Source organism: Chionomys nivalis, chromosome 8, assembly GCF_950005125.1.
Source record: "Chionomys nivalis chromosome 8, mChiNiv1.1, whole genome shotgun sequence".
NCBI classification, from domain to species: Eukaryota; Metazoa; Chordata; class Mammalia; order Rodentia; family Cricetidae; genus Chionomys; species Chionomys nivalis.
In genome coordinates, this window is record NC_080093.1 from 82745342 (window position 1) to 82817430 (window position 72089).

Sequence of the window (72089 nt, forward strand, 5' to 3'; positions counted from 1 at the left end):
GGAGACCCTGTCTTGGAAGCATAAATCAGGATGATAGACCAGCGTGCTTATGGTCCTCTGGCCTTCCACTCGGATGCGTGTGCCTCACACAAAAGTTTTTCCACTCTAAGGACCTTACAGAGTTTGTTGTGATGTCCTTGTCTGTTTAGTCTGTTGAGCTCAGTTACTCAGTTTAGTCTGCTGAATAACTGAATAGGACAATCCCTAGTGTCATGCAAGTCTTCCCACGGACACAGATGATGTCATCTGGAATCTGAGCATCTTCACATGCAGTTCTGAAGAACTGGCACAGTCAGAAATAAAAAGCTGAAAAATGGCTCTTACTGTTGACCGTTAAGCAGTTTGGAGCAAATCTCTAGTCCTTTCTGCCCTCGACTTGTGTTCTTATGTAATTTTGACATACAAAGTTTTTGCACTGAAATAATTTGTGATTTGGAGAGTATTCAAAATGATAAATTATATGTTAGGGGTAAAAGTTCCCAAAATAATTTATATAAGAATTAGTGAAGCTATATAAGGTCTTGCTAAATCTCAAGAAACTCCAAGTTTTAAAAAGCAAAACCACACACATTACCAGTGGGAAGTTCAGGTGCACACCTAAAATGCTATCTTGTCATTCTTTAAGTTCCCTTAGTGAATCAGTCATGAAGAGTCCTAAAGTTTAACATAATGGATATGGTTAGGGCCGGGCGGTGGTGGCGCACGCCTTTAATCCCAGCACTCAGGAGGCAGAGGCAGGCAGATCTCTGTGAGTTCGAGACCAGCCTGGTCTACAAGAGCTAGTTCCAGGACAGGCTCCAAAACCACAGAGAAACCCTGTCTCGAAAAACCAAAAAAAAAAAAAAAAAAAAAAATGGATATGGTTAGTCTACACCTCCTAAACTGTTGAGCCTTCTCATTGCTAAACCTGATCTCTGCTTGTGTGATGTAATTTCAAGTGAGTCTGGAAAACCAATGACTGCATTCCATGTGAAAAAAAAATGAGTGCACAGAGCCCAGCAGTGGTAGCACAGGCCTTTAATCCCAGCACTCAGGAGGCAGAGGCAGGCGGATCTCTGTGAGTTCAAGGCCTTCCTGGTCTACAAGATCTAGTTCCAGGACAGGCTCCAAAGCTATAGAGAAACCCTGTCTCGAAACAACTGGGAAAAAAAAGTGCACAAAAGGACCATTCTTGACTGCATCTCATTCTCTGAATAATGCCGAGTAGAAGAAGGCTGATCTTAAAGATTCCATTGGATGATTCTATTGATCCACTGGAATGGAAAGATAGTTCCAGGTAAAGGGGGCACATGGCTGTGATAGTAGATGGACCACAGGAGGGATCGCTGGTAGAACTGATCTCTATCTTGACTGTTGGAGATCACACAAAACTGAATTTGTTGTCTAGAAGCAAGTACATAAATGAGAATATATAAACTGGTGGACTCTCAATAAGGAGACAGGTCAGTTTCCTGCAAGAAGACTTCATGATACAGAGGGACTGGGGGACGACCAGAAGGCTTGTCGGAATAATTATATCCCACAATTACCTAGGTTAAAAACATGTTTTAAGCTAGGCAGTGATGGCACACACATTTAATCTCAGCATTTGGGAGGCAGAGGTAGGTGGAGCTCTGTGAGTTCGAGGCCAGCCTGGTCTACATATAGATCGATTTCCAGGACAGGCTCCAAATCTACACAGAGAAACCCTGTCTTAAAAAATGGGGGGGGGGGGAGAATTTTTTTTTTTTTTAATGCACAGGCCAGGTGTGATTCCATGTGCCTGTAATCCCAGGCAAGAGACAGTAGATAGCAATGACGGCCAGTTTGGGCGTACAAAGTGAGACCATCTTAAATAAAAAATGCCACCAGAGAGGTCACTCTTCCAGTGCTGTAGACATACAGTCTCTCTAGGATATTTCGAGTGCTGAGGGATTTTTTTTTTAATTTAATTTAATGGTTCCAGAAAAGAGAAATGTCAGAATTGCTGTATTCCGTGTAGGTGATGCTGTTTGTAGTCTGTGTCCCCAAATGAGGTGAACAGGTCAATAGAACAGGTCCTATCAGACCTGTATACACGGGATGTATCCATGTCACACACGCCTGTAGTTAGAACTGCCTAGAAACGGAAAGCCACCTTCTGAAGACCATTCTGGTAATTTGGGTAGACCCTGTGGTGCTTTTCCAATATCTTGTTATTAATGATGACTAGGACATTGGCATGGGATATGAGACCACAAATGAAATAGATCTATACATTTAATTGTGGCTGTAACAATTCACTCTTTGGAGACAAAGGAAAATCCTTTGAGGCTAGCTCCCTTGATGCATAAAACCTTATAAACTATTGGGAGCTCTGAGAAGATCGAAAGAGGTCGTTCCTGAATAAAGAGTAGATAGTAATAGTTGCCAGGCAATTTTTGATATCCATATAACTCCAGGTCAACTGAATAAAGTCAGATTCAGATCACCAGAAGTGTTAGCCCTCAAGTATATCTTCATATTGTAACCTAGTTGCTTTATTAAGTTTAATATCTAAAATCATCTGCCAAATAATCAGTTAATTTCCCAGTTTATTATAAGTGAGAGCAAAAAGAGAGTCCGCTGGACTTCTGTTTCTCTTTTGTACAAGTTTTAGTTTCTGGGAACTGTTAAGTGACCACAGGGGACTCAAGGGAAAAAAACTAAAATATTTGCTCTCTCTGAGACACAAACGGCTCCCGAGAAAGGAAGAGGATAGCACGCCCTTCCAGCGCGCAGCCTCAGAACGGAGAAGGCTTGGCCTCTCTGGGCCGCCGTACAGGATCTGTGGCTGCATCCTTCCTCGTCTCCCCGCCTCCTTCCACGTCAGCCAAGGACTTGGTGGAGCCGTCCCGGCAGCCGCTGGCTGGAGCCGTAGTCGACGGTCCAGCGGTTCCTTCCCGGCCGTCGCCCTTCGGAGCGAGGTAGCGGCCTGAGCCCCGAGCCGTGGTTTTGCGTGGGTCACGCGGTGTCGGCGAGCCACCGGCCGGGGAGACGCCGGGAGCTTGACTAGGCCGCGGCGACAGGCGGTGGGGGCGGGGAGCTGAGCCGCGGCCCCGGGACTGTGGGACCGGGGTCTGAGCAGCCCGAGGCCTGGCCGTGCGTGGACGGAGGCTGGGGAGGGGCTGCTGGGGCGCACCCACCGGGGACCCGCCACGGCGGAGGCGCCTAAGCTTCTGCAGCGTCTTTGCTCGCGGGCTGCCCTCCTGGGCTGTGATCGGGCTGTGTTGTGTTGGAAATCACTGCCCTGTGACGTGGTGCTCCGGGTTGTCACTGTTGTGTGGACCTCGACTCCACTGCTTTCCACACCCTGGGCCGGGGAGCAGATCAGGACGGTGTGGTTCTCACTAGAGTTCGTGGAAGAGGGCGAGCACTGTAGATTGACATCCCCAGAAGCCATACGGAAAGAACTTTCAGGCAGTATAAAGATCGGGACTGATTTGCGAAATTTGCCTTGTTTTGTTTTCCTAATTGACACCTGTGTTCATTTTTGTAGATTTTCCTGGCACCTTTCGTCCTTTTTGTCTTGTATCGGGTTGATTAAAACCAGAAACCATGACGGCAGCTGAGAACGTGTGCTATACGTTAATCAACGTGCCCATGGATTCAGAACCCCCTTCTGAAATCAGCTTAAAAAATGATCTGGGTAAATAGCTTCTCGATTCTATCGGAAGTTGTTTTAATCGATAGATTAAGAACATTAAGGACTGGACAAATTAGTGTTTTTATACATGTCTATATAATATTCAAATTATGTCAAATATAATTGTCTCCTTATCATTCATCATTTCTTTATGCTGAAAACATTTCAAACTTTCATCGAGATTTTAAAAAATACATAGTACATAGTTGTTAACTATTTAGCAGTCTTCCTGGTGTCATATCAGAACTTCTGTTACTCATCCGTTGATCAGCCTTACCCATCCTTCCTTCTTACTCTCCCCAGCCTCAGTTAACCACCATCCCCCATCCCTATATTTTTTTTCCTTTTTCTTTCTTGAATTAAGGTCATACTCTTTTTCCCAGGCTGGCCAAGAACTCAATAATAGACCAGGGTGGCCTCAAACTATGTAATTTCATTTCTCTTACCTCAGCCTCCCAAGACTGGCCATTAATCAGCTTTTACTTTCAGCTTCTGTGATAATGTAGATTGGTACGTCTTAAAACTTTCTACTCTCAACCCCTTTTTCACTTGAGGAAGTATTTTCTTTATTATGTGTCCTTGTATACAGATATATGCATGTTCTGTGTAATTATATGGCAATTCAGAGGTAAACCTTAGGTCCCACCTACATTTCACGTTCCCCTATAGTTAGAGGTGTTTGATTTTTCTAGAGTTTTGTTAGAAGTTTCTTTCAGTAAGTTATGTGTGCTTGTATGTGCCTATGTGCACATTAGTCCAGGTCCCCTCAGGTAAGAGGGTGTATCTAATGCCTTGGAGCTGGAGTTATGGGTGCTTGTGAGCTGTCTGATGTGGGTGTTAAGAACTGAATTTGATTTAATTGCACATACTGCCCTTAACTACTAAGCCATCTCTCCAGCCTCCCATTTAGAATTTTTGAGAATGTCTTAGGAAAAAGGATTTTTTAACCTTTAAGCTTGCAGTATTGGCATACAGAAATAGAATGATATCCCAGTCTAATGTAGTAAAGCTAAGAAAATAAAATCATTTAATTACCTGTCCCTTAAAATACAATTTCTTAGGGGCTGTAAAGATGGCTCAGAGGTTAAAAGCACTGACTGCTCTCCAGAGGTCCTGAGTTCAGTTCCCAGCAACCACATGTGGCTCACAACCATCTATAATGAGATCTAGTGTCTCCTCTTCTGTCATGCAGGCACAACACTGTATACATAATAAATAAAACCTTTTGGTTTTTTGTTTTGTTTTTTAGAGACAGGATTTCTCAATGAATAAAATCTTGTTTTTGTCTGTTTGGTTGGTTTTCGAGACAAGGATTCTCAGTAGTTAGTGGAGCCTGTCCTGGAACTCATTCTGTAGACCCGGCTGGCCTCGAACTCAGAAAGATCCGCCTGCTTCTGCCTCCCGAGTGCTAGGATTAAAAGCATGCGCCACCTCCACCACCCGGCATAAAATCTTTTTTAAAAAGAAAAAAATATAATTTCTCACGTAGTAGATAAGTTGGTATAAACAAATAAATGAAGTCATTACTGAACTAAACGTGAATATTTCTTACAACTTTATAGTTTCATTTTGAAAATATTTTTTGTAAAAAGAAGCATGTTTTGAGTTTTGAAAGCCTTTGCTCTGCTCTTTTTAAAGTATATGCTGGCCATTCCCAGTGATGTGTACTTGTAGTTCCAACTGCTCAGAAGCCTGAAACAGAAGGCCACCTGGTAAAGTGACAGCACTGTGGATGTTGTTAGGTATAGCACTTACTTACCGAGCACTCGGGAGGCCCTGAAATCAGTACCCAGTACTAAGAAGGGAAAAAATATGTGCTGTGTAATTTTAGAGTGTGGGGTTGAGGACAAGGTCCTACTCTATAGCCTGCCTAGAGCTGGCTAACCTAAGATCCTCCTGCTCCAGCTTTCATGTGTGTGCTCTCATACTCAGTGTGCAGAGCGGGTCTGTCAAAGAAGGGCTTTTGTTTGCTTGGTTTATTTATTATTTTATTGAGACAGGGTTTCTCTGTGTAACAGCCCTAGCTGTCCTGGAACTAGCTCTTGTAGACCAGGCTGGCCTTGAACTCACAGAGATCCCCCTGCCTCTGCCTCCTAAGTGCCGGGATTAAAGGTGTGCACCACCACCACACAGCACTAAAGAAAAGATTTTTATATACTTAATTCTTAGTTGAATTATTAGCAAATATAATCGAACTGATAACACTGGTTTTTTTTTTTTGTTTTTTTTTTTTTTTATTTGGTTTTTGTATTTTGAGACAGGGTGTCACTATTTGCTCTGGCTGCCCTGGAACTCAACTGAGATCGACCTGCTTCTGCCTCTCAAGTACAGGGATTAAAGGTGTGTGCTATCACACCTGGCCCAACATTGTTTTAAATATAATGAAAATTATATTTAAAATATTGGAAATTACCTTTTAGGAGGTACTTTGGAGTTTTTAAAGAATCTTAATATTTTACTTGCCCATGGTGGCACATACCTGTAATCCCAGCACTAAGAAGGCAGAGGTGGGAGAAAAAGGAACAACAAGTAAATTTCTCAGTTTAAGTTGTTAGAATAAAAGGAAATTGAAGTTGGGGCGTTTAAAATACAGATGACATAAGTTTTTTGTTTGGTGTTAAACTTGCTTTTGAAAGTATAGTTATAAATTGAGATCTAGCTGGGCGGTGGTGGTGTTTGTCTTTAATCCCAGCACTCGGGAGGCAGAGACAAGTGGATCTCTTTTAGTTTGAGGTCAGCCTGGTCTACAGAGCAAGTTCTAAGACAGACTCCAAAAGCTACAAAGAAACCCTGTCTCGAAAATCAAACAAACATAATAAATAAATAGAGACCTAGTCTGCTGAACTTTTGGAAATGTAATAATTTATAAACAGAATAAGCCATCAAGGTTATAATAACCTAATTTTATGACTTTTAGACTTTGTGTCTTTTATATTATCAAATAGAATAGGGAACAAAACACCTCAAACACCCTAAAGGTGCCCAGTGGTCGCACACTCATGAACAAGGTTCTAGATTCAATCCCGGAACCAAAACAAAAACTAAAGAGGGAGGGAGCTTAAATTAAAGAAACAAAAGATCTTTTAGGATTTGAGTACCACTTAAAACATTGTTTGAATTACTCAAACATGAGGATTTTCTCTATTCTGCAACATAGGAAGATACAGCTATGGGGTAGTAATATATAGCCTTTAGGATGATATTTTGGGTTTTTTTGTTTGTTTTTGAGACTGGCCTTCTATGCAGTATGTAGAGGAGATTGGCTTTGGTCTCTTGATTATCCTGCCTCATGCTAGGTTGCTGGATTACAGAAAAGTGCCATCGGAATTGGTGACAAGCAACTGATTTATTTAGTATTTCTCTGAAGCTTGAGCTCTGCTTGTAACCCTAACAAGTAGTCGTGTACAGTCTGTCTCTTTGACAGAAAGAACTGCCTTTAAAAGTATTTTTAAAGATTCATTTATTTACATGTATGAAAGTTTTGCCAGCATTTATATATAAGCACCGTATGTATGCCCAGTGCCCAGATTGGTCAGAAAAAGGTGTAGGTCCTCGGAACTGGAGTTAGAGATGCTTGTGAGCCATGAGGAGGGAGGCTGCTAGGAACCCCTCAAGCACAGGTCCTCTGCAAGAGCGACAAGCGCTCTAAGCTATCCAGCATCTCTCCAGTCCCGATAACTCTGCCAATAGCCATTCTTATTATTGATTAAGCCTTCTCTCTCTTTGTCCTCTCTTTTTTTCAAATATTTGATTCATTTATGTTATGGGTATTATTAATGTTTTGTCTTCAGAGGTCAGAACAGGGTGTTAGTCTTAAACCCAGTTCCTCTGTGCCAGTGCCCCTAACTGGTAAGACATCTGTCCAGCTCTTATTTTATGATAGACACAATTATGGACAATTATGGTAGCAATGTACTTATTCTGTACTTCTGTCTGCCTTTGAATTTTGCCTTTTTTTTTTTTTTTTTTTTTTTTTGGTTTTTCGAGACAGGGTTTCTCTGTGGTTTTGGAGCCCGTCCTGGAACTAGCTCTTGTAGACCAGGCTGGTCTCGAACTCACAGAGATCCGCCTGCCTCTGCCTCCCGAGTGCTGGGATTAAAGGCGTGCGCCACCACCGCCCAGCTCTGCTTTTGAATTTTGGACCCAGAAGGTTTTTTTTTTTGTTGTTTTTAGATTTATTATTATGTATACAGTGTTCTGTATGCATGTATGCCTGCAGGCCAGAAGAGGGCACCAGATCTCATTGTAGATGGTTGTGAGTCATCACATGGTCTCTGGGAATTGAACTCAGGACATTTAAAGAGCAGCCAGTGTTCTTAGCCTCTGAGCCATCTCTTCAGCTCCAGAAGACTTTTAATACCATTAATTTTTCAATGTTCTTAGTAATTGAAATTATAGATAATTTTTTTCATGAAATCTTAAAAAAAATTTTTTTGGTTTTCTTAAAACAGGGTTTCTCTGTGTGGTCCTGACTGTCTTGAAACTCTCTGTAGACCAGGCTGTCCTCAAACTTAGAGATTTACCTGCTCTGCCTCTCAAGTGCTGGGATTAAAGCCTCCATAAAATACTTTATATTGAGTAGTTTTTACTTTTACTAACATTAAACTTAAAAGTAACATATCCTTTTTTTTCCCCCTTGGTTTTTCGAGACAGGGTTTCTCTGTAGCTTTAGAGCCTGTCCTGGAACTCACTCTTGTAGACCAGGCTGGCCTCAAACTCACAGAGATCTGCCTGCCTCTGCCTCCCGAGTGTTGGGATTAAAGGCATGCGTCATCACCATCTGGCTTTTTTGTTTTTGTTTTTTTTTTTTTTTTGCTATATCCTTAATTCTAATCAGTGGCTACTGGCTCAGTGTTTTAATTTTTTCCAGTTGTTCAGATGGACAAGAAAAGAAAGTCTTTAATGTTATATGAGTATTGAGGACCATTTTCTAAATTATTACAATATCTAAAATATTTAAAGTCACTCTGTTCATGCTATCTTTTTAAAAAAAATTGCTGTAACTGAGAAAATGCACATAAAATTAAGTTACTTTGGGTTTAGAAGTACTTAACAGGATTTGCTTGGGTTGTTTTTGGTATTGGGGGAATGACGCTGCCACATCTGTTTGAAAAGCAAAGACATGTGGTGTAGCTATAGGCCAGAAACTACATTAACTAAATTGGTTAGGGACCAGAATTCGAATCCAGTACCTCAGATCATGTGTAAGGAATCTGAGATTCAGAGGCAAAATAGAGTCACAAGCACGTCATTTGGATTTGTAACCTTACTACCACAACTGATAGTAAGTTTTCATAGCTTTTTGAACTGTGTGAGGAACTTTGATTTGAAGTAATTGTGCTTTTTTGGTTTATGTTTTTTAAATTATGGAATCAGAGAAAGGTGATGTGAAGTCCAAGACTGAAGCTTTGAAGAAAGTAATCATCATGATTCTGAATGGTGAGAAGCTCCCTGGACTCCTGATGACTATCATCCGTTTTGTGCTGCCTCTTCAGGACCACACCATCAAAAAGCTGCTTCTCGTGTTCTGGGAGATTGTTCCTAAAACAACTCCAGATGGGAGACTTTTACATGAAATGATTCTTGTGTGTGACGCATATAGAAAGGTAAGCCAAACCATAACTGTTTGCTTTGTTCTTTTGTAATTATAAAATTGCTCTAATAGATACTTTTTTAGTTTTCAAATTAAATCTTTGATGAGATGAAAATTGTAAATATTTGTTACGGTAGTTGTAAGCTCAAACATGTGTTCAACTTATGGCTATATATAGGCTTAGGGTGCACTGCTACACTATTAATAAAACCCAGAGACAGATACTGGGGTTCAGCCTGAAGACCAGACTCCACACATCTACCTAGTTTCCATCTCTTCCCTTTCTATTCTTCTTTCTGCCCAGCCATATCGCTCCTGTCTCCACCTGCCTAGTGCTGGGATTAAAGTCATGTGATCCCAAGTGCTGACATCACCTCTCTGAGTGCTCTGTTTCTCCTTTAGACAGATTCAATCCGTGTAGCCCAGGGTGGCCTTGAATTCACAGAGATCCACCTGATTCTGTCTCCTCGAGTCCTGGGATTAAAGATGTATGCCACTACTCTCTTGCCTGTGTGGCTGGCTGGTATGGCTGTTTTTCTGTCTGATCTTCAGGCAACCTTTATTTATTAACACACAAATAATATACTATTATGGTGCATGACACTGGGGATATCTGTGAATGCTGCCCGACATAAAAACCTAACATTATCTGATACTTTTTGATAGATTTTGGACTGGGGAATTTTATTTTCCATGGTAAGTATTCTGTGAGTCTCAGTATGAACTTTGTAGATGACAATGTCTTATTGTAATGTTTTACCTGTAAAAATTACTGTTAAAAATTTATATTGTTGGCTTTTCCTATATTTCCTATGTTTTTTTGTGTTACTAAGAAAACTGGTGAAATGCATGGAAATTGCTTTGTTCTAGAGGAATGAGAAGGAAATTGATCTAGATCTTTTTAAGATTAACTTTAATTTTTTCAAATTATAAAGTTTTACATTGAAAACTTGATTTTTATAAACGGCCAAAACTTAGGCCTATGAGATGGCTCAGCAGGTAAAGTGCTCCTGCCAAGCCTGATACCCGAATTTCATCCCTAGGACCCACATGGTGAAAGGAGAGAATCGATTCCTCCAAGTTGTCCTCTGACCGCACACACTCACACACACACAAGTAATTAAACGTAAGGTTTTTAAAGTTGAAACTCAGTGTTTCCTACTGCAATTTTTCTATCAGGATCTTCAGCATCCTAATGAGTTTATCCGCGGATCTACTCTTCGTTTCCTTTGCAAATTGAAGGAAGCAGAGTTGCTTGAACCTTTAATGCCCGCTATCCGTGCTTGTTTGGAACATCGTCACAGTTATGTTAGGAGAAACGCTGTTTTGGCCATCTATACCATCTACAGGTAAGGAAAAATACACCTTTATTTCTGTTTTAAATGTTTTAGACTAAAGGTTCTAGCGTGGTTGGTTGCAGAATGTATGTACTTGTAAATATGTTTTGCTAATCAACATAGTATTTTTTCCCCTTACTATCATTAAATTGTTAATATGGAGAAATCAAAAACGTTGGCAGTAATGGACACTAGATCCTGTCTGACAACAATCAGATGAAATTGTGCCATTTAACAGCATTGTATGATTTCTAGTTTAAGGCCATGGCCATCAGCCGGGCCCAGCCGGGCGGTGGTGACGCACGCTTTTAATCCCAGCACTGGGGAGGCAGAGGCAGCTGGATCTCTGTAGTTCAAGGCCAGCCTGGTCTACAAGAACTAGTTTCAGGACAGGCTCCAAATAGCTACAGAGGAACCCTGTCTCAAAAAGCAAAACAAACAAAAAAATAGGCGATGGCCATCATTGTATTGTTGCAGTTAGTTCACTTAGTTCATTTATTTACTTGCTAAAGGCATTGCATCTTAACCTTGTTTTAAAATTCTCATTTTGAACAGTATGGTTTTTGTACTAGAGGCTTTGAGGAAGGAATTCTTTTAGTGAAAAGGGCTGCGATTCTTGTTATTAGAACAGCAGAAAATTTGCCCTGGACGAGTGGTGCATCCTCTTAAGTCTAGCTTCTAGGGGGCCTGAGTCAGGAGGATGACAGGCTTGAGGCCAGTCTAGGCAATTTAATAATCTCTGAAAATAGAAAAAGAAAAAGGTTGGGGACATTCCTCAGTGGGTGAATGTTTATTTAGCAGGAACAAGGCCTTGGGCAATCATTAGAGTGAAATAATAAAGGTGAAGGTTTTGAACTTTAAAACAGAGATTATAAGATTCAGAGGAGGCTAGAGTGCTAAATTGTTATAGTCATGGTTGTCAGTGCAGTTAGATTGTGGGACTGGGGGGATAGAGCGCAGAAACAGCCCTTGCCTAGAATGTGAGGGTGGTCCTGAGTGGGATTCCTAGCACTGCAGTTTAACAGAAAATATATATATATATATAGTGTCTTTGCATGTTTGTGTATGTGCGTGTTTGTATAAGCATATGTGTATACTCAGGCTAGAGAACCACATTAGGTATTGTGTATCAGGTATTAGGTATCAGGCACCATCAACCTTTCACTTTGACATGAGGTCTCTCATTGGCCAAGAACTCACCAAGTAGTCTATGCTGGCGGTCCCCAGGTATCTTCTTGTCAGTCACCTTTACAGCGCTGGGATTTCAAGTACACAGCATCAAGCCTAGTTTTTGTTTTTTGTTTTCTTTTCTTTTTGGTTTTTTGAGACAGGATTTCTCTGTTTAAGAGCTTTGGTGATCCTAGAACTCCCTTTGTAGACCTGGCTGGCCTCAAACTCACAGAGCTCTGCCTTCCTTTGCCTCATAGAGTACTGGGATTAAAGGCATGTACCATCATGCCCAGCTTGGGTTTTTTTTTTTCTTTGTTTGTTTGTAAACATAGGCTCTAGGGATGGAATTTAGGTCTGTAAGGACTTTACCATCTAAGCTATCTCTAAAACCCATGGAGTATTTTTATAAGTGTCTTTGTACTTTAGTATATTACTTGGCTGAAACACAATTACATATTATCTTAATGTTATGATCTCTGTTGACAAAGTGATATTTTGTTGATAATATAACTGAATTCTTAAATGTTACCAGAGGCACTATGTATATTTTAGAAATCTACAGGGCTCATAAAAATGGAAACAGATGACAATTGAAAATTTGATCAGCAACCCGGCTATATGATGCAGTTAGGAATTTTTGGAACTATGATAACAGATTCCGTTATGATATATACTTTATTACATATTCCTTTTTAAAATGATTACTGTTTTGTTTAATGTATATAGGTGTTTTGCCTGGATTTATGTATGTGCACCACTTATGTACCTAGTGCTCAAGAATGGCAAAAGAGGGCTTGAAATATTATGAAAATGGAGTTATAGACACTTGTGAGTTATTGTGTAGGTGCTGGGAATAGGATCTATGTCTTCTGGGAGAGCAGCCACACTGACCTGTCTCTCCTGCTCCTAAATAGTATTCTTTTATGCTAATATTTATCATTCTGCATACTACAAATGCTTTTATGTTTCTAAAGAAGTGTGAGTAAATACAATTTGCACAGATAATGAAACTGATTTGTTGTGTTGATTTTTGTTTTTGTTTTTGTTTTGTTTGTTTTTTTTTTTCGAGACAGGGTTTCATTGTAGTTTTAGAACCTGTCCTGGAACTAGCTCTTGTAGACCAGGCTGGCCTCGAACTCACAGAGATCCACCTACCTCTGCCTCCTGAGTGCTGGGATTAAAGGTGTGCAGGACTACCGCCCAGCTAAAAACAGACTGTTTTATTCACTATATATTTCTTTTTTTTGTTTTGTTTTGTTTTGGTTTGGTTTTGGTTTTGGTTTTTCAAGACAGGGTTTCTCTGTGGCTTTGGAGCCTGTCCTGGAACTAGCTCTTGTAGACCAGGCTGGTCTCGAACTGCCAGAGATCCACCTGCCTCTGCCTCCCGAGTGCTGGGTTTAAAGGCGTGCGCCACCACTGCCTGGCCACTATATATTTCTTTTTTTTTTTTTTTTTTTTTTTTTAAATATTTATTTATTTATTATGTATACAATATTCTTTCTGCGTGTATGCCTGAAGTCCAGAAGAGGGCACCAGACCTCATTACAGATGGTTGTGAGCCACCATGTGGTTGCTGGGAATTGAACTCAGGACCTTTGGAAGAGCAGGCAATGCTCTTAACCGCTGAGCAATCTCTCCAGCCCCCACTATATATTTCTTAAGAAAAGTTGCAGTGCTTTGAAGACTGATACTATAGTCCTAAAGACAGTCATTTGACATCAGTTAATAGAATATGTATTAATTAAATCAGATTTTATCTGATTAAACTAGAAAATAATTTGTTAATTCAATAGATAAAGTTTTAGTCTATGATTTTTTCTCCCACTTCTAGTTGATGTACAGTTCTAAAGCAAAAGAATTGTGTTATGGAGTTAAGTTTTAATGTTGGTAATGTCTGGAAAGTAACTAAAATAGGAAGTGGGTTTTCATTTACTCTGGATGTTACCTGTTTTGTTTAAAGAAATTTTGAACATCTTATACCTGATGCTCCTGAGCTGATCCATGATTTTCTGGTAAATGAGAAGGATGCAAGCTGCAAAAGAAATGCATTTATGATGCTAATTCATGCAGATCAGGTAAAGTGCCTAAAATACTTTCTTTCTATAGTAAAATGAAAATTGAAAATGCTGCAAGGTCCTTGGCATGTTTTCTTTTCTTTATTGGTGTTTTGAAGCAGGGTCTTGCTATGTAGCTCTGGCTGTCCTAGAACCAGGCTAGCCTTGAACTCACAGAAATCTATCTACTTCTGCCTCCCAGGTACTAGGATAAAAGGCATGTGCCGCTATGCTTAGCCTCAGCATGTAGCATGTTTTTAATTTGTAGGTTGGTTTGGAGTACTGTGGTTTGAGGTCTACAGAGCAAATTCCAAGTTAGCCAGGGCTACACAGAGAAACCCTATCTCTTAAAAAAAAGTATTAATATTTTTACTGAAGAGATTTTAAGGTCATAGTTTTGTGTGTACGTTGTCCGGTCATGAGGCTGCTTGGGAGATTTTTCTTTTGGATCTCAGTAATAGGAATATAGCTATCTATGCTCTTTATTCATTTTGAGGTTTTGTGACAGAATTTCCCTACGTAGCACTTGCTATGTAGATCAGGCTGGCCCCAAATTTGCAGCAATTCTTCTGCCTTCTGCCTCTGCCTCAGGTGCTGGGATTACAGGCATGTGCCACCACACCTGATTTAGAAATAGCTACACACTTAAATGGCTAATTTACTTGAATTATGTGAGTATCCTGACATGTAGGACTAGTACTTTCCCCCTAGACTTACCTGTTAAAGAAATTCAGATAGTATAGGAGCTGGAGAAATGACTCAGTGGTTAAGAGCACTAACTGCTTGCCTAGAGGTTCTGGGTTCAATTCCCAGCACCCATATGGCTGCTCACAACCACCTATGACTGTAGTCCCATAGGATCCAATGCCCTCTACTGGTGTGCAGACAAAACATCCATACATATAAATACATACTTAAATTTAAAAAAAAATTCAGGTAATACATATGTGGCCTATTCCAGAATTTTTTTTTTGCTTTTTGTTTGTTTGTTTTTCATGACAGGGTTTCTCTGTATAGCCCTGGCTGTCCTGGAACTTTGTAGACCAAGCTGGCCTCGAATTCACTGAGATCCGCCTGCCTCTGCCTCCCAAGTGCTAGGATTAAAGGCACATGCCACCACTATCTAACAAATTTTTTAATTTCCTGATGTACATTTGTGTCAGGTTTTTTTTGTTTTTTTTACTTCCCCTCCCCCCAAATAATTCCTTTTTGCCCAGTTTCTTCATTAGTTTTATATTTGGGGTAATATTTCTAAAGTTGTATTCATTACGCTAAATGAAGATTATGATAAATGTATTCTTATTTTTTAGGATCGAGCTTTGGATTATTTAAGTACATGTATTGATCAAGTTCAGACATTTGGAGACATTCTACAGTTGGTTATTGTTGAACTAATATATAAGGTAAGAATGATAATTTATGATGTGTAAATAAATTTAACAGCTTAAGACAAAAGTAAATAGTCTTATTCTGGAATATTCTTCAATTGCTATCATAATTTTTGTTTGATATTGTATATATGTATTTATTGTGATTGGTGGCGTGCCTTGGGATAACTTCTGAGAATCAGTTTTCTCTTTCCACTGTGTGGGTCCCAGGGATAGGACTCAGATCATCAGACTTCATGGCATGTGTCTTGACCCACATAGCCATCTCCCTGTCCCCAATAGTGATATTTTAATAATAGAAATATTATTAAGTATCTTAATTTATGCCTTTTTTTTTTGGTTTTTCGAGACAGGGTTTCTCTGTAGCTTTGGTGCCTGTTCTGGAACTAGCTCTTGTAGACCAGGCTGGTCTCGAACTCACAGAGATCCGCCTGCCTCTGCCTCCCGAGTGCTGGGATTAAAGGCGTGCGCCACCACTGCCTGACAAATTGTGCCTTTGTTATCTCTTTTCTTTTTTCTTTTTTTGGTTTTTCGAGACAGGGTCTCTCTGTAGCTTTGGTGCCTGTCCCGGAACTAGCTCTTGTAGACCAGGCTGGCCTCGAACTCACAGAGATCCGCCTGCCTCTGCCTCCCTTCTTAAAGCATTTTTTTAATTAACTTTATTATGTTTCCCAAGTGCTTGCTTCTATTTTTAAACCTCTACAAGAAATTAGTCTGTATAGCTCAAAAAATACATTGTATACTGCCCAGCCATTGAGTGGATTATGAATTAAGCTTTAGAATAAAATGCAAAGTTTTTCTTTATTATATATCAAACTGCTTTGAAAAAGTAAAAATTAATAAACTCTAAACACGCCTTATTTTTAAGAGTGATTAGACAGGGACAGTGAAGTGGCTCAGCTGGCAAAGGTACTTGAGGCACAAGCCTGGTGTCCTCAGTTTCATCCCCAGAACCCTCATAAAGGTGGAAGGAGAGAACTAGATACTATGCACACATGCATCTACAACTTCTTGTTCCCCACATCATGGACACAGATACACAATCTTTTTTTTTGAAAAAATATTTTTAATTTAAAATGAAGAGAAACTGAAAATAATCTCCTTACCATGCTTCAGAAACATTTGAGAGTGTTGAAGTTTTAAGGTTTGTGGCAATCCTGTGGTGAGCAAATCTCTCAGCATTATTTTTCCAATAATATTGTCAATATTTTATAATATTACTAGCTAATAACCCCAAAGTGGCTCTGGGTTAAGTAGAATGTAAAGGACGTACCTCTCTCAATATGAATCAAGTACAAGATATAATTAAACTTGGTGCTGTGGTTTGGATATGGTTTGAGTGTGTCCCCAAAAGTCTTGGGTCTCTGTGTCAGTATAAAAGTGTTGGAACATAGGAGGCGAAACTTAGTGAAATTTTTTGGGGGACTATTGCCCTTAAAAGACAAAAGTGGGGGTTAGGGAGATGGCTCAGAGGTTAAGAACACTGGTTGCTCTTCCAGAGGTCCTGAGTTCAATTCCCAGCAGCCACATGGTGGCTCACAACCATCTATAATGAGCCCTGGTGCCCTCTTCTGGCATGCAGGCATACATGCTGGCAGGACACTGTGTTCATAATAAATAATTTAAATAAATAAAAAGGTAAGCTCCAGGACAGGCTCCAAAAAGCTTCAGAGAAACCCTGTCTTGGAAAAAAAGCGGGGGCGTGGGGATTCTCATGAAACCCTGAGGTAGTTCTCAGAGGACACTGTAGGAAGCCCTGAGGCTTAAACCAAAGAACTTGTAGAACACTGCCTGGCCCACACACTCCCTGGATTTGCTCTCAGTACTGTTAAAACTAGGGAGAGGGTCAGCACTTCATTGGCAGCCTTTTTGTTATTGGGGTTTTGTAACGGTTGACTGTGCAACCCAGCCTTGCCTTGACTGCACTCTAGTGTGCAGTGTCTTTGAAAGAGTTGATGTCATAGTATTCTGATAAAATAATAGGTAAATATCACCCGGGTTGCGCTCATGGTCACAGTCCTTCTTCATTAGCTTTCTGAGGGCTGGGATCGCAGGTGTCCACTACCACTACTATCAGCATGTTTCTCTTTTGGCTTGGCATCCAGAATAAAAATTGAGATAAAATGTAAGGGTCTTTCAGGTCATTTACATTAGTAGAATGGTGAATTTCTCTAACTTTTCTCTCACTTGTTTAAAATATAAAAATCTCTTATAAGCCAACTGAAGACCTTATGTGAAGCAGTGAAATGTAAATTATCATGAGATGAGTAGCTATGATAAGATGCATGAGTAGCTATGACAGTTACTTTAATTTACTTTTTAATTTCTTTGTGTAGACACATGTCATAGCATACCTGTGGAGGTTAGAGGATAAATTTGTGGCATAGGAGCTGCTCTCTTTGTATGAGTTCCAAGGGTCTAACTCACGTCGCCAGCTTGCTCCACAGACACCTTTACCTTTTGAGCCATCTTGTCAGCTCCTGCGACAGTTATTTCTGAAAACATCAGTGTTTGTTACATCTCACATGGTGTTGGCTGGTATATTTGTATATCTTTAAAAGATTAATCATAGCTTTCATATTATATTTTATGTGGATAATGTTCTTGAAATCAACTTAAGCCTAAATGCTTTATTTTCCCAGGTCTGTCATGCTAATCCATCAGAAAGGGCTCGTTTCATTCGCTGTATCTATAACTTACTGCAGTCATCTAGCCCTGCTGTAAAATACGAAGCTGCTGGGACATTGGTGACACTGTCAAGTGCACCAACTGCAATAAAGGTACTTTGAGGATTAGATGCTCAACATCCTGTCTTATCCATCAGAATTTAATGACACTGCAGTTCATTGTGCAGTTGCTTGATATACTTGTGCCCGTATGTCCAACCTATGACATCTACAGAATTCCTGCTTGAGACCCATACATCTGAGTTAGAGGGGGAAAAAGTCAATACTGCCCAACATACTCATACTCTTCTTTAAATAAGTACAGTTTTGTGCTGGGTAACATAACTGCCCTGCTCTCAGACCACAGAGAGGACGTGTTAGAGCAGACTGCAGAGTTTGTAAGATGATTTGCCTCCTTACATAATTCAGCCTTTTCTTCCTGTTTTCACACATGAATGTAAAAAGAGAGAAAGAGATGGAGAATAACAGTATGTTAGGTTTCTGTTGCTGTGAAGAGACACCATGACCACAGCAACTCTTATAAAGGAAAAACATTTAATTGGAGTGCCTTATATTTTAGAGGTTTAGTCCATTATCATGATACATGATGACATGCAGGCAGACATGGAGCTGGAGAAGAAGGTGAGAGTCCTACATCTTGACCTCCAGGCAACAGGAAGTGGTCTGAGTGTCACACTTAGCAAAACTTGAATAAGGGAGACCTCAAAGTTCACCCCACAGTGATACACTTCCTCCAAGGCCACACCTATTCCAGCTAAGCCACACGCCTAATAAATAGTTTCACTGATCTATAATGATGACTTCATTTTTTTTAAGATTTATTTATTATATATACAACATTCCTTCCATGTATGCTTGCATGCATGCTTGCTTCCATGTATGTTTGCACTCGGGAGACAGAGACAGGTGGATCTCTGTGAGTTTGAGACCAGCCTGGTCTACAAGAGCTAGTTCCAGGACAGGCTCCAAAGCTACAGAGAAACCCTGTCTTGGAAAAAAAAAAGGCATTTCTTTTCTTTTGTTCATTCCATCAAGACTATCAAAAACTTTAATATATTCAGAGAATTATTACTCTAGAAAGCCAGCTGATATAAATTGTTGAATTTACTGTTTTACTATTAATACTTAAAATACTTTTTATTTAGAAATAATTTTAAACTTACAGGGAAATCACAGAAATAGGACAGAATTCCCATACATTCCTCTTCTAGCATCCTATAATGTTCATATGTTATGTAATCATTGATGTGGGAGGGTCTTCTGTTTTGTGTTGATTTCATTGGTTAATAAAGAAACTGCCTTGGCCATTTGATAGGCCAGCCCTTAGGTGGGTGGAGTAGACAGAACAGAATGCTGGGAGGAAGAGGGAAGTGAGACAATCACCATGCCTCTCCTCTCTGGGCCAGACGCCATGGATTTAATTATCAAAACTAAATTAACATTGAAATAGTATTGTCAAATAAACTAAATAGATTTTGTTGAAATTTTTCTTTAGTTTTTCCATTAATGCCCCTTTCTGTTTCATGATCACTCTAGGATTCCACAGTTTATTTTGTTGTCTGTCTGAGTCTCCTCTAATCTGTAAGGGTTCTTTGACTTTCCTTATTTTTTATGCCTTCATAAAGTATACTAGTTTGTTTATAAGAGATTCCAGACCTTGAGTTCATCTCATGTTTTCTCATAATCACTGCAATTAAGCATTTGGGGAAGAATGCCACAAAACTGATCTTCTGTGTAGCATGTTCTTAGTACGTGGGATCTATATACCTTATTCATGATCAGTTAGGTCAAGTGCTGATTCCCTGTTCTGATTTTTCTCTTTGTATTCAAAATATATTCGAGGTGCTCTGACATTGTAGATGCCTTGTCACTCTTCAGATTGGTATCCACTAATTTTAACAGCAATAAGTAGATTTTTCTCAGCAACAGTTATTGCTAGATACTCTATAAGGGTAGTTTTGTAGTACCTCATTGTACAGTTACTATGGAATTCCCATGTAAGGAAGTGCTGACTTTCCCTTCCTTTTTTCATTTATATCAGTATGAATAATTTATTCCATAGATCATAATCCACTGTTATCATTATTTTTTTTTGTTCAAGTTTTTCCAGCTTTGACTATTGGAAACTTTTCTAGATTGATGAATTTTTTCTTTGATTTTTAAACTTGATCATTCTACAAACCATTGTACCTTTAAAAATCTTATGTAAAAATGAAAGTAGGCCACTAGGGATGTAACTCAGTTACTAAAGCTCTTGATTGGGATGTTCAGGGCCCTGGGTTCAGTCACCAGCACTACTTCCTAAATAGTTTTAAATATATGCTAAAATATTTCTTAATTCAGGTTATCTTTACATTATTGTTTTTATCACTGTATAAAGATACAAAGATGTATTAAATTTTATCCTTGATGTGAAAGGTATTTAATAGCCATGCTCAGATTTGCTGTCCTACTCTCCTGTTTCCTTGGTTACAGCCCATAAGCATTTCTACCCATGGCAGCTTCTTTCCATCCTTCACTCTGTAATCTTTCCAATGCCTTGTAGTCTAGATTAACACTGAGGCTTATTATAAATAATAAGACATGCATGTTTCTCTAAATAAAATACATAAATACTAGTGCAAAGACTACTGACTGTATTTTAGATTCTTAGTGGCCTGGGAGGCGGGGGGAGAGGCAGTTCTTATTTTCATACTATTTGAATTTTCAAAATGCATTTCCTTTTTCTATAGGCTGCTGCTCAGTGTTACATTGATTTAATTATTAAGGAGAGTGATAACAATGTAAAGCTCATAGTTCTGGACCGATTGGTAGAATTAAAAGAGCATCCTGCTCATGAACGAGTCCTCCAGGTAAGTATTGTTATCCTTTATATTTAGATTATCCTCAGTCCTTGCCACTATAGGTAACCTAACCTAGAACTTGAAGCCTGGCAGTGTAAATTTTGGGTAACTGAGGTGCTGAGGTATAACTCTTTTTTCTTTTCTTTTTTTAATTTTAATTTTTTTTGTTTATTTGGTTATTATGCATAGAATGTTCTGGTTGCATCTATGCCTGCAGGCCAGAAGAGGGCACCAGATCTCATTATAGATGGTTGTGAGCCATCATGTGGTTGCTGGGAATTGAACTTAAGACCTTTGGAAGAGCAGCCAGTGCTCTTAACCTCTGAACCATTTCTACAGCCCAGGTGTAACTCTTAAATCACCATTTCCTTTTAGGTTTTTACATGACATTGATTTGTTGAAGATGAACTAAACTAGCTTTCCTGTAAAATGTTCTTCCTCCTGGATATCACTGGTTATTTCTCTAACTTGTTCCTCTGACTTTTGTATTTTTCATGAAACCAGTTGTATCTAAAACTTGGTAGAGTCAAAGTATATATTGTCAGCTTGGCTACATCATATGTGATTATGTCTCATTATCTTCCAATCAACACTAGTAATTTCATTCTTAATCAAAGGATTGGACTGATGAAGGGCAGAAAGCACTATGGTGCAATTAGGATATCTTTCTTATGAAGAAAAAGACTGGTGTCACTCTATAGTTTTTGTTCCTTTTCAGGATCTTGTCATGGACATCCTCAGAGTACTGAGTACACCGGACTTAGAAGTGCGTAAGAAGACGCTGCAGTTGGCACTGGATCTGGTCTCCTCTAGGAATGTTGAAGAGGTAACAGAGAACACTTAGTGACACTGCGTGGAAGTGGCTCAAACACATGTAATTCTCATTTGCTTTTGCTTTCCCCCAGTTGGTGATTGTCTTGAAGAAGGAAGTAATTAAAACAAATAATGTTTCTGAGCATGAAGACACTGACAAATACCGACAGCTCCTCGTGCGGACTCTGCATTCCTGCTCTGTCCGCTTTCCAGACATGGCTGCAAATGTTATTCCTGTGGTGTGTAGTTCTTATCATCTTACCTGTAAGGTTCTCTAAATGTTTCTATTTTTCTTTTTGAGTTATTTTACATCTTATCTTCTGAATTTGCAACTGTCTGAGATAACAAAAATTTTGCTGTCTATTTCTGATCTTTATGGGTATCCATCCCCATATTAACTAGGGTGAGAGCTCAGATTTCTTTGTTTTAATCTTCATCAGAATCTTTGTTGCACACAGGGATGTTGAGTCTTTTATTCTTTGTTCATTAGTTATTTTTGACTTTACCTAACTTTCTGGATCCTATGTGACTATTTGTCCTGTTTCTTCCGTTAGCTCATGGAGTTTCTCAGTGACAGTAATGAAGCAGCAGCTGCTGATGTCTTGGAGTTTGTTCGTGAAGCTATTCAGCGCTTTGACAACCTGAGAATGCTGATTGTTGAGAAGATGCTGGAAGTCTTCCATGCCATTAAGTCTGTCAAGTAAGTTTAAAATACTTTTAAGTGTAAAGTTGAGCATCTAGAATCATTGAGTAGAAAATAAATAACTTATGCACATCATCATCCCCCATCATAATGTATAGGACTGTTTTTACTGGGTTTCTGTTATTCTGATTACATCTAAAACATTGTGAATCCCAGAATGACAAAGAAGCATGTTTTTGAAGTGGTGTACTTAAAATCTTCTTTTGGATTCCTATTATTTATGTCACCCTTAACATTTATTGAAAAAAAGGATATAAACCACACCCTGAATCTTGACAGTATGTTAAATTCAGATAGCCTTTGTTAATGAGAAAAGGTCATTGAATACAATTTTGCTTCTTACAGCATTTAATGGATAAACTATAAGAGATCTGTGTTATGTCTACTTAGATAAATAGGATGAGACCAGTGCAATATTGGTTCAATAATGTGAAAGTGACTGAGATAAATACATACATACACACACCTATACACATATTATGTATGTGTTTTTTTTTTTAAAGATTTATTTATTTATTATGTATACAACATTCCTTCCATGTATGCTTGTATGCCAGAAGAGGGCACCAGATCTCATTATAGATGGCTGTGAGCCACCATGTGGTTGCTGGGAATTGAACTCAGGATCTCTGGAAGAGCAGTCAATGCTTTTAACCTCTGAGCCATCTCTCCAGCCCTGTATGTGTGTTTATATGTATGAAAGTAGTAAGATATGTCTCATTTATGAGAAAAAGTTATAATCTTCTGGAGCTTTAGTTTCTGAGATTGATTTTATTTTTCTGAATAAAATCACTTAAAATCTTAGAGAAAAGGATAGCCAAAATTTCATCCAATTTAACATTTTAAAATGGAAAATTATTGCTGTCTTTGTTAACATTTTGGGATGGAGGAATTGTTTTGTTCTTGTGACAGGGTTCTGCTGTATAGCCTAGGTTGGCCTCCACCTCGGCCTCCTGGGTGCCTCTATTGCAGATGTGTACCTAACACAACTGGTTGTCATTGCTTCCTTTATTTTTTATGCTGGGGATCAAATCCAGCCCCTGTACATCTTAGGTAAGCACCATGCCAGTGAGCTAACCCACCTTAGCTTGTTGTTTCTCTCATTCTGCTTGACACTTTTCTCTTGAAGTGATTATAGATAAAAAGTGTAATGAATTTAAAACAAATAATACATTTCTCATAAAGCTAAGTTTGTTTTAATTGTTCCTGAATGAAGGCTTTAGGAAACATTTTTTTGGTACTGTTACTGCTTCACTCACTGACTTCAGGATGTGTCTAATACAGTGAATGAGAATAGCCCTTTTTCTTGTGATTTCTGGAGGAAAACAAAGCTTCCTATTTGTTACAGTCTTTCTAAAACTCTCCTCCATCAAAATACAAAGTCCTGTTTTCTTGTATTAGCTTAAATTCACTGAGAACCATTTCTGCATCAAGGTTTGTTCCCAGGTCTATATTTCAGATCTTATATTATTTTTCTAGGATTTATCGAGGAGCATTGTGGATCCTGGGAGAATACTGTAGTACAAAGGAAGACATTCAGAGTGTGATGACTGAGGTCCGCAGGTCCCTTGGGGAGGTATGTACTTACTTAAGTAAATTCTACTTTGTGTGTTGGTTTGTTCTTTAGAAAACCCTGCTGGGCTAGCAGTGTAGCTTAGTGGTCCTGGTTCAATGCCTAGCATAAACAAACAAACAAAAAACAGCAATTGATATTTATGTGATTGTTCACTTTTGTGTTTTTGTTGAATAGCATTTGGGCTAAAGAACACTGAAATTTTTATTTTAATTATCTGGATAAATAAGCCTCAGGAGCTGTGGAAAACTAGAAGTGCTCCCTGCCTCCATGATAAACATAATGCCTGTTCAAATTGTTTATTTACCTTTGGGTGAGATCTTGTTCGAAAAGAATGGTCTGTGCAACTACTCCTTTTTTGTTGTTGTTGTTGTTGCTGTTGAGACAAGGTCTCACCATGTAACCCTGGCTGGCCTGAAACTCACTGTATAGAGTAGGCTGGTTTTGAGCTGAAAGATCTACTGATCTACCTGCCTCTGCTTTGTGGGTGTGGGGATTAAAGATGTGCACCACCATGCCTGGCAGCAGCTGGTAAATTGTGCTGTTGCCGATGTGTTTGGAAAGAATGTCTCAGAGCAAGGCTAACTTTAAACTATTTGTGTACTGATATTGGAACATTTTTCACCAAAACAAATTCATGATAGAATACAAAGAACAGTGGACTACTTTGTCAAGAAATTTGGGTTCTCTTACTAATTGCTGTTAGTAATTAGCTCTAGCTCTGAGACCTTCACTTTAAGTTCCTTAATACCTGTTACAATCTCTAAAGTAAAATAAGTTATAATTTAAAGACTCTTAGAGTTCTTACCTACATGAGAAATTTAAGGTAAAGTGTTAAAAAAAATACTGTATCATAACCCTTTGATCAGCTAAAAGGATGGTTGGTGATGTTATTTATACTTTTCATTTTAAAAGGATAAGTGTTGTTTAGATTCATATTTCAGGGTAAAAAATAAGGAATAAGGCCCAGTGCACACCTACTTTGCTAAACACTGTCATATGCGTTTCTCTACTAAGGAGTTATTCAGAAAGAATTCAGATTCCCCATTAAGATTAAGAAATGACGCTCAAAATTATTTCATTATGTTATTCAGCATCATATAAGTAGGAAGTGGTTGTGTGGCAATTTAGATCGAGTCATCAGCTCTAAAGTTTGTTCTTCTGCTACATTATGCTGGAAAGGAAAGAAAATGGAGAACAGAGTGCTACATTCCCTTAGGAAAATGTCTTCTATAGAAAGTTGATCAACTATCTCAATGTAACTTTACTGCTCATATTATTAAATCAAGCTTTCATTTGGCTTTTAGATCCCAATTGTAGAGTCAGAAATAAAGAAAGAAGCTGGTGAGTTAAAGCCTGAAGAGGAAATTACTGTTGGGCCAGTTCAGAAATTGGTTACAGAGATGGGCACCTATGCAACCCAGAGTGCCCTCAGCAGCTCTAGACCTACCAAGAAAGAAGAAGACAGGTAACAGCATCCATGCTCTGCCCACTTAACTGCTGTGCTGTTATTCTTGGGGTTTCTTTCTCTTAATAGTTCTTGATGCTTAAGTGCAAGTGTTTGCCATTGAAGGCCTTTCAAAGAAGGTATGTGTATAAGGTTTCCCTCTGAATTGTCTCTGTGATTTTAGTGCTCTGTCCTGTTGTTTTCAGTGAAGTCAATACTCTATTAAAACTTACTTTACGGCTGTGCAGTGGTGGCGCACACCTCTGATCCCGCACTTAGGAAGTAGAGGCAGGCAGATCTCTGAGTTTGAGGCCAGCCTGGTCTATGGATTGAGTTCCCTGACTACACAGAGAAACCCTATCTCAAAAAACAAAACAGAACAAAACAAAAACCATTTTACTTACATAGGAATGCTATTTAAGTTTAGTTTGCTTGTCAGTATCAGAAAGATATTTTGAAGTTTTTCCCATTTCTTTTTCTTTATTGTCCATTTCTCTCTTGAAATAGAGCCCAGGACTGCTCATGTGCTGGTCTGTGCTCTGCTACTGGAGCAGTGGCAGATGTCTAAATTGTCCATTTCTAATCCATAAAGTAGCGTTTGGATGGTTTTTGTTTTTATTTTGCTATCTGTGTTTATAAAAAGATGAGCTGGGTACGATGTTATTGAATATTCCTTATGTGCTACTAAGTAGTTTGTGTCATAGTCTTGACAGCAACTCTTTGAGAGAGTGTGTGCTGTCTCCATTTTCAAGAAGAACTTCAGATCTAGAGAGCCCTGTAAGCAGCACTGTGTATGGGCAGAGAAGCTGGCCCTTGGAAATAGCTTATTAACTCCAGTGTATCTGTCTCTAATTAGACATCCTTTTCTTTCTCTTCTTTGGAATGTTGACTTATTTGAGAAAAGTGTTAGTGAGACAGGGTTTCTCTGTAGCTTTGGAGCCTGTCCTGGATCTAGCTCTTGCAGACCAGGCTGGCCTTGAACTCACAGAGATCCACCTGCCTCTGCCTGGCTAGCTATTTTTCTTTTTCATTTTGAGAATTAACGAGGGATTTAACTGATGTCCTTATCACCAAAGAGAGACAATAGGTGCCTGAACCATTTATGCAGAAGCTATGAGCTGCTTTAGGATTTGTTGGAGCTTCATGTTTGTTCATTCTTTGCAGACCACCCTTGAGAGGGTTCCTCCTGGATGGAGATTTCTTTGTTGCTGCCTCCCTTGCCACAACTCTGACCAAGATTGCATTACGCTATGTAGCGTTGGTTCAAGAGAAGAAAAAGCAAAACGTATGTTCATTTATTTTTTATTTATCCAGTAATTGACTATTGAGTGTCTACTTCATTGAACAGTGAAAAACTCATTAATGCTAAAAGTCATGTCGTAAAAGAGGCTGTGGGTTAGTAGGTGAAACAGACACAGTAGTATAACATGACTATAAAATTGACAAAGTAATCCAAATAATATGTTTAGTCTGATGAGGGGTTATGAAGTCAGTTCTGTAGGCGAGGGTTACTCATCAGCTGGTGATAGTAATGGCTTTTTCTCCGTAGTATCTTTGTTGTTGCCTGTTTTGTCTTAAAATATCTCTTAAATAGTTCCATCTATAGTTGGTACCTAATTACAGCTTCTGAAAGTTCTGGATATGTTCTCATTTACAATAGTGTTCTTCCATTTTACAAACCCTACCAACCCTGTTCAATATTGTCCTACATTTCATACCCACATATCCATTATAAACTTTATGATGCATCATTATTTTGTTGTAAATAACAAATCTTTTTAAAAATTAATTTCTTAAGTTGGCATACAAAATAGTGGACTTCACTATTGTATTTCATAGGTGTCATATTTATTCTAATTTACTGCCCCTCCTACCCCTGACCAAACCCTCCCCCCTCGTGCCCCCTGTCTGCCCTCTGGCTGGTTCTTTTCCTAAGCAATGTGTCCCTTCTGCTTTCATGTCACATGACTTTCACTGTTCTTTTTCTCCTTCCCTTAAGGTCTTTCCTCCCTATCCTGATTCTCTTTCCAGTTTTATAAACCCCCCCACACACACTCTATACATTTTAAATTTTGGTCCCATATTGAGAAAAAACATAGTATATTTATCTTTCTCAGTTTGACTTATTTTGCTTCATAACCCTCTTTTTTTTTAGAAAAATATCATAAGTTTTGCCAGTGTGGTGGCACATACTTGTAAATCACTGAGAGGGTTTTGGTGGGAAAATCTGTTTAAAGCCAGCTGAAAAGGAAAAATATAAATATCCCTTTTCCAATATTTTTTTCTGGATCAAGATGAGAAATGATCAGATATTGAGAGTTGGGAACAAGACAAAATTCAAGCACCTTCCAAAGTTCTTTTTCCCAAGTTTAAAGATTCTGGTAAAAAGATACATGGCCTGAACCTTACCATTTTAACAATTTTTAATTGTGTAGTTAAGTGGCCTTAAGTAAATTCACATGTTAAGCAGTCATGGCTACCATCCCTCCTGGTGCTTTTATTTATCATCCCAGAAGGAAATGTTATATACAGTAAACAGTAACTCTGCATTGCTTCCTGACCCCAGTCACATTTGTTATATTTTATTTTTTAAATATTTACGTGTGTGTTTGTGGTATAGTATGTTAGAATATACCTGTGTGTACTGTGGCATAGATGTGGAGGTCAAAAAACAACTTTAAGTGTGAGGTAGGGCCTTCCTTGTTGTTTGGGGCATTGCATGCCCCAGGTTAGCCTTTAAAGGGATTCTCCTGCCTCTACCTGGCATCTCCTGGTAGGAGTGCTGGGATTAGACCTGTACCACTGTGTCCAGCTTTTCGTGTGAGTTCTGAAGATCCATACTTGGGTTGTCAAGTTTGTATAGCAAGTGCTTTTACCTACAGGACCAACTCAGCTATCTATAGAAATTTACTTATTCTAGGTACAGTATTTAAAAGAAATCATCCAGGAAACCTGTCCTTTCACTTGTCCTAATATCTTCATGGTTCGCATGTTTTATGTTAGAATTCCTTCCTTAAGGCTGAATTAAATATATTTTGTGTGTGTTTGTGTGTATGTCTGTAACATTGTCTTTATTCTTTGTCATAAATAAGTCAGTTATTTGAGCTGAGCTTGGTGACACCTGTCTTTAATCCCAGTTACCTGAGAAGTGGAGACAGGAGAATCTGGAACTCCAGATCGTTTTCCCCTAGAGAGGGAGCTGGAGGTCAGCCTTAGCTATGTGAATGAAGCCCTGTCTCAAACCAAAAAGTCAATTATTTTTTATTTTTATTTATTTATTTGGTTTTTTTTGAAACAGAGTTTCTCTGTAGCGTAGTCCTGGCTGGCCTTGAGCTCCCTCTGTAGACCAGGCTGACCTGGTACTCGGAGCTCCGCCTGCCTCTGCCTCCCAAGTGCTGAGATTAAAGGTGTGCACCACGACCACCCAGCTTTATATTATTCTTACCATGGGTTTTTAACATTTGATTTGTTCATAGCTTAGTGAAGTTTTCTTTATGTTCCCCCTATATTTCATTAAGCTTTGGGATCTAGGGTTTACAATTCTCATAGATGTAGGAAATTTTTAGTCATAGTATTTTCAGACATTGGTTTAACATTCCCACCTCTTTTCCTTCTTCTGAAGGCAGGATACAAACTTGGAGTCTTATTTTACCTTCTTTTCTGCTGGTGCTTCCCCAGGCCAGATGTTTAATTTATGTTTATATATGGCCTGCTTGTCTTTATGTGTACCACATGCATATGTGCCATGTCTTTGGGGTCCTGGTGCTGCGCCGAAAGAGATGAGACACTGAGGAAGCAACAAGACATGAAGCCCGAGGGACCCCTCGGCTGGTAGTGAGGAAGCGATGACTCTGACGACCATCAAGGCCTGCACCTGGGCTATCCTGTAGAGGTTCAGGTGCTGCGCCCAAAGAGATGAGATAGGAAGCAACGACACTGGGGGCTGCCCCCGGGGCTTGCCTTGGCTTCCCTGTGCTACAGCGAGGGCAACGACAGCCAGGACCACCAAGGGCTGCGCCGGGGGCTCGCCTTGGTTTTTCGGTGCTACGGTGAGGGCTGCGCCGGGGCTCGCCTTGGCTTCCCCGTTCTACGGTGCCTCGACACCTAGGACCACCGACGGCTCGCCTGGGGTGCACCTTGGCTTCCCGGTTCTATGGGCCTTGACACCCAGGACCACTGACGGCTCGCCTGGGGTGCGCCTTGGCTTCCCGGTTCTACGGTGCCTTGACACCCAGGACCACCGACGGCTCGCCTGGGGTGCGCCTTGGCTTCCCGGTTCTACGGTGCCTTGACACCCAGGACCACCGACGGCTTGCCTGGGGTGCGCCTTGGCTTCCCGGTTCTATGGGCCTTGACACCCAGGACCACCGACGGCTCGCCTGGGGTACGCCTTGGCTTCCCGGTTCTTCGGTGCGCGACGACACCCAGGACCACCTGGGCTCGCCTTGGCTTCCCGGTACTTCTCGGTGAGGGATCCGCCCGGGGCTCCAACTGGGGTCCCGGTGGCCCAAAGAGATGAGATAGTGAGGAAGCGATGACAATCATCGATCATCAATCATCGATTCATCGACAACAAGGAAGATGATGACAAAGATCTCGACCAGCAAGAGCTGTGCCCAGGGGCTTGCATTGGATTCCCCATGCTGCGCCTGAAGAGATCTTCTCTTCCCTGCTTAATAAAGGATCTCTCTCTGGAAATAGGTGTTTGGGTGTGGTTTGTGTCTAATCCAGGGTCTGGGAGGAAGTCCCCCCCCCTTTGGCTCTTATAGCATGGATGCCAGTGAGCTGGCCCCCTCCCTGAATGCAGCAGTGTGAGTGCAGAACTGATCCTGCCCCTCATCTGTACAGTGTGGGAGACCTGGTCAGGAAAGTGTGAGATTGGATGAGCTGTTCCTCCCTTCCTCTGAACAAAGTAGGAGAGCTGACCCTGGTGGTACATGCATAGGAGAACAGGCAGACTGACCGACTCAGCTACCACCCAGGTTCAGATCCAAAGTCTACCCTATCCAAGAATTTCTGGAGCTCATGGAGGTGCCAGCCCTACATCCCCAAAGCTGCAAGATCTTCGTGACACAGAACAACAGGATATCCAAGAGGATCCCGGTACAGATTCTGTATTAATAATGTAGCAGAAGCCAGAGGCCTAGAACTAGACTCATTGCAACAAACATTTGCAAGTAAAGCTATTTGAGCAAAAGGGTACACTGTGTGACATACTGTGACAAATAGCTTCCATTGTGAAATGTTGGTTTGTTTTCTTTAACTTGCATTTTTTAATTGTAATTTTTGTTTTGTTTTCATTTGTGGGAGAGGTTGCAAGGGCAGAATGTATACAAATGGACAGATGAGTGTGATTGGTGTGCATGATAGAAACGATTCAATAAAAAGTTAATAAAAACATGAAACTGATAAATAGTGTAAAAGAGACTGAATAATAGTTGATAAAATGTGTGAAGCTGATGCTGGCTTAAAAGTAAGATAAAAACATTTCAAAGTGATTTAGGAAGATTTATTTGAATTCAGAGTATAGTATTTGGACCTTGTTCAGTATCAAGTAAGAAATCAATACTTTGTTTTTATAGGAAATTGTCCTCATTCTTAGTAAATAGTTGCTAGTATATTTATGAAAAAAAGAATCTTATTTTTATATGGCCAACCAGAGGTATGTATATGAGTTGATAAGAAAGCAAATATGGAGGACCAGGGAGATAGCTTAGTAAAGTGCTTGTCACACAGACCTGAGGACCTGAGTCCTGCCCCCAGCACCCATATAGAAAGTCAGGTGCAGTGACTGTAATCTGAGTGGAGGCAGACAGAAGTATCCCTGGGGCTTGTTGGCCAGCAAGCCTAGCCTAATCATTGAGCCCCAAGTTTCGGAGTGACGCCTCTCTGTCTCAAAAAGCAAGATGACACCTAGGATACAGCACCTGAGGTTGACCTCTGCCTCCACATGCGTTCACCCACCCACATGAACATGAACACAAAACAAGTGTGGTTAAAAAGTCAACAGTCGCTGAAGTGCATTATTCTTTCAGCTTTTCTTGGTGTGTTTAAAGAGGAAATCGTTCCAGAGTCCTTATTATTTTTCAACCAAGAGTCAGTGAAGCCTTAGAAAACTGACAGAACAAAACAGGTGGAAGGGTATGGGAATAACAAGAGAAATAAAATCAGGCAGTTTCAAGTTTAATTCCGGTAATTCTTGAATTGTCTGACAGTTATGTTTGAGTGACTTTACTGCAATTGAATCATAGCAATAATCAATTTCTCTCTTTTTGTAGTCTTTTGTTGCTGAGGCTATGTTGCTCATGGCAACTATCCTTCATTTGGGAAAATCCTCTCTTCCTAAGAAGCCAATTACTGATGATGATGTAGACCGAATTTCCCTGTGCCTCAAGGTCTTATCTGAATGTTCACCTTTAATGAATGACATTTTTAATAAGGAATGCCGGCAGTCTCTTTCCCAAATGTTATCTGCCAAACTTGAAGAAGAGAAACTATCCCAAAAGGTACGGGATATATAAGTCCATAAAATGCTTTATAAATTTTTTTTTCCTTAATTTTATGCTTTTTCAGTCTGTATGTGCATGAGTCTGTCCCTGTGAAAAATTTCTTTCCATATAAAAAGACATGTGTATTGCTTCTCCGACACAGAAAGAATCTGAGAAGAGGAATGTAACAGTACAACCTGATGACCCCATTTCCTTCATGCAACTAACTGCCAAGAATGAAGTGAACTGCAAGGAAGACCAGTTTCAGCTGAGCTTGTTGGCAGCAATGGGTAATACACAAAGGAAAGAGGCAGCAGATCCCCTAGCATCCAAGCTTAATAAGGTAACATAGTATCAGTAATATGACTTGTTTGTTGTTTAGTTGTTCATTTTAGGTGGGGGTCTCACTGTGTAACCCTTGTCGACCTGAACTAGCTCTGTAGACCAGGCTTGCCTCAAACTCATAGACACCTGCTGAGCTTTCTCCCAGGTGCTGAGATTAAAGACCTGTCCTACCATGCCCAGTTGAAAAGTTATTTAAATTGACTACTTAAGAATATAGCAATCAGGAAGTGGCTGGTCCTGCTATGCGTGTGTGATTTTGCTGTTGTTGTTGTTTTAATTAAATAACTAGCTATATAGAATCGAGGGATATATGGGTGCATGTGCGTGCGTGTGTGCGCACATGCAAGCGTGTGCTGTGTGTCTAGGATCTTAATGAGGACAGGCAAACACTGTCCACTAAACTGGACCTCCAGTCCTAGCATCCATTTTTACCAAGTCCCTGTGACTTTATTTGAACCAGGACTGGCGGTACACATTTATAATCTCAGCATTTAGAGAAAGATTACAAGGTCAGGGGCAGTCTGAGCTACTCAGCAAAAAGACACTCTATGAGCTAGTTATCACATACCTGTCAGATGAGTTAACAGTCTAAAGTTGATTTGACTATCATAAATAAAAATCAGGAGCATAATTGGAATTGCTAAAGCTTTCTCTCTTTCTGGGGGAGGGGGGAATTCAAGACAGGGGTTTTGAGAGCTGTGTTACAGCTCTGATTGTCCTGAAACTCAAACTCACAGAGATCCATCTGTCTCTGCTAAAGCTTTTTTTCAAAACTGAGAATTGGCATTTGGGAAGCTGAGAATGCAAGATCTCAAGTTTGAGGCCAGCCTGGAACAAGACCTTGCTTAAAAAAAAAATTAGGACTTGTTAGCAACAGTGTTACACTTACACATATTTTAGATTTCTCTCACTTTCTCTCTCTCTCTCTCTCTCTCTCTCTTTCTCTTCTCTCTCTCTCTCTCTCTCTCTCTCTCTCTCTCTCTCTCTCTCTCTCACTTTCTCTGTCTCTCTCTCACTTTCTCTGTCTCTCTCTCTCTCTTTGTTTTGTTTGTCTTTTTGAGACATGATTTTCTCTTTGATAGCTCTACTAACTGTTCTGAACCAGGCTAGTCTTGAACTCAGAAATCTGCCTGCCTCTGCCTTCCAAGTGCTGGAATTAAAGGCGTGCACCACCACCCCTGGTTTAGATTTATCTTCTAATCTGATAAAAATTACAGAACATAAAATTTACTGTTTTAACCTGGTCTTGTTTTGCTTCTTTCCACTGGAGAGGGTTGAACCCAGCACACAAGGCTGAGCACTCTTGTTTGAGACCTTTTAAGTATGTGGTTCAGTAGTGTTCCTTACGTCTACATAATTATACAACCATCTCCAGAACTTTTCTATCTTTTGAAACTGAATTTTATACCCATTTAACAGTAACTCCCCATTCCCATTTCCTGCTGCTCCTGGCAACTACCAGACTACTTTCTCTTTCTGATTTTAACTACTACTGTTCAGACAAGTAGAATCACTGTGTTTTTGTTCTTTTTGACTGGAATTTTTCATTGAGTATAAAATGATGCCTTTTTTTATTCAGGATGTTTACAGTATTTAAACAGAATTTTCTTTAAAAAATTGTTTTTAACATTTATTTATTTGTTTTGTGGGTTTGGGAGTATACTCTAGGAGTAGAGTTCAGATTGTCCAGCTTGGCAGCAAGTCCTTTAATCCACTGGGCCACCATTCTGGCAGGCATCTGAGGTTAGAGTACAGCTGAGCAGGATTTGGTTCTCTCCTGCTGTGTGGATCCTTGGGATTGAACTCAGCAGGCTAAATTGTTTCATTCATTTGATTATGTCTATTTTTGCTTTGACAGGTCACCCAGTTGACAGGTTTCTCGGATCCTGTGTATGCAGAAGCTTATGTTCATGTCAATCAGTATGATATTGTTCTGGATGTTCTTGTTGTAAACCAAACCAGTGATACTTTGCAGAACTGCACGTTAGAATTAGCTACTCTAGGTGAGGAACTGTATCTTAACGATAGATCTTCATGATGAATTACTGAGAAAGGGTCAGAGCTTTCAGTGCTTTATGGCATTTGTTTAATCAAGGCTTAGTTTAAGGTTTAAAATTTCGTCTCCTTAAATTACCAGTTTTCTGAACCTTTGTCATACTGACTGACTTGTGTTCTTGGTTCAGTTCTGAGTTTGATCTGGTAGCTGTGTAAATTTGGAGACTGCTTGCCTAGCGTGCCTAAGGCTTTGGGCTCCATCTCCAGCACCACATTAACCCAGCGAGATTGTACACCCATCACTTGGGTGGAGGCAGGAATTTCAGGAGTTAGAGGTTATTCTCAACTACATAACCAGTTCCAAACCAGCCTGGATTACACAGCCCCCTGTCTCAAATAAATAAAAACACATTTACCAAGTAGTTCACTTAGTTAAAACTTAAACTTCAGCAGGGTGTGTTACTCCTTTGTAATGATGTATACAGCTTAGACTATCCTGTATATGGGTTAAGCTTTCTGAGAAGCTCATATTCATTTATGAAAACAAAATGATATATTCAAAGTACCCCTCCCACTCTTGAATATAGAGTTATTCTGTGTAGAATATAGAATTATGTCTATTACCCTTTAATTGAGGTTATGAAGATTAATGATTGCCTAGGATATTAGAGTATTTCCTGATTGTTTTCTCACAATATTTGAATCACACACTTCTGATTTTTCTAGAAACTATTAACTTACAAAGATTCTGATACTGTTTTATGATTAATATATATGTTTTTAACTATATCCAAACCTTTTTTTTCTCCTAGGGGATCTGAAACTTGTGGAAAAACCTTCTCCTTTGACTCTTGCTCCTCATGATTTTGCAAATATTAAAGCTAATGTCAAGGTAGCATCAACAGAAAATGGAATAATTTTTGGCAATATAGGTATGATTCTGCTTTATAGTATGTAATAGTTGAATACTTTTTAGTAAAGAATGTGGTAGTATGCAGCCATTGACATGGCTTGAGGGTAGAACCTGAATCTGTTTATTCATAAGGTACTCTCTGTGGTAACCAACCCTTTGAATTATATTCTAGATATACCAGAATGAGCCAGATAGACTCGTGGTACTCAAGAAACCACGAGTCAAAATGAGGAGACAGAAATAATGACACGATTAGGGTTGGTTGATACACAACATACTTTGGGGGCTCAGTATCATGTGAGAAGCTGTAAAAAGGAAGATTTATTATTAAGGGATAACATTTGTACTGATATCCTAAAAGTTTATGTAGGCCTTTGTGGCCTTGCACACGGGAGTATTACAGAGATTGAGATAAGCCTGTATAGAAGCATTCAGTCAGTATATATATTTTTTCTAGAAATTTCTATCATAAGGATAATCTACCATAGTAAGGAACAACAGATCTGTCTTAAGATACTTTAAGGTCAAGTAAGAGAAAACAGATATGTAAACCATTATGTCCATACATAATACTGAATGCTATGGAAGAAGCCTGTATGAGAAGCCGTGTGTGAGTCCATGAAGGAATTTGTCAGTCCACAACGCAAAGTGGCTGGTGTAAGAGATTGGAAGGAGGCCAGGCGGTGGTGATGCACAGCTTTAATCCCAGCACTTGGGAGGCAGAGGCAGGCGGATCTCTGGGAGTCTGAGACCAGCCTGGTCTACAAATCGAGTTCCAGGATAGCTAGGGCTGTTACACAGAGAAATCCTGTCTTGAAAAATGTAAAGAGAGATTGGAAAAGTTAGGAAAGGCTTCACAGCTCAATTTGAGTTGGATTTTAAACGCTCAGTAAGGATTCTACAGATGATTCAGAGTGCAGGCAGAACAAATTGATAGGCCTGGTAGTTAGAATGGGTTTGAAAGTGGTTAGGAAAAAATAAATTAGGAATGTCAGAGAAAGCTGTACCCTGCTTGCCCCGTGAAAGATTTAAGCATTTATTCATGAAACAGGAAGACACTGGAGGATTACCAATGAGATATGTGACGATGCAGAAAGATTGCCTGTGTAGGCTATTGAAGAAACGTAATGCAGGGAGAGGCCCAAACTGAGGAGCAGTGACTAGAGTGAGAAGGAGGCCGACTCCAGTGGGTGTTAAGGAGACAGTTACTGATTATAGAGGAAATGGTTCAAGTAGCCCTTACATAGCCGATTAGATGGTTGATGAAGGAAAAAGGAGCACATGGTTGATCTTAAGCAAATTGAGTATTCAAGTATCTAAGTATACTTACGGGAGGTAAGAAATGGTCAGTTAATTATAAAGCACTTAGAATCTAGTATATATAAATATTTGCTAGTACATAGTTATTTGTAATTTTTAACTAACATCTACCCTTTGATTGGGGATCTTTTTGTATGTATATTACAGTTTATGATGTGTCTGGAGCAGCAAGTGACAGGAACTGTGTGGTCCTCAGTGACATCCACATTGACATCATGGACTATATCCAGCCTGCAACTTGCACTGATGCTGAGTTCCGTCAGATGTGGGCCGAATTTGAATGGGAAAATAAAGTTAGTCCTTGAGAGGCTTTCTTTACCTGTCTTCCTTTTGACTAGTGATAGGAGTTCTTTGAAATAATTTCCACTAAAAAGCACCAGAAGTGAAAAGTAAATGGTTGTTTATTATCTGTACTATGAATTAACTTAACTAGAAATCATGCAAGTACTTTAGTGATTCGCTGTTGTGAATTAAATAGATTGGCAGTTCTTTTTGGAATCTTGGGACTGTATCATGTTCTGTAGTCCAGGAAAGTCTCCAGTGCCTGTCCCTCAGCCCCTGTCTTCTAAACACAGACACTGCAGGTGTGATTGCCAGGCCTAGCTAGTTGTTACTGTAACTAATAGGAGACAGTGTAGACAAGATTCCCCCTCTTCTGTGTCTGGTTGATAATCTACCATTGGCTCTAATGTTGTGAGGCTGTGTGAGGTCTGTGGCCAGACCATTGATTTTTTTCCTTGATCTCTCTTTCCTGGTGGTGTAGTGAGTACCTGTGTCTGAAAGCACTGCTCTGATGCAGGCCATTTTGTGGGGGTCACTTGTTTATTGCCTACTCTTCCCCTAAATAGTTGGAAGACAGTTCTAGGATGAAATACCAATTATCCATAACTTTCATTGTAAGATTTATTGAGTTTTTCTCCTCTGCAGGTGACAGTTAACACCAATATGATTGATTTAAATGACTATTTACAGCATATCTTAAAGTCAACCAACATGAAGTGCCTGACTCCAGAGAAGGTAAAATTTTACCAGAAAATTCTAAAGTCTGAAAGAGTCTGCTGTCAGCTGGGTAGCTGTAGCTCAGTGATAAAATGTTTGCTTGACATCTAGTAACTAACACACACACACACACACACAGAGAGAGAGAGAGAGAGAGAGAGAGAGAGAGAGAGAGAGAACATGTCTACTGCCAAACAAGTAGGTTTTAGTTCATATATTAGTTTCTTCAGCAGTTACTAAGTGCAGCAATTGCAGCAGAAGAAGTTTTCTTTATTGAAGTTAAAAGCCTGGTGCAAGAGGCAAATAAGTCAATAAGCACTGGATACGTAAGTACAGGTTTGAATAAGCGTTCTCTTCAGAGTCAGGTGTATTGAATGTAATGTGCACAGGGAATTCTCTCTACATACATGTTTGTTTTTAGCCTTGATAAGTTCATATGATCCTATACCCTCTAACACAGAAGACTTTAAACAATAGCTTCCTTGTGTTTGCCAGCGTGTAATTCTCTAGAAACGTATTGAATTTATCACACATTTCTCCCAGGCCCTTTCTGGCTACTGTGGCTTTATGGCAGCCAACCTGTACGCTCGTTCTATATTTGGAGAGGATGCACTTGCAAATGTCAGCATTGAGAAGCCAGTTCACCAGGGACCAGATGCCGCTGTTACTGGCCATATAAGAATTCGTGCAAAGAGTCAGGTAACAATCTCTTTTTTGAGAACATCTCCGAGCTGAATAAAGGGAGGAAGAATTCGTGTCTTTCTTATTTCAATAGTTTGATGTCTTCTGTCATAATCATGTTTTTTTGTTTGAGATAATTATATATATATTGTGTGTGTGTGTGTGGTATCTTCTTAGCTGATGTTAATTTAAAATGGCTCACTTTAAGTACTAAAACATTGGTTCCTGTGTGATGTTTGTGGAACAGATTCTTCAGAGTTTTTGACAGGTATGCCATAAATAAATCTAGTACGCATCAACATCACTAAAACCAACCCACTAAAAGTGTTTAGATTCCATGCTGTATGTGATACATTGAATGAATGGAGCCTTATTAAGCTGTTGTCAACTACTATTTGGGCATTGTTTCAGTAATTACATCTTTGTTGAGTCTGGGAATATAGCTCAGTTTGGGGAGTGCTCTCGCAGTGTGTATAGGCCCTGGGTTAGTCCCCAACATCACAAAATTAGATAAAGCATATAAACATCTACTTTCTTCTTTACAGGGAATGGCCTTGAGCCTTGGAGATAAAATCAACCTGTCTCAAAAGAAGACTAGTCTATAAGAATGAATAAAAAAGTCCTTGGAGGTTTATGGTTAAAATTTAGGTGTGGGCTTATTGGACTTCAGCATCTTTTGTATTCTTTTCATACTTTATGTTATATAGGATTCTGAGTTCATGCTGAATGCATTCCAGCCTGTAATTTATAGCCTTTCCCCTAAATCAAGGATGAGTTAAAAATTATAGTTTGTCTTTTGTCTTAATAGTTCTGAATGCTGTCCTCAAAGCATATAATGTTTCTCATATGTACTGAGACCATTTTCACAATACAATAAACAGATCTATTCATAAATTTTTGTTATTTTATAAATAAATTACTTAATTTTAGATTTGTATCAGTGGGATTTTTTAACTTAAGTCTAAATTTCCATTATAAATTAAATTACTTTCTGGATTGTTACAATATCCATCTTTATGAAGAAAACTTAGAAAGTCAGTGATCCAAAATGGAACAGGTCCTGCCTTACTGTGTTGTTCCTCATTTTCTGAGATCAGCGGCTCTAAAATTTCCAGTCTTTTCTCACACTTTGCTTCAGCCCAGAAGTTTACAAATTACTTGGGAAAAGGTCCATCTTTTGACTTAAAGGAGTTATTAAAAACTCTGGCTGACATCAAAATACTGTTCTTGATGATCCTGAATTATAATGAAAATAGATAATCTAAAATAGATTTTAAAAACTATGTACACTTAGCATTGAGTATATGCACTTGTTAGTATTACAGTGGTTCTAGCCGGTTACTGGCTACACTAGGAGGATTAATGTTAGGGGATTCAACAAGCTGTTCCATCATCCAGTTGCCTCTGTTTTTGACTCTTCCCTCCTATCTTATGTTTGTGAATGTAGTTTCCTGGGCTGGGCTGTCTTTTAGGTTCTATACTAAGAAAGATTAAGATGGTTTGATCTTTTTGCTAAATCTAATTTTTTTATAAGATTTATTTATTTATTACATATGCACCAGATCTTATTACAGATGGCTGTGATCCACCATGTGGTTGCTGGGAATTGAACTCAGGACCTCTGGAAAAGCAGCCAGTGCTCTTAACCTCTGAGCCATCTCTCCAGCCCTACTAAATCTAATTTAAACTATCACTCTCTGTCTTTCCCCTGGGCTTCATTCTTTGTTGCCCTTGAATCTATAAATGAGGTCTGACAGATGGAAATAACATCTTCTGTTTTCAGTGAGAACACAATGATTTGTTAGGTATGTACAGAGATTAGTACTTTGTAGGATGAAGCCACTTGCTGTTTTAATCAGTAAACCAGAGAGTTACAGGACATTGCAGTCCCAGAGCGCTGAGATCTTTAAACTTGGAGAGAGGCAGGCCTGCAGGAGAGGAGTCCAAGGATGGAGATTCCTGATGGGAGCTGAGGAATGAATGATGAGATCACTTCCTACACTCTCCTTTTAAACATGGATTTCATTAAGTAACGTTAAATTGTAGGCAGAGTTTCTTTGTGTCCCAGCAGTCACTCTCAATCACATGAAAACTTATTAATGTAGCTCAGGCTTGTTTCTAACTAGCTCTTATAACTTAGATTAACCCATTTCTTTCTTTTTTTTTCTTTTTTTTTTTTTTTTTTGGTTTTTTTGAGACAGGGTTTCTCTGGTTTTGGAGCCTGTCCTGGAACTAGCTCTTGTAGACCAGGCTGGTCTCGAACTCACAGAGATCCGCCTGCCTCTGCCTCCCGAGTGCTGGGATTAAAGGCGTGCGCCACCACCGCCCGTCAGATTAACCCATTTCTATTTATGTATTGCACATGGCTCATGGCTTTACCTGTCTTTCAGCATGTCTCGCTCCCCCTGCATCTCCTGGCAACTCCTCAGACTCTGCCCTTCTTCTTCCCAGTGTCCTTAGTCTGGTTTCCCCACCTAACCTAATCCTGTCCAGCTATTGGCCAGTCAGCTTCTTTATTAAACCAATCAGTGTAATTTCCACAGTGTACAGGATTATTCCACAGCATTAGATATTCTGAAGGAACAGGATCCACAGCTAATAATTTAGGCAATGCTGCATGTAGTCCTTACTACAGAGTCATAGTGCATATCAGCTTACTAAAGATTCTGAGCAATCCTTCAGTGAAGAAAACAAAATATCTTAATCTTCATTTGACCAGAGACTCCTTCACCATAGGACACCCGTTGACATAGCCTGTGCAGCCATAGTCTCATAGTCACAGTCCACTGGTGAAGTCACAAGGATAGTATATCCTGGGGCACTTACTAATGGAGAGGAGCAAGGCACCAGTAGAACTTACTTTACCCTACATTTCACAGTTTCCAGGCCAACTTTGCTGAAATTAGACTCAGGTTGCCTTACATCCTGAATTCTAGGACTGTGCCAGCAGCTCCAACTCATTGTTTATAATTCATAAAGGAGAAGAAGAAAAGAAAGAATGCAGTTGAGTTGCCAGAAGTTGATGACAACTGAAACGTGGTTAGCCTCATTAGCTGCTCTGTGCATCTCTCTGTGCGAGTAATGATTGGGAACCAAATTGCATAGCGGCACTTGCTTGGAGGATTTGTTTACAGTGTCACCTTTCAGTTTGGATGCAATATTCACTTAAAGGTCATAGAAGCTCACAGTATTTAGTACGGTATAATTACAATTTCAGTGTCTCATAAGAAAACAAGCATAACTACTACCTCGCACTAAGTACAGCTTTAAGACCCTAGTGTGTTAGACCTCTAAGTACCAGGGCAGTGTTGATTATGTTTTCCTCATGTCTTGACACTAGAGGGAGCTCTCTGCAATTTTCATTTGGGGGTTAGATAAGATTTGTGTTTAAACTTACCTATAAGAGAAAAAGGCAAGGTGGTTTTATTATTAATTCACTAAAAGAACAAAGAAAAGTTAATATAGGTGTAAGATACAATAAGCAAATTGCTCACTTCACTGATAGAAAATTACCATGTTCTTTAAACTACTGCAATGCATACCTATACTTGGAAGGCAGGAGCACTGTGGATTTAAGATCACTGTGTAATACGACAGTCGGAAAAGACAGACCAAGGAGTTTGGATGTCAAAGTTAGTAGTAGTGTTTTGCTACCTGTCAGACATTTCTAATATAATTTAGAAGTTAAAATGAGTGATAAAAAACTCAGAATATGTGAAAAGGCCAGAGAATAAAAATGTATTTAAAAACTCACACAAGGGGCAGTGAGATGGTTCAGAGGTGAAGATGCCTGCTGCCAAGCCTGATGACCCCTGGGACCCACATAGTGGAAGGTTGTCCTTTGACCTCCACATGTGTTCTGTGGCATTTATGCACACACTCATACACACACACAAGATATCATTTGAAAAGACTCATATTAGATATGAAATGTATTGAATAAAGTTTTCCTGATGACCTGTTTCTTCCACATTAGTAAATATTCTAATCAGTTGTGTATAGCTTTTCTCTTAAAGCACAACTGAAGGCTAGAGAGATGGCTTAGTGGGTAAAGCGCTTACTGTGCAGCCATCAAGACCTGAGTTCAAATCTCCAAAGCCCATGTCAGAAGGGGGATGCTCAGCAGCACACTTTTGTAACTCTACAGTGGGCAGTTAATGTGGGTGGATCTGGGGACTTGGCACATGCTTTTAGTCCCAACACTTAGGAGGCAGAGGCAAGAGGATCTGAGTTCAAGGCCAGCCTGGTTTATTTATATAGTTCAGGTCAACCACGGGCTACATAGTAATATTCTGAATCCAAAAAAAAAAAAAGAAGAAGAAGAAGAAAGAAAAGACTAGAGTTAGAACCTTTGCATTAACCTCTAGCTTCTATGTGTGCACACGCACATACACACACGCATACCCGTGCAAGACTCTTAGTGATAAGTACCCAGCCCTAAACAGAAGATCTATACCACTACCTCTAAGGCTAAGTGAATGCCATAGAGAATGGAGAGAGAGAGACAGCCTGAAAATCAGAAGGGCTGTGAGATGCCGCCTTCTAGGCATGACAAAGCCAATGAAGTCACATTCACAGCAGCTGCAACTGCCTGCAGTGAACCCACCCCAAGACTGGACCTATCGGCAAGCAGTAATGAATCAAAAAGGTATTTGTAGAACCCTACCCGTCCCTGCTGAACTACTGGCTACTGATAGATTCTAGAGAAGAGGCGGTTATTGTCTTAAGTCATTACCCACTGAGGAGTAACAGGGATAAGAGGGTATCTAGAGGGAGCTTATAATAAATAGCACTTTATATGTAGGTGACATCAAAGAACAAAATAAAAGGTTAATGAGAGTGAATTCAAGGGCTGGGGTGTAGCTCAACGGTACAGTGACAAGCATGTGCAAAGGTCCTGGGTTTAACACCACCCACCAAGAAAAGGATTGCATTAACATTATAGTCTTCTTGTTATGATGTAGCAGTGATACTTTACTGCCCTCTGCAGAATCTGGGTATATCACCAGTGTTTTCTCTCTCAAAGCTCAGCCCCGCCTTTCACCTCCACATCTCAGTATCTAAAGAAGTAACAGCGTGGCGTGACAATGTGGTTCCTTAGAGTTTGCTAAATAGAAAGCCTTGTCTACCACTCACTTGCTGTGCGATCTTCAACAATCTGAAGTGTTAAGCCTGTGGCTAGGAGTATAACTAAGTGGTAGCGCACTTGCCCCGCGTGCCAGGACCTTTGATCTGCAGCACAAAGTAAATAAAATAAACTCAAATTTTTAAATGTTTTATTTGTGTCAGGTGTACCCCTGAGTGCTTTTTCCCATGGCATCTATAGTCCTCATAATGACCCTGTAAGGAAAAATCCATACCACCATTTAGAGATTATGGCTGCAGTCTTAGGAGACTTAGTTACTCAAGCCTGAAGAGAGATTGCTCCAAATATAAGCCACGGCACATTGCAGTTAATCTCATCACTGCTTCTACCTGATTTCCCTGTGCCCTATTCCTCAGCTAGAGGGTGCTATGTCTACTTCCCAGAGTTGACAGAGTGCTATAATGCCATAGCTATTTGGCATAGAGGAAACAGTCACTGTAAGTGTTCATTCCTTTTCTTCCCCATTCACCCTTCGTACAAAAAGAGTGAGACTGATCTTCACTCTCATTGTGCCTCCCCCAGAATTTAGTTCCTCATTTTATATTCTTCCTGAATGCTTTTTGGTTGTTTGTACTTAAAGACAGTTTCTTTTCTTGGGAATTCTGCAGGGAAGCTGACCAAGCTCAGGAACTAAACAACTCAATAGCCTCAGGAAGTCCCTGAAAATGACCAGATTTACTAGGCCCTTCCTTCCACATACATACGTACATATATACGTCGTAAGTCCTGCTAAGGTCACTCTCAGAAGAGCCTCCTGATAGAGACAGACCTGCTGAGCTGCCTAGAAGAGGCTCAGATCAGCAAAGCTGCCTGGAGAGACTCTCCCACCTGGTGAGTTGCCTGCAGGCTGTGCGGTGCTCTGCAGATTTCCAACTTGCATGAGCTGTCACTCATGCGGAGGTAGGTTACAGTGATGCAGCTGTCGAGTCATTTCTGCTCCTGGAAGTAGCCCCTCACCCATATTCCTGGAAGTAGCCCCAATAAACTCATTGGTTCACGAAATTGGACTTTGATGGTATCCTTGCTTTGTTCTGTTCCCTATCTGGGGTAAATAGATATTTACTTACATCTCAAGAATGTGACCTAAGTTTTAGCCTTGTAGAGTCCATATAAAGTGGAAGGAGAGTGACTCCATAGGTTGTCCCTGACCTTCACATGTGTGCCATGGGATGTGTACTCCTCCCCTCCCCACATACACACGCATACAAGAATTTCTGTGGATTACAACCATGGATGTGAAATAACAGTAAGAAGATAATGTATGTGTTTGCCATTCAGATAGGCATGTTAGCTACATTGCCCATCTCACCAGGGGAGGAGAAATTGAAATAGATTGATCATATACCTAGTACAGCTTTGAAAGAGATATTAGCTATCCCACCAACCCTTCCTGCCCCCATTCCAGCTCTTGTGATTTTTTAGATCTGTGATCTTGATCTCTTGGGCTTCAAAATAGCTGAAGCCTCAGCCTGTTTGGGCCCACCCAGAGAGCTGGCATCCCTCATGAGAAAGGCCCGCATTCTCCTAGGAGGGTGGGGACTGACTGCAGGAATTCACCAGCGGGGCTGTCAGGAAAATGCTCTCTGATTTCAGGAGCGAGTCTGGGAAATTTACTGACGCACTAGTTGAGCAAACATATTTCTTAAAACACAACTCGTGTGTGTGTGTGTGTGTGCATGCACGTTTGTGTGTGCACATGTATGCATGCATGCATGCATGCGAGTGTATGTATATGTGTGTATGTGTACTGTGTAAATCATCAAAAGGTTTTCTTTCTACAAAGTTGTTTGAGGTCACAGTGTATCTCCCCACCCAAGTGGCCCCTCACCATAAGGAAAGGTGTGATTATTTCCTCTGCTGAGAGCATGGTTTTCTGAGTGTCTGTGCCAGGGTACGGGGATTCCACAAGCAGACCCATGTGTTCCACAGCTGGAAGCAGACAGCGATGGTCTTTTCCCCAAGATAACACAAATTGATATAATTATGTTTCTTCTCATAATTTTTGTTTTCGAGACAAGGTTTCTCTGTGTAGCTCTGGCTGTCCTGGAACTCGCTCTGCAGACCAAGCTGACCTCGAACTCACAGAGATTGGCCTGTCTCTGCCTCCCATGTGCTGGAATTAAAGACTTGCGCCACCACCGTCCAGCTCTCTTAAATTATCTTTAGCACTTTAATAGCTACTGCTGAGCTTTTAAAGAACTACAGGAGAGTCGTGGGAGTAGTCAGCTGGTAGACGGTTCGTGGTCTTGTTGTTTGTCCTTGTGGCTGTGTGTGTACTCCTGCCGCTTGTATATTGTATACTGTGTCTCTGCTAGTAAATCCTTCCCTGTTCATCAAATTCAATTAAATGCATCAACATTTTTGTGGTGGCAACAAATAGCAACTTGACTTCTGGGCGCCCACCCCTGGCCTAGGTGCCTATAAAATATAGCTTGCAAGGCCTAAGCCCTCGAGCACTGTGTACAAAGCGATGGCCATAGGCACTATTATGAAATAAGCTCTGGAAATGACGTATAAATATGTCTCGGGTTCTGCCTTCAGTTTAACAACTCTGGAAAAGTCCTGGAATGCCCTGGATATGCAGTACCCGCAGCCCGTGAGATCTCCTCCTCCCTTGTCAGTAGAATGAATGGCCAAGGCACATCAAGACCCCAGGCTCTGGCTGATGACCTGCCCATCTAGAGCAGCATTGTGTCTTGACGGTAGAAGAGTTTGTATAGTTTCGTGAGTACTTACTTACTGCGGGGGACAAAACAGTGAGCCATAGCACTGTTAACTACCTGAGTCTTAGAAACTGTGCACAGTGTTAAGAACACGATGGCTGTTAGAGGGAGCCAGGCATGGTTTCATAAGCAGATGGCTTTTGCACTAAACCACAAAGCATAAATATGCTCTCTGAGTGTCTTAGTCAGGGTACTATTGCTGCCAGGAAACACCATGACCAAAAGCATGTTGAGGAGGAAAGGGTTTATTTGGTTTATACTTCCATATTGCTGTTATCACTGAAGAAAGTCAGGACGGGAACCCAAACAGGAGCTGATGCAGAGGTCATGGAGGGGTGCTCTCCATAGCTTGCTCAGACTGCTTTCTTATAGAACCCAGGACCACCAGCCCAGGGGTAGCACCACCCAGCATGGGCTGAGCCCTCCCACATCAATCACTGATTAAGAAAATGCTTTACAGACTTGCCTACAGCCAGATCTTTTGAAAAATGGTTTCTCAATTGAGGTCCCCTCCTCTGGGATGACTCGAGCTTGCGTCAAGTTGTCTTGAAACAAGCCAGCACACTGAGTGTCAGATAAGGAGCAGGAAAGAGGGAGTCAAAGCTGTTCCAGCCAAGAACGCTTTGTATAAATTCATAGAAATATGTAGCAGAGAGAGGTGGGTTCTGCTCAACTCAGGGTTTTGTAAGAGGCAGTGGCAGACATGAGGCTAAACATGAGAGCCAAGGGTCAGGTCAATAGTGTCAGGCTTGAAAGCTAGGCATGGCAGCACGCAGGCTGAGACAAGAGGGTCTTGAGTTGGAGGTAAGCCTGTGCTACATTGCAAGACCCTGAGAGAAAGAGAAAAGAAGGAAAAGGGGAAAGTGTAAGAAAAGAAAGGCGGGGGGACTGGAAAGGAGAAGGAAGGGAGGGAAGGAAGAGGGAGGGAGGGAGGAGGGGAGAAAGGGAGAGTGGAAGGAAGAAGGGGAGGGAGGGAGAAGGGGAGAGGGAGGATAGAAGGGAGAAAGGGAGGGAGGGAGAAAAGGAGGGAGGGAAAGAGAAAGGGAGGAAGGGACAAGACAGACTGAGACATCTTCACATCATCTCACCAGGACTGTTGCAGATAAGGAACAAACTCACACTGGATGACTTTAACTGAACATGGTGTGGAGGGGCTGCAATGGGATGGGGAGTGGGCTCAGATCGCAGGTTTTTATGGCAATGCTACTTTAAAGAAGGAATCCCAGCCCTGTTCTTCCTTCTATAAGATGGGAGTCTATGTACTATACTCCCTGGAGGGTTCCTGATCATGGGTTAAAGAGTCAGAAGCAATTTCATATGGTTGCTTGTTTTTATGACTTCCTGCTTCCTTTCGTTTAGTTCATATCATTACCTTTTAAAAGTTTTTTTAAAGATGCATTTCATCAGTGAGGATTTCCAGGAATGCTGGGGAGGCAAGTGTGTCAGGAGAGAGCCTGAGGGTTTTGCGGCCAAGTAAACCCGGAGCTGAGTTTTCCCTGTAATTTATTAACTATGATCTCAAGCAAATATATTTTCAGCCTTTCTCTGCCCCTCACCCAACACACACCCTAGAAAATGGAAATAAATTGTGACTGCAGCCAGGTTTGGGGGAGCGTACCTGAAATCCCAGCCCTCAGAAGCGAAGGCATGGTGAACTTAGAGCCGGCCTGAGCTACACAGTATGACCCTGGTTCAAAACAAACAAGCGTCATTAAATGAGAATATGGTTGTTTGTACATTGCATATAAAAGTTATCCAGTTAGACTTGGTCTCAGCATCAAGCCAAGTGGCTCATGCCTATAACCCAGCCCCTGGGAAGCTGAGGCCGAAAGATTGCTGCTAGTGCAAGGCCACTTTGAATTACATAGTGAGTTCTAGGGCTTCCTGCGTTACAGTGAAATGCTGGCTAAAACCCCCAAACCCAAAGATAAAACAACTTTGTCTCACCTGGTTCTAATCTCCCCTCAGCTCCTTCTTTCCTACTTGGCCAGAACTGTCTGCTTGTGGGGCCAGAAAAGCCCGGTTATGACGTGTCCTTAGTATGCACAGCAAGTATCCAGTATCTCGACTTCAAGCCACCGTCTCATAGGCTGCGTGGCCATTTGCACTGTCAGAATTTTCCGTGGAATTGGTTTAGTGTGCAATCTGTGTCAAGTTTTTCCAGATGCCACGAGCCTTATCATTTTCACATCATTTGGGAAGTTACTCAGCCGGAACTTCCAATGGCTCATTCAGACAGAATGCACTGTGTTCCCTTGGAAGAACCATCAGCTTTTGGGGGGCGGGGACTGGGGAGATGTGATAACTTCTTCCCCCAATGTTGGGGACTAAAACCAGATAACTGCTTTTGGAAAAGAAAGAAAAGTTTTAACACCTACTTCTGGCTCAACCCAGCCCCAAGGATGGAGTCATAGTTACCAGGCTTTGTGCTCACAGGACTCAGCTCTGAGTTTCTGCCTCAGTTTCTCGGCTTCCCTCTAAGTGACGCAGATCAAACCTAGGACTTCATGCATGTTAGGCAAGCACTCCACCCCTGAGCCACCTCGGCCCCTTCCTTGATTAACACTTTTGTTGGGCGATAGGGCATTTTCACTGAACATTGATTCAGGGTTTGCTTTTGTGGCACTCCCTGTTTTGGGCAGGCCCTCTTCCTGTCTCAGCTTGTAAATGGTGAACAAAACACAAAGTTTTCGCCCTCACAAGCTTGTATTATGAGGCAGCCACCAACTAAGGTATTTCCAGAGTGCATGAGTGAGTACTGGCAAGAGATGAATGGGCTCATGAGGTAGAGAGTGGCTGGTGGATAGGAGGTGGGGAAGGGCAGGAGGGACTGAGAACAGTTTGAAGTGGAAATGAGGGGGGCACCCAGAGTTGTGGCCAGACCCTTTGCTCTGGCGGTCCTAACAAGCTAGGCTTGAGTGCCCAGCCTCAACAACCCAACTAGAAGAGCCACTGTGGAGAACAGAAGGGAGTGTTTAGTCAATGTAGCCATTCTGAGAAGGGGACGAAGAGATACAGTGACACCTCCAAAGTTCGTCTTCTAGGGTCTTGGCATGAGGATAAAGCAGGGGTCAAGGTGTGGTCCCATCCATCATTAACCAGCGTTGTCTGGGTTTCAGTCTGTCCCACAAGGACATCTGAGAAGTTGCTAATGCTGTGTGGATCTCTTGATGAGTTCCTGCTCCAGCTGGCACCAAGGTTCAGAGTTTTCTTCTCCCAGTATGAGACCTGGGAAAAATTTCAGTTTATTGAGGTCCTTTGTTTTAATCATCTGATAGCCAAAGGGAGGGGCCTAAGTAACTCTGAAATATTTTCAATTCCTTTTAGACATGCTGAAAAGAAAATTAATTCCAAAAGTATCTCATTTTTTTCTTTTATATATATGTATGTGTGTGTGAGTGTAGTGAGCATACATGTATGCACGTTCACATACGTGTCAGCGTGTATATAGGGTGCAAATATGTATGGGTTCCTATGAATACATGGGCCACATGCGTAGGGAAGCCTGAGCTTGCCATCAGGAGTCTTGCCTGCTTGCTGTCCACATCATTCACGGTAGCAGGTTCTCTCAGCTGACCCTGGAGCTGGCTGATGTGGCTAGTCTGGCTAGCCAGCTCTTCTAGGGATCACTGTCTCCATCTGTGGGGAGGAGGAATTACGGCTCCAGAGCAGTCACAGCAGGCATGTGACAAACGACCTTTAAAAACTACAACACCGCTTTCCTGGGAGAGCTGTTTACACGCTGACCCACTGGCCTTTCCTTTTCCAAACGAAGTGTGGCCCTCAGCTCACAGCAAGCACGACACCTCCTAGCTGGGAAACGGGGGCTGCGCTTTCACGCGGCCGCAGCGTGTTGTTGACAGTAAATTGCAAAGAGCTTAAGCAAGAATACGGATGCAGTGTTCCCATGGCAGCCAGGCCTTCAGCACACTCGTGGAGTATGCTCCCGCATGAGATTGAGAAGCTTCTTCCTCCCTTTTGGCCAAAGATTGATACGTACTGTGGGTACGTAGCCCTGGAGTCTAGTGGGGTCTCCTCTGCTCTGGCACCATGAAGGAAGGGTCAGCTCAACCAGCGTTTCTCCTATAAATGCGACTCACTCAGACTCAGTCATCCCTTCTCCAGGCTCACGCAGGGCTCCGTGTCGCCATGCTGTACTATATGGCACGACGTAATGTGTTACCGTGTCTGTCTCTCGGTCTCGGAACTCCAAAGTTATCCTGGCTGCTTCATCTCACCGTCACCCTGCCTAGCTCAGTTACTGACAAAGAGTAGCGCTCAGTAAATGTTTTAGTGTTTACCCAGCCTTCTTCCCCAGCCCGTTCTAAATTTAGAGCACAGAACCAAGCACTTGGCTGCAAACGCTGCCATGAAGTCATGATGCAGTAATAGTAATAGCAACCTGTATATGTGGGTTCTTACGGTTCGCACCTCCCACGCGCCCACGTGATCCGTGTGATAATCCCGACGAGGTTCATTATTTCACAGTAGGAAAACTGAGCTCAAAGAGCTGCAGTCAGAGGCTAGATTGCTCAGCAAATGAGTGGCAGGCCCTGACCTTTGACCTTGGCCTCTCCCCTCCTGCACTCTTACAGCTGGCTCGGTCCTTGAGACTACTGAAAAACAAACAAAACTGACAAAAATGTCTACCAACCCTAGTTTCCAGAGGAGGACTGCTCCCCGCTTGGCTGCCTGTCAAGGTCACCCCTCCCCTGAGCCCTCTCCCTGTGCCTGTGCAGGCAGTGTTTTCCTTCATTCCCCATTGGAGCTCACCTCCTGCTCCTCTCCTACCGGGTGCATCAGACTCCCTCGTCCGGGGCCTTTGGTTTATATGGCTGGTCCAAGAACAGAAGGAATGATAGGCTTTGTGTTGGAGGCTCATACTATTTTTTTTTTTTTGTATGTGAAAGTTTTGCCTGTATGTATCTATGTATGCATACCACAGGTAGGCAATGCCCCCCCAAAACCAGAAAAGGGTGCTAGATCCCCAAGGACTGGAGTTAAGGGTAGTTGTGAGCCATGTGAGTTCTGGGGACAGAACTCACTCAGGTCCTCTAAAAGAGCAGCCAGTGTTCTTAACTGCTGGGCCATCTCTCCAGCCCCTATCTCTTTATTCTTAATCGCTGGCCCCAGTAACCACCAGAGCCACAGAGCCACAACAGTCATGGGTTTCCAGGGTGGAAAGCTGGACTTTCTCTTGTCCTGCAATTGTGCTCCACTTTAGAGACTTTAAGGTCTACTGCAGCAAACCTCCTGTCCCCTCCCTACACCAGGACTGCTCTTGGCTTTCTACTGTATAGGAAATGTCAAGCTTCAGGTGCGAACTCCCTCAGTCTCCTGCATCTCCTGCCTCCACGCGTGCGTATTTAGCTAACTACATTCCCCTGGCTTCCTTCCTGCCCATATAAAAGAGGGTCACGTCTCTTTTCTAAGGCCTGTCACTGTCCCTTCCACCACCTCAAGACCAAATACCGTGCCATCTGCTTAGCCGCTCCTCAAAACACAACTCTTTTCTGTCACAACAATTAAACACAACTTTGCTTCTATCCCTTACCCTAGCTACGCGTATCTTTCTCCTTTCCTTCGTAACAGACTTTATCATCTACCTTCCCTGTAATGGATATGGTGGTGTTCACCTAATGTTCCATCTGCTTCCTGCATTTTCCAGCAACTTCGTGGCTAACTTGTATGGCACTCTAGACCAAAGCACAGATTAGCTGGCCTGAGGACCCCCTCCCCTCAAACTAAACTCATCACCCGTGACCCTTTTGCTTTCTGGGTTTATGGATCAGTTGGAGAGGAAGTTGGGAATTCCACTCTCAAGATGTTGGAACTAGGGTTGGGGCACGGCCGTGTGGTAGGGCATTCTCTCCTAACATGCATGAGGCCCTCTGGACTCCATCCCCAGTGAAATAAAAAAAAAAAAAAAAAAAAAAAAAAAAAAGAGGAATTCCCATCACTCTGAGCTCATCAGTGACTGTAGAGCAGGCTTGTCCCATCCTACCCACTGCCTTATAGGTGTAAGATGTAAGACTTTGTGATCTGAGCATGGTGGTTCATGCCTTGCGATCCCAGTCCTCGGCAGGTGGCAGCAAGGAGGAGCAGGCATTTAGGGTATTCCCTGGTTATAGAGTGCGTTGGAGGCTAGCTTGGGATACATGAAACCTGTCTCAGAGATAAGAAAAGAAACAAAGGAGTTTTGTGCTGCCACTGCTGAAACTTCAGGCTTCTTCTTATTCCCGTGTCACTTAGTGCTTTAACGTTTTAAAGAAAATATCACTCTAGGCATGATTTTTAGCCTTTTTCTCTCTGCTGACATCTCTCATGAAAATGCTACCACAATTGACTTGTTTACACATCAACCAGCTGACCCAAGTAACTATCCTTCTCTGAAAGCTTCTTCCTCCTCTAGTTGATGGGACATTGCCCTGTCTTGGTTTTCTTTTTGTTTTTCTGAATATGTGATTTGTAGGTAAACAGGATTGGTTTCTCCATCAGAGAGGAATCACAGCTTGTATCAGTTTGAGCCTTGTTTCATTTAAAGATTCATTTTTTTTATGTTTTAATCATGTATGTGTGTGTTGTGTTGTGCTTGATGTCCACACATGAGTTCAGAGGTGTCAGTCACTCTTGGAACTGGCATTACAAGCAGTTGTGAGCTTCCCAACATGGATGCTGGGACTTGAACTCAGGTCCTCTGCAAGAGCATCCTGTGTTCTTAGTTGCTGAGCCATTTTTCCAGCCCTTGACACTTATTTTTTAAAAACGTCTTTGACTTTCTAGTTTAAGTGTATCAAATTGACTTCCTTGGCTCTCACCGTTTATCCACAGCCTAGCTTTCCACTCTTATTTTTTGCTTCTTATCTTTACATGGCTTACACTGTGCCCAGCACAGGCTCGATGAATAGTTTCTCTTCGCATGTTTTTCCTATACTGCTCTTCAACAAACTGTGGTGGGAAACCCAAATACTCACGTTCAACAGAATGAAATTAGAGCCACATCTCTCACCCTGCACAAAAAATTAGTTCAAATTAATTAAAAACCTAAATTTAAAATCTTAAACACTGAAACTCCTAGGAGAAAAGATACGGTAGACACTTCAAGATTTAGGCATAAGAAAGACATTTCTAAAAGGCCTCCAAATGCACGGAAAACCCCAAGAACTGGCAAGTAGCAGTGCATGCAATTAAAATGCTTCTTTACCGCAGAGGCAAACAGAGCGTAGTGAAGGGACAGCTAGAACAGAAGGGAGGAGAGCCTTTGACGACTCTACTTCAGACCTCAAGTTAACATCTAGAATAATACTGTGAGAGCAAAAGTTACATTTTAAGTTTTAATTACTCTGGCAAAGAGACCCATGAAACAAAAATGCCTCTGATCTGCAAGCCCCTTGCTCAAGTATGGCCCAAAAATGTGAGCCTATTCCACCTTGTCTGAATGTCAGAGAGTTAGAACTTGCTCAAAGTTGTTAACAAGTGTGGCTGTACACCCTGACCTAGGGTGTGGTTGCTTGGTGTTTTGGACATTGAGAAGTGTATCCTTTCCATCCTGACCAAAGGTCAGAGAATTCAGGCATACTCCTGTCCCTTCTTTTGAAATTGGAGGTTTGACCTTCGGGATACTTGGTCTAGGATGGGTTCACCGCCTAAACAACAGAATGCTTTTCTCAAGAATTAATGAGTTGATATCTCAAGTATTGAGGAAGGTAACTGTTCTGGTTGTCCTTGGTGTCATGTTAAAGTAGTCTTTTGCCTTTTTTCCCCCACTTTTGTATTGGGATATAAAAGTGTGTGGAAAATTAAACATAGGTGAACTCAGAACTCAGTATGCAGGAGACCAAGTTGTTGTCCCAATATTGTCCTGTGTCTCTGTGATTCTTTTATTCTCGGCTCCTCCTACCTAACTTTTCTAATCCTCACGCTCCTACCCTGGGACGTATACCGTGGCTAGGACTGTGGCAGAAGTCACCACAAAAAGGTGGCTCATGACATATGGCAGTCCAATATGGTGTGACTCGCGACACCCAAGGACAAACGCTTACTAAAATTCTAGACGCATTGTTTGTGGGAGATAGCAAGTCACAGATTTTCACTGCCCAAAACAAGTTTGATTGACCCAACTACACTGGATGAGCTGATCATACATGGGCAAATAGGAAATACATCAGGATGTATGCCTTCCCCTGTTTGGACCTGTTGGGAAATATGGACTGTGGGTTCAACCCATTTCCTGCAATCCTGGGCATGGACCTGACCAGAACTCATCCACCTGGCCAATGTATAATTAAAGCTTTCTTCAAATTTGACTTTAAACTATGGTAATGGTCTTATTCTCAACTGGTGGGATTAACAATATAAGGAACCACAAACATAAAACAAATATTCTAATCAATAAATGGGCTAACAGCTTGAATAGACTATTTTTTATTTATTTACTTATTTACTTACTTATTGGATTTTTTGTTTGTTCATTTGTTTTGTTATTTGTTTGTTTGTGTTTTGAGATAGGTTTCTCTGTGTAGCTCTGCCTGTCCTAAAACTTGCTTTGTAGATCAGGCTGGCCTCAAACTCACAGAGATTCATTATTGGCTTTTTAAATACAATATATTTTGATCATATTCTTACCCCTCTCCCAACACCTCCCAGATCCCTCCCACCTCTCTACCTATACAACTTTATAAGAAAATACACCACACACACACATAAAAAATTAAAAGAAACAATCAAACAAACAAAATACCAAAACAAAACAAAAAGTACATTCAACAAACAGGGAGTCTGCTTGTGTTGGTCAACCCCTCCTGAGCACGGGGTTTGCCCTACAGTGCTGTTGATATACCCAGTGTTCCACCACTGAAGAAAGCTGATTTTCCCTATCCAAGCAGGATCCATTGCAAACAGCTTTTTGCTTAGAGGTGGAACTTGGTGCCTTCTTCCCCTTCTCTATGCTGGGATTTTGTTGAATAGATAATTCTTAAACTAAGAGACACAAATGGCCAAGTATTCAACATGCATAGCCATTAAAATGTACATGGATACATCAGGGTGTATGTTTGCCCTGACTTTGAGATTCTGTCTCATCCCAACCAGAATGGTTATCAGAGAAGTGAACCACAACTAATGCTGGCTACCTTGGGGGTTGGGGTGGGGGATCCTCATTCATTGCAGGTAGGAGTGTGAACTATTGCAGCCACTGTGGAAATCAGTACTGGGTTCCTCAAAAACTAAAAATAGACTCAGCTGTACCATTCATGGGCACATTCTCTCTCCCTCAGATTTTTCTTATGCACGCCACTTACATGCTTAGTGCCATGGTTAGAATAGGGCATTGGATCCCCTGGGATCTGGCATTATGGGTGGTTGTAAACCACCATGTGGGGTCTGGGAATCAAACCAGGGTCCTCTGTAAGAGCAACAAGTGCTCTTAACCACTGAGTCATCTCTCCAGCATCCACCCACCAAAGGACTCTTAATAAATTCTTTTTTTCTTTTTCTGTTTTTGTTTTTGTTTTTCGAGACAGGGTTTCTTTGTAGCTTTGGAACCTGTCCTGGAACTAGCTCTTGTAGACCTGGCTGGTCTTGAACTCACAGAGACCCGCCTGCCTCTGCCTCCTGAGTGCTGGGATTAAAGGCATGCACCACCACCACACAGCTATAAATTCTTTTTTAAAGATTTATTTATTTATCATGTATACAGTGTTCTGCCTGCACACCAGAAAAGGACACCATATCTCATTACAGATGGCTGAGAGTCACCATGTGATTGCTGGGAATTGAACTCAGGACCTCCGGAAGAGCAGTCAATGCTCTTAACCACTGAGCCATCTCTCCAGCATCCACCCACCAAAGGACTTTGAAGTCCTATCATCAAGACATTTACAGAACTTATATACTTACATACCATGTTTGTTGCTTCACTTGTCATAAAAACCAGGAAATGAAACCAGATGTCTATCAAAAGATGAACAGATAAAGAAAATACACACATAAGCAGTAGCCCTTTACTCAGCATAAGGAAAGATGAAAGAGTGGCATTTGTAGGAAAATGGACAAAATGAAATTATATATATATTTTGGTTTTTCGAGACAGGGTTTCTCTGTGGTTTTGGAGCCTGTCCTGGAACTAGTTCTTTTTTTTTTTTTTTTTAATTTTTTTTTATTAATTAATTAATTTAATTATTAAAGATTTCTGCCTCTTCCCCGCCACCACCTCCCATTCCCTCCCCCTCCCCCAATCAAGTCTTCCTTCCTCCTCAGCCCAAAGAGTAAGCAGGTTTCTCTGCCCTGTGGGAGGTCCAAGGACCACCCACCTCCATCCAGGTCTATTAAGGTGAGCATCCAAACTACCTGGGCTCCCACAAAGCCATTACATGCAATAGGATCAAGAACCCATTGCCATTGTTCTTCAGTTCTCAGTAGTCCTCATTGTCCATTATGTTCAAAACCGGTCTCGTGGAACTAGTTCTTGTAGACCAGGCTGGTCTCAAACTCACAGAGATCTGCCTGGCTCTGCCTCCCAAGTGCCGGGATTAAAGGCGTGAGCCACCACCGCCCGGCTGAAATTAATATATTAAGCTAAGTAACCTAGAAAGATAAATACTACATTTTCTCTTATATGTGGTCCTAGGCTTGAATCTTCATATGTGTGGAGTGGGGTGTGGGTCATGAACCTAGAAAGAGAACCTTGAAAGGGGAACAAGAGGCTTAAGAAAGGAGGGAACAGGGAAGGGTTCCCTAGTATAGTCATGGGATGGGAGTGTACGCATGCCTGCTGAGATGGAAGGCTGTCACCCTATGCTGCTCACTCTCTAGGTGACCAAGTACAGGCATCTGGACATCTTCAAGGCAGACTATTGAAGCATTTTCTGAACGACCTATTAAGTCAAGATAGAAACAAATAGAACATCCGACATAACATGTGAGCTGCCCTGATATAAGGCATAGTCAAAACATCAACACATGAGCTACTGAATCAATAAGTCACACCCATACCTCCCACACACACACCTGACACACATCTGGCTACATAGCCATGTGTCTTAGTTTCTTTTCTATTGCTATGACCAAAGCAACTTATAAAAGAAAACATTTAATTAGGGGTTTGTTTACAACTTTAGAGGGTGAGTTCATATCCACCATGGCTTGTAGCTTGGTGGCAGGCAGGCATGGCATTAGAGCAATAGCTAGGAGCTTACATCTTGTATGAAAGTTGGAAGGAGAGAGAGGGAGACTGGACCTGGTGTGGGCTTTTTAAACCTCGAAGCCCACCCCCAGTGACACACTTCCTCTAACAAGGCCACACCTCCTAATCCTTACCAAAACAGCTCTGCTAACTAGGGATCAGGCATTCAAATATATGAGTCTATGGGGGACATCCTAATTCAAACCACCATACCCAGGCTGATCTCAGATTTGCAGCAATCCTTCTGCCTCAGCCTCCCAAAGTTTCTGACAATCTGTATGAGCTACCATACACACCCTGATTATTCGTATTATTTAGTGTCCATTGTTAAGAAAGAACAGACAATCAAAGACAAACAAACCATCTCAAAAGAGTTAAAGACCCAAATAAACTAGCAGATTATTTGTTATTCAGACTGAACAAAGATGATTCATGAAAAAAGAAACTTCTGCATTTGTATAATTAATATGCTCAAAGAGCTATGCAAGGGTTATGTCTGATTTTTTTAAGGTAGTTGAAATTATTTGTGTGTGTATGTATGTATGAATGTATGTATGTAGTTAGCTAATGTGTATGAGTGTTTTGTTTACATGTATGTCACGTGCATGCCTGGTGCTTGAGGAGGTCAGAGGAGGTTATCAGATCCTCTGTTACTGGAGTCACTGATGGTTGTGAGCTGCCATGTGGGTGCTGAGACCCAATCCTGGGTTCTCTGCAAGAGCTGCGAGAACTCTAAAGCATCTCCCCCACCCCGTGGTTGCTCTTTCTAAATACAGGAACATGTACAGCACATAGTGAGGACTTTTGGAAATTTGCAACAAGACAAGAAGATTGGAGACTTCAGCTAGGGAAATATCCCCAAAACAAAGGGGAAATTCAGAAGCTGGTACGGAAGGAAAGACAGAAGATTAAAGGTATAGCCTTTGGTGCTGATGTTCAGATGGTGGGAAATTGTGAAAACTTAAGGAAAAAACCATCGGATGAATGAAAACGTTCCCTTCACCGGGATGATGGCTTTGGTTTGCCTCGTTCTCACACTGAAAGGGCCCAGAGAACACCTGACATGTTAAATGAAAACTCCCCTATCTCAGCAGATGATGAAATTCTGAGCATCCACTCTGAAATTCCCAAGCATCAGGGACAAAGAGAAGATTCTATGGGGCTTGATAGTATACCCAGAACTTCTAAGGCCAAAGCAGGAGGATTGCCTCAGGTCTGAGGTCAGCCTGAGCTACATAGTAGGTTCAGGACTACATAGTGAAACTGTGTCAAAAAATATTGTTTGGTTTAAGTGTGAATTGTCACAAAGGCTCATGTATTTAAGATTTGATCTATAGCTCTTGGATCTGATCATTGAGAAATGAAACAGGAGGACTCTGCCCTAACTGATGGCTTAATTCATTGGCAGATTCTCAATTAGCCGGTATTGTTGGGAGGGGGTGGGTGATGGGGTCTTGCTAGAAAAAGCTGGAACAAGTTCTTCCGAGTTGTATCTTATCTCTACTAAGATAGCTTATCGACTCTCTCTCTCTCTTTCTGCTTCCCAGTGACCAGGACGTAAGCAGCTTTGCTCCCCCACACCACCACACTGCCTCACCGTAGCCCAGAAACAAGGAGCCAACCAAACGTGGTCTACAACCTCAGACTATGAGTCAAAAATGAGTCTTTCCTTTTTATTTTTAAACATTGTTTGTCTCAGGTATTTGTCCAAGCAGTGAAAAGTCTACCACTCACACAGTCAGAAAAGAGAATGACTTAAATATTCTTTTTGTTTGTTTTTCAAGACAGGGTTTCTCTGTAGCTATGGTCATCTTGGAACTTGCTCTATAGACCAGGGTGACCTTAAACTCAGATCTATCTGCCTTTGCCTTCCCAGTGATGGAATGAAAAGGTGTATGCCACCACACTTGACCCAGACTGCAGTATTAGTTAGAGACAGGAAAGAAATGGAGCAATGCCTTTTAAAAAGTCTGTGTACTGGGATAGAGAAAGGATTTAATCGTTAAAGGCTAGGGCTCACAATCCAAAGGACAAATAGGGTTAGAACTCAGAAGTTTAGAAATTTCTTGTGTAGTGGTTTGAATAGGAATAGTCCTATAGACTCGTATGTTTCAATGCTTGACCTTCAGGGAGTGGCACTATTAGGAGGTATGGCTTTGAGGTCTCATATGCTCAAACTACACCCAGTGTGGTACAGTCTCCCTCTGCTACCTGTGGACCAAAATGCAGAACTCTCAGCTCCTCGTCTGAGAGCATGTCTGTAGCAGCATGTCTGTCTGTCTGTCTGCCACCTTGGTTCTTACCATGATGATAATGGGCTAAACCTCTGAACTGTAAGACAGCCCCAATTAAATGTTTTCCTTTATAAGGGTTGCCGGGGTCATGGTCTTTCTTCACAGTAATAGAAAGCCTAACTAAGATATCTTGCATACACAAGATTCTGGGTTCACTCCTCAGCACAGAAAACAAAGAAACAAGGAAACAAAAAGGTAAAAAGACATACTTGAAAACACAAGGAAATAGAAACCTTAGCAAGGAGAGGTGTTGTGGAATATTATTGTAATTATGTAAAGATGTGTTATATTTGTTTATGCTGTGGATATTAAACTGTGTAAAAGCGTGCTGCATTTGTTTATGCTGCATTTGTTGAAGCATGAAAAGGTGTATTGCATTTGTTTCCCCTTGCCTACCTGAGGCAACTGATGGGCCTAATAGAAAGCTGAACTACCAATAAATAGGTAGAAGAGGGATACGTGGAGCTGGTGGGCAGAGAGAATAAATAGGAGAAATCTAGGCTCAAAAAGAACAAGAGAGGGCTGGAGAGATGGCTCAGCGGTTAAGAGCATTGCCTGCTCTTCCAAAGGTCCTGAGTTCAATTCCCAGCAACCACATGGTGGCTCACAACCATCTGTAATGAGATCTGGTGCCCTCTTCTGGCCTGCAGGCATACACACATACAGAACATTGTATACATAATAAATAAATAAATATCTTTTTTTTAAAAAAAAAAAAAAAGAACAAGAGAGAAGAGAAGAAAGAAGAAGACAAGGAGAAAGAGAGGGAGATGCCAGGGGCCAGCCAGGCAGCCCCCAGTTAGCAGACATAGAATAGGACCCAGAAATAAAGGTAAAAAGCCCTGCGGCAAAAGACAGATAAAGAAAAACAGATTAATTTAAGTTAAAAAGAGCTAGCCAGAAATGACCCTAAGCTAGGCCAAGCACTCATAACTAAGTCTCCGTGTCATGATTTGAAAGCTAGTACAAAAGAAAAAGCCTGGTACAGAAATGGGTGAAGAATACCTGATGAACAATGCCAAAGAAATATTCCTGTATCCCAGCTTTCCATGGGTTAAGAGGGAGCATCAACCGTATTATGAAAGGGAGCTGATGAAGACAGGATGACTGCTCAGGCTGAAGCTGATGTGGTCTCCCAGTAACAGACACATCAGAGAAGAGCAGATCTGCTGTGGGGCAGCCATCTGTGCCCTGTCGATTGTATTTTAATAAAGCGCTGATTGGCCAGTGGGCGGCCAGGCAGGAAGTAGAGGCAGGACAATGAGAACAGGAGAACTCTGGGAAGAGAAAGAGTCTGCAGTTGTCACCCAGACACAGAGGAAACCAGACACAGAGCAAGCAAGATGTGACTGCCTCACTGAAAAAGGTACCAAGCCACGTGGCTAACACAGACAAGAATTATGGGCTAATATAAGTTATAAGAGTTAATAAGAAGCCAGAGCTACAGGCCAATCAGTTTATAATTAATGTAGACCTCTGTGTGTTTCTTTGGGACTGAACGACTGCACGACAGGTGGGACAGAAACCTCAGACAACAAAGATCCAAATTCTAGGCACAAGGACTCCAATCCATAAGAAGACGCAGAATCCCAGGATGACAGGAAAGGAAGGTACCCTGAAGATAGCTGAGCAGGTAGGACAAGGGGCAAACAATTTACATGCGAACATGGGAGCCAGGCTTAGAGAGACATAGCACTTACAGGTTACCTGGTGCAACTGTCCATGAGGAAAGCAACTGAGAAAGATTGCTGGAAGGGGCTGGAATGATTAGCTATTTGGTAATAATTAGAAAAATATTGAAGAAGTGATAACGTTTTTCTTCTTAGTCAATGTATCTGTTATCACTGTGTGTGTAAGAGAGCGACTGTGTGTGTATGTGAGAGAGAATGTGTGTGTAAGAGTGTGTGTGTGCACGTGTGTGTGAGAGAATGAGTGTGTGTGTGCACGTGTGTGTAGTGTATGTGAGAGAGAATGTGGGGGGGAGCTTCTGTGTGTGTATGTGAGAGAGAGAATGTGTGTGTAAGAGTGTGTGTGTGCACGTGTGTGTAATGTATGTGTGAGAGAGAATGTGAGTGTATGTGTGTATATGGTAGAGAGTGAGTGTGTGTGTGTAATGTATGTGTGAGAGAGAATGTGTGTGTGAAAAAGAGAAAGTGAGAGAGAATGTGAGTGTGTGGAGAGTGTGTGAGTGTGTGCGTGTGTGTGTGTGTGTGGCACGCGCGTGCACATTGTGGTATGCATGTGAAGGTCAGAGGACAACTTTGGCTGTCTGTTCTCTCCACCATGGATTCTGTGGATTGGGCTCAGGCTGTCAGGCTCACATAATAAGCGGTTCTACCCACTGAGCCCATCTTACTACCCCAAAGGCATTTATTCCTTACAAAACACAAAGTATGAAAAGAAATACGATTCTGGTATACTTGTAGCAGTATAATAGATAAATGCTGTCATAGTACATATATAGGTATAATAAGGTAAACACTAAATACTGACTTATCAAAAAACTGTCATTGTTTTTTAAGCCGGGTGGTGGTGGCACATGCTTTAATCCTAGCACTTGGGAGGCAGAGGTGGGTTCAAGCCTGGTTTACAAGAGCTAGTTCCAGGAAAACCAATTATATATAAAAATATATATCAATAGAGAGACGGACTATAAAGAAGCTGTGTATCCTGGGACATCATAGAACAAGGTCAGTATACCATGTCTAAAATTGATTAATTAAAATTAACCAATCAAAAATAACAGTGTATTATTAGACAAACAAAGCTATAGATGCCAAAAGATATGGCTGGAAGAGGGCAAGGGGACTTGAAGTAGGAAAGAGAGATAGGACAGGATTGGGGGGGGCGTTATTGTAAGCTTCATAGTTTATATGGTTGTACGGTTCCGATCATAACTATTTCTCAAAGGCCCATATGCCAAAGACATGGTCCCAGCTTTGTGAGTCAGGAGATAGGGGACTCTTACATTGGTTCTCAACCTGTGAGTCACAACCCCTTTAGCAAACCTCTATCTCCAAAAATAGTTATGTTATGATTCATAACAGGAGCAAAATTACAGTTATGAAGTAACAATGAGAATAATTTTATGGTTGGGAGTCAGCACAGCATGAGGAACTGTATTAGGAAGGTTGAGAACCACTGCTTTAGGAGGTGGGCCCTAGCTGGAAGAAGTTAGATCCTGGGAGCTGTGCCTTTAAGAGGGGACATTGAGATTCTGAGGTTCTTTCTAACTGTCTGTTATCTATCTATCTATCTATCTATCTATCTATCTATCTATCTATCTATCTATCTATCTATCTATCATCTATCTATCTATCTATCTATCTACTATCTATCTATCTACTATCTATCTATCTATCTATCTATCTATCATCTATCTATCTATCTACTATCTATCTATCTATCTATCTACTATCTATCTATCTATCTATCTATCATCTATCTATCTATCTATCTATCTATCTATCTATCTATCTATCTTCTATCTTTCTCTCCCCCAAAGAACCGCAGGCAAGCAAACAATATGGAGAGTGGGATAAACAGTCTTTCCCAAGGAAGAGGAACTGGGACAACTGATTAACCAATACTAAGAGGTCAGCCCTGTAATCACATACATACAAGTAATATATAGAACAGATCGTCTATATATTTAGGAATATTTAAATTCACATATAACAACCATGGGAGACAAATGGGCCAGAAGCTATGAATTTGAGAGACATCACGTGGAAGAGATTGGAGGGATGAAAGGAAAAGGAAAATTAAAACCGTATTTAATTTCAAGAAAAGTAAGGATCTTAGGTATGTATTAATTTTAAAAACATTAGATACAAATGAAAGTGTAGGCTGGGAGTGTTTGTCTAGTGAGAGAGCCACACTGTGCTTTGCATGTCCAAGGACCCCGGCCGAATATCCAGACCCCCCCACAGACAGTTGTTCACATGAGGTGTTTCTCAGGGACTCATGGGCAAGGGTGGGGCTTTGGTTTGCTTCATTGTAGCCTTTAAAGATATTTTTCAATAATTGGATGTTGCTTGCCTTATAATAATAATTATACTACAACAAAGGTTCTGACCCTTTGTGTCTTCTTGGGAATTCCTGCCTGCCGAGGTGGTTGAAATACCCACGGACAGTCCCCCATCACCAGCTTCATCCCGGCCTGTCGGCCTGTCTCTCTGCAGCTTGAGTGTTCTGTAGATTCTGCTCTGCGGTTTCTCTTCTCCATTTTTAGCATGCTCCTATCTTTATGCCATCTGCAAGGGACAGGAAGCTCTGGTTCAGCTGCCGAGTCAGCTACCATGCTACATGCCTGCATGTCCATTCATGCGCTGTGCACTCTGCTCTTCTCTGTGATAGTCTCTCCCTCAGCCTCCGTCCTATCCCCACTGCTCCCTAGGCCTCAGATGGGAGTTTGCTGGAGCACCGTCATATCATAGCTGTAACTGATCAAGGCTGTGCTTAGATCACTCAAGAGCAAATGACCGGAAATTAACTTTGACATTCACAATGTATAGCTAAAAACTGGAAACGGTGGGCAAATCCGCTCAACCTGTCCACTCCCCTGCTGTAGCTGGAGATGTGATCTCACACTGTCCAATACTGTGTGTCACATAAACATTGTTAAAAGGGTAATGCGGGGGTAGGAAGGCTGGGCGGGAATGGGAGATGTGCTGGTCACGTTTATGTCAATTTGACACAAGCTAGGGTCATCTGAGAAGAGGGAACCTTAATTGTAAAAATGTCTCCATCTGATTGGCCTGTGTATTTTCTTGATTAATGATTGATGTGGAAGGGCCCAGCTGTGATAGGGGCGGCTCCTGGGCCAATGGTCCTGGGTTGGCATAAACAAAGCAATCAGCATTACTCCATGACCTTGGCCTCTGTTCCGGTCTTCAGGTTGCTGCCCTTAGAGTTACCATAGCCTTGCCTTCCCTCGTCATGCACTATGGTCTGGATATGTAAGCCCTAGGGTCATGGTGTTTAAACACAGCAATGAAAACCAAACTGAGATAGGAAGTTGTATTGCAAGTTGTAATTATAGGGGACCTGGAGATAGTTTACTGGTAATGTCTTTTACAACCTTGAACAAAGAAAGCCTTGGGTTTGATCCTCAACAATGCCGAGAGAGAGAGAGAGAGAGAGAGAGAGAGAGAGAGAGAGAGAGAGAGAGAAGGTTGTGTCTGACTTTAAAAATTGTTTGCTAATGGGGCAGTAGTATCATACATCTTTAATCCCAGCACTCAGGAGTCAGAGGCAGGCAGACCTCTGAGTTCGAGACCAGCCTGGTCTACAGGGCGAGTTCCAGGACAACCAGGACTACACAGAGAGACCCTGTCTTGAAAAGCCAAAATAAAATAAATGAATACATGAATAAATAAATAAGATAAAGTCGTTTGCTATAGGGGGAATCAACCATGGGACACTATCCATCACCAGATTCTCTCTTTTCTTTCTTGTTCTTCTCTTTTCTATTTTTCAGTAGGCTCTTGTCAAATCATTTAGGATTCTCTTAAACCTAAAACCTTTCCCAGCACTTGGGAGGCAGAGGCAGGCGGATCTCTGTGAGTTCGAGACCAGCCTGGTCTACAGAGCTAGTTCCAGGACAGGCTCCAAAACCACAGAGAAACCCTGTCTCGAAAAACCCAAAAAAAAAAAAAAACCTAAAAACCTAAAACCTTCCTGCCTCAGTCTCCCAAAAGTGGGGATTACTGGATGCACATTCACACCTAGTTTGTGTTGAACTTCTTTGTTTAAAAAAGGATCTCGCTTTGTAGCCCCTGCTTGCCTTGAATTCACTGTGTAGACCAGGATTGTGGAATATTATTTTAACTAGGCAAAGGTGTGTTTATGCTATGTAATATTTAACTGTGTGAAGGTGTGTTACTTTTGTTTATGCCGCATTTGTTTAATTATGTAAAGATGTGTTGTATTTGTTTCCCCTTGCCTGCCTAAGCCACCTGATTGGTCTAAGAAAGAGCTGAATGGTAGGAAAAGGATAGGCAGGGCTGGGGGAGAGAAAGAGAGAGAGAGAGAGAGAGAGAGAGAGAGAGAATAAATAGAAGGAGAAATCTAGGCTGAAAAAGAACGAGGGAAGAAGAGAAGAGAGAATGAGAAGAAGATGCCCAGGGTCAGAAGCCAGGCAGCCGCCAGACGTAGAGAAGCAATGAAAGTAAGATGAACAGAAGAAGGAAGAAAGGTAATGAGCCCTGAGGCAAAAGGTAGATAAAGAGAAGCTGGTTAATTTTCGTTAAAAGAGCTACCCAGAAATGAGCCTAAGCGAGGCTGAGCCTTCAAAACTAGTAATAAGTCTCTGTGCCATGATTCGGGAGCTGATTGGTGGCCTAAAAGAAAGCCTGCTACACAGAATGGTCTCAGGCTCATAGAGGTCCATGCCTTTTCCTGAGTGCTGGAGTTTGTCATGGAGCATTTTTTTGAAAATTGCTTTTGCTTTCACAGAAACTGAACTTTCCCCAAGCTTTGAAGATAAATTAATCATCACTTAAGACTATGTACTTACCCTGCTGTCCTACTGTGTGTTCAACCTGTTTAGGTTTAACCTGCACTGAAGAAAACAATGCAATCAACCTCATGTAGTAGCTTGAATGAGATGAGCCCCTTAGACTCATATGTTTGAATACTTGGTCCCCAGTGAGTGGAACTGTTTGGGAGGTGTCTTAGGGTTACTATTGTAAAGAGACACCATAACCATGGCAACTCTTATAAAGAAAGACATTTAATGGAGTGGCTTACAGTTTCAGAGGTTCAGGCCATTATCATGGTGGGACATGATGGCATGCAGGCAGACATGGTGCTGGAGAGGTAGCTGAGAGTTCTATATTTTACAGGCAACAGGAAGTGGTCTGTCTCGCTGGGCATGGCTTGAACATTGATGAGACTTCAAAGCCCTCCCAACAGTGACACACTTCCTCCAGCAAGACCACACCCACTCCAATGAGGCCACACCTCCTAATAGTGCCACTTCCCTTTGGCAGCCATTTTCCTTCAACCCACCACAGCAGAGTTGAGGAGGTACAACCTTTAGTAGGTGTGTCATAGGGGTGGGCTGGGAGGTTTAAAGAAGACACCAACCTCAGCATCCTTCTCTTTATCTCTGTCTCCAACTCGCACATCAAGATGTAAGCTCTGAACTATTCATGCCATCATGTCTTTGCTCTACTATCATGGACTCTAACCCTCTGAAACTGTAAGCCTCAATGTAAACACTTTTTCTTCTTTCTTTCTTTCTTTCTTTCTTTCTTTCTTTCTTTCTTTCTTTCTTTCTTCCTTCTTTCTTTCTTTCTTTCTTTCTTTCTTTCTTTCTCTTTTTTCTTTTTTTTTTTTGAGACAGGGTTTTTCTGTGTAACAGCCCTGGCTGTGCTAGAACTAGCTCTTGTAGACCAGGCTGGCCTCCTTGAGCTCAGATATTCGCCTGTCTCTGTGTCCCAAGTGCTGGGATTAAAGGTGTGCACCACCACGCTCAACATCTTTTTTTAATAAATTGCCTTGGCCATGGTGTCTTTCACAGCAATAGAAAAGTAACAAAGACAGAGACAGAAGCCTGTTCTGGTTTAACCTGCCTTTAAAAAAAAAAAATCTAACCAGCCTTACTATGTCTTGAATTTCCTGTGCAATCAGCTTGTAAATCCCAAGCCAAATGCTGAGCTTGAATCTCACATTTGTAGCCTTCCGTGTCACTAACTCAGAACAATGCGTGGAGATTGTGTAGTCACTTACGGAAAGCAGCCTTGAAATAGATACCCACCACAAAATTGGAAGCGACATGTGGGGGTAGATTGCTAAATCTTTGTGAGGTTTTGAGTGCTAGTCTGGGTCAGTTGGGGCCAGTAAATAACCTCTTCCTTTCTGAAGCTCTGTTAAAGTCCTTGATAAAGAATCCCAAACCAGCTTTTCTGTGCCGTTCAATAAATACATAGCAAAGGCACAGGAGTAGAGTCAGACTTGCGCACAGGCACACACAAAACAGACAGACTACAGACAGCCCCGTAACCACAAACTGCAGACAGATGAAAGATGTGGGATAAAAAGTAAAGAATTCAAATTTGGGCCCACTCTGGTCGAATTAACTCAAGAGGAAGTTTCTGTCTTCATTCTATAATGCAACATCAGAATGTTTTGGTGCCTCCTCCTCCCCAACCCTGAGGTGTCATGAATGGGTTAACTGACATGGCAATCAAAATGAGTGCTGTTGTGCCCAGTAGGCTTAACCTTTGAAGGAGCAGAAACTGTGGTCTGAAGTGGGCACACACAGCTCCTTACGTTGGCACATGTATACTCAAAAGCTAATGACGTGTGGTTTTATTTCTGAATGTATGATGATATTTGTCTTAGCTTTTATCTTCTTATTGACAAAAGCATCTTCTCAGGTTCTCACTAGCAGTTTGTTTACCTTCCTTGGGTGAATGGTTTCTGATTTTTTAAACAGGTGGACTTTCTTGTTTTCTTTTTTTCCCATATAAAAGCCCTGTGTGGTGGGGTAGGACCCACAGCTGGGGTGGGGTCTTCTGTATGGACTCTGGTGTGAGCTTTTAACCAGGCTGGCAGTTGACTTTTCTGATAGGGAAGCTAATGATCTCACTCTCTTCCCAGAGGTCTTGACTCTATGAGTTTATAGTTTTTATTAAATTTGGAAATTTTGGGTCAGGTGTGATGGTGCATGCCTTTAATCCTAGCACCTTGGAGTCACGGGCAGACAGATCTCTGTGAGAAAGAGAAAATCTGGGGTAGTGCCTTTTTCTGTTTCTTTGTCCTTTTCCTGGCATCTCCGGTAAGACATACATCTGGGAACTAATAGTTTGTGGATACCTTTTTTTTCCTTTTTATTGTTTTGCTTGGACGGTCTCACTGTGTAGCCTAGGCTGCATTCAGATGCACTATGCAGCCCAAGTCTCCCTCAAACTGGCAGTGATCCTCCTGCCTCAACCTTCTGAGTGCAAGGATTACCGGTAAGAGTCACTATATTCAATGCCAGCTAACTCTTTTAATACTTCATTTCAGAAAGCTTCTGTTTCTATGACTTCCAGTTTGTTAATTGTTTCTTCTGCAGTGTTTAATCGGTTGCTGTCATCGACTGTATTTTCATCTGAATGCTGCATTTTCTATTCCTTAAGCTTGATGTGGATCTTGTATGCCATCTACCTACCCCTCACTGTGCCCATGCTTTTTTTCATCCTCTTGGCCTTATGAAGTATGTTTGTATTATCTGATTATTTGCTCTCCAATACTCTCATTCGGCCAGTGTTGGTCTGTTTCACCTCACTGATATTTCTCTCTATCATGAGTCATAATTCCCTATCTCTTTTCATAAGCCTGTGAACTTTAACTTGTCGGAGCTGGGCTTTTTCATTTCCTTGTTTGGGACTTTGTTCCAGGATGTAGTTAGTTAACCTTTGAGGTTACTTTGGAGCTGGGGTGTGAAGCCTATCCTAGGACTAAGTTGGCTTCCGTATCAGGCAGCATCCTTCTGGGCGTTCTCCCCAGGCTTAATACAAGCTTTCCTCACTCTGGCTGTTGGCAGCATCGACTAATCCCAAGCTTGTGCGAGCTCCAAAGTCGTTCCACCTGTTTGCCCCCAGCATTCTCTCCTTATCCTTTCGCCATCTCCTCGTGTGTATGTATGTACTCATTATATCCAGGTAGAGCGGCGGTGCTCAGCCTTCCTGATGCTACCTCCCTTTAATACAGTTCCTCAGGCTGTGGTGACCCCAACCATAAAATTATTTTATTGCTACTTCATAACTTTAATTTTGCTACTGCTATGACTCAGACTGTAAATATCTGATACTTGACCCCACAGAGGTTGCGACCCACAGGTTGAGAACCACTGAGGTAGTTAACTTTTGGAACTCTGGAGATCCCTCTGTGCCCTGTGAGCAGTAGCCATCTTAGCTTCCCTGAACAACCAGTCCTAACTCGTCCACTCAGAGACTGTGCCAGTTCCTCCCTGGATGCCCCGCTCTGTCCCACAGCTTGCAAACCCTCCAAACAGATACACTATGTGGACCCAGCAGTTAGCATCCGGAGCAACTGTTCTCTGCTCTGAAATAGTTGTTTTTTGGATTTTTGCCTTGTTTATCACTATTTTAGCAGAAGATTAAATTCGATGCTTCTTATCCCATCTTGGCTCAATGTTGGAGTTCTTTATTCTATAACCTCCTACAATCTCCTGTGGTGTGCTCTCTCATTGTTCAGATTTGGTGCGTCCTCCCTGGAGTGGTTCAGGGACGCTGTGACCACCGTGCTAAGCAAGAGCGTAAAACTGCTACTCCCTCCCATTGTGCTTCTAGGCTTCTCCATCGCCCCTCTGCTTGCTTGACCTTACTTTAGCCTTTGACACTAATGATCACTTCCTCATTCTTAAAATTTTGTACATTGTTAGCTTCCAGGAGTCATTTCTCTTCTGGATTTATTCCAGTCTTTCCAAATCCCAAGAATCCTCTCTCACTGTCTCCTTCAGCCCTGAATCCTGACTTCTTTCCCAGCCGGGGCTGTGACGTCCCCACTCTCCCTACTGCTCTCAGCCACCACCCATGACTTGGCTCATCTGCCAGCTCTCATGGCTCGCAGGTTTACGTGTCCGAATCTCTCTCTTCAGTGTCCAACATCTACACAACAACTTGCTTAGTGTACATCTCTTCTTGGACGGTTCACCTTGTGTCCTCAATCCCTGTTCTTCCCAGAGGCTGTCACTACAGCCCTGTGGGTCCAGCTCAGCAGACGGCACTAGCATCTACCTTTCTGACAAGCTAGCACACGAAAGCCAACACGTTCCCCTTTCGCTTCTCAGCCTGATTCTTGACAGTTTATCTGCTCCATCTCTTTTGTCCAAACCCTTCCCCTAGTTTCCCCACGTTCCTGTTGCTCACATCTTCATTTCTCTCTCAATGGGACCATTGCAACAGATTCCCATTTGCTCTCTGGGCAAGTGCTAGATGTGTTCTGATTTCTGCAAATCATGCATTAGGTCAGACTCTTCTCTCACTTATAGAACTCCAGTGGCCCACTAGGTCAAATCCAGAATCTTTAATCTGGCATGCATTAGGCCATCCACAGTCGGCTCCAAGACTCTCTTTCAGACCAGGCACAGCATCTCTTCTGCTTTTTATGTCCTTCCTCATCTTTGCAATTTCTCAATTGCCTCTCACATTTCTGTGACCTGCCTGGATGTTTGTCTCAAGGGACGGTTCCTGGAGCCCCTCTGGTGGTTTCTCCACCATTTGTTCCCAAACTCACTGCAGGGCCTATTGAGATCTATCTATGTCCTGTACTCCTGTAGACAATCTAACAAGGTCTCCCTCTAGTTGGCACTCTCTACATGTTTGTACAAATGTTTAGTTTTATATTTAGTGGGGTGGCAGGGTGGAGACAGAGTTCCTTTGTGTAGCTTTGGCTATCCTGGAACTAGCTCTGTAGACCATGTTGGCCTGGAATTCACAGAGCTCTGCCTGCCTCTGCTTCCAGAGTTCTGGGATTAAAGGCATGCACCGCCATCACCTGGAAAATGTTTAGTTTCTTAACCTAAAGTCCATTGATGGGTTTTGCAGGGTACTCTGTGAGCTCCTGGATAATGCGTGTGAAATGACAAGGTTTGAGGTTATTATTCTAGTCCACCAGATATGTAGAGGGCTCTCAAATTCAATAACAGTTAATAGCTCTACCTTATGGGAAAACACAATCAAGAAGTTGTGTTTAGAAACCTGAAATTCAGCCACAGTCTACGTTTCACAATGGGAATGAGATGGTGGTGGTGGCTGCTGCTGCTGCTGCTGCTGGCTGTTAATTCCCTGATGAAGGCAGAGCTGAGTGGAGGGGCATGTGGCAGCTTCCCCCTGCAGCGGGGCGGGGATAATCAAAAGCAACCTCTCCTTCCCTCTTCCCCCATCTCTCTGTCCTCCTCTTTCGTGTTGTGAGCACACACAACTCGAATGAATGGAGATTTGGAACCTGAACACACACACACCTCTGAATGTATACAGATTTGGAACCTGAACACACGCACACCTTGGAATGTATACACAGAGACACACAACCAGGCATGCACACGGATAAACATACACAAACATGCGAGTGAGCACGTAGAGCACACGTACCTTCACTCCTGTGTGCTCTCTATGTGCCTCCACACACACCCACACACCCATGCATTTGATACTCATAGGGACGAGGCTCCCATAACTCCCTCCTGCAGAGAGTGAGCGCTGCACCTGGCACCAGGCCCATGAAGACAGCCGAGTGGAGCCATCTGTCAGGCTGAGGTTCCTGAACACCGCCCATCCTGCCTGAGCTCAGCCGGTCGGCATGCTGGGCATGCAGCCTTGCTATTCTCTCTGGCTGAATCATGCTGAGTGAGCTGGCCTGGCTAGAGTTTATCGAATCGGAACAGAATTTTGGCAAAACAGATGCCTTGTGAACTTGGCATTTGTGGGCTCAGGAGGCAGAGACCTGAGAAAGGGGCTGGAGGAGAGGGAAGAAGTTGCATCTAGATACACTGAGGAGCTGCTAGTGGCCTGAATTCTAGAAGCAGGGTGGCAGAGGATGGGCTGAGGTGCCAGAACTCGGGTTTAAAAAGAACCCTGATTCAAATTCCAGCTTGGCCACTTAAAAGCCATGTGACTGAGCACAGCAGCTTATCACTTTGATTTCTTTAACAAAACTGACTTAGTAAAATCACCTGACTCATAGGCTTGATAAAAAATTATTATAATAACTATCAATTAGCACAGGGGCACATA

At 41.6% G+C, this 72089-nt stretch overlaps 1 protein-coding gene across 1 annotated transcript; it reads left to right on the top strand.

The window, feature by feature from the left end:
- Positions 1–2810: 2810 nt before the first annotated feature.
- Copb1 (COPI coat complex subunit beta 1) lies at positions 2811–38921 on the top strand. Its single transcript, XM_057778274.1, has 22 exons — positions 2811–2924; positions 3497–3646; positions 9020–9249; positions 10416–10585; positions 13704–13818; positions 15108–15200; positions 17828–17965; positions 20605–20724; positions 21434–21541; positions 21621–21767; positions 22083–22228; positions 23711–23807; positions 25112–25272; positions 26416–26536; positions 31530–31757; positions 31903–32082; positions 33943–34087; positions 34892–35011; positions 36460–36605; positions 37240–37329; positions 37855–38010; positions 38538–38921. Exons 2-22 carry the CDS (start codon positions 3556–3558, stop codon positions 38595–38597), a joined length of 2862 nt encoding a protein of 953 aa, XP_057634257.1. The 5' UTR covers positions 2811–2924; positions 3497–3555; the 3' UTR covers positions 38598–38921.
- Positions 38922–72089: the final 33168 nt, after the last annotated feature.

Bases quoted from the DNA above. Each gene is read 5' to 3' on its own strand.
- Copb1 (XM_057778274.1), top strand. From the start codon at position 3,556: ATGACGGCAGCTGAGAACGTGTGCTATACGTTAATCAACGTGCCCATG. The intron at 23,808-25,111 runs GTATGTACTTAC...TTTGGCTTTTAG, and splicing joins TCCGCAGGTCCCTTGGGGAG to ATCCCAATTGTAGAGTCAGA. The intron at 38,011-38,537 runs GTAACAATCTCT...TCTTCTTTACAG, and splicing joins GAATTCGTGCAAAGAGTCAG to GGAATGGCCTTGAGCCTTGG.